This window comes from Tachysurus fulvidraco, chromosome 4 (assembly GCF_022655615.1).
Source record: "Tachysurus fulvidraco isolate hzauxx_2018 chromosome 4, HZAU_PFXX_2.0, whole genome shotgun sequence".
NCBI lineage: Eukaryota > Metazoa > Chordata > Actinopteri > Siluriformes > Bagridae > Tachysurus > Tachysurus fulvidraco.
The window spans coordinates 2,873,387-2,943,727 of record NC_062521.1 but is presented as its reverse complement, the minus strand read 5'-3'; the positions used below and the strand labels follow the sequence as shown (position 1 = coordinate 2,943,727).

Sequence of the window (70,341 nt, the reverse complement as noted above, 5' to 3'; positions counted from 1 at the left end):
ATCAACACAGAAAGAAATGAACACAGTGGGTACAGATAAAAGTAAATTAAACGTATTAATAAACGTGTTAATAGACGATGATATCGATATCATCCGGTCGTATCATCCTAATCCGATTGGTCAGAAGCTCTGAGAGGAAGTAGTTCAGGCTTCAAAGCAAATCACAGTTTGATATGAAAGTGCTTGTTGTAATATTTTAGCGTTTCTGTAGAACAGTTTACACGAAGGATGCGACGGAAGGAGTCTCCAGTTCCAGGACGTTAACACTCAGATTTAAAGCCGTAGCTTTAAGTTAGTCCAACGAGGAAAAGTCTTTGGAATTTTCTACTTTATGATTCCTTGCTAACACGGACGTCTATTAATATTTAATTATAATGCAGGTTATCAACTAGTTTCATGGATTTTCTGTAAAAAAAAAAAAAAAAAAAGGATAAATAATATATAAATAATATTAATTTTTATTCATTCTGAGCAATAATTGACCTAATCATGACATATTCCTTTGGGTGTGCTGTTATAGGGAAAAAAAAAAAAAAAAAAAAAAAACTCAACCCCGTTCTGTTCTGTTCAGTAACTTAAACTTCACTTCACACTTCACCACCCTGCTGTTGATTCATTTCCTATAACAGCATGCACCTGAGCGTTGCTGATTTTCACACGATTACACCTCTATTTGTGTCCTTTCCTATAAATGAAGTGAGGATTGTGAAAATGTTCCTTATTTTCCCGGATACCTATTTTTTTTAATATTACTTTTTTTTTTACATAACACAATTTTACAGCCATTTAACCCTGGCTGAGCATAAGCTTAATTAGTGAAGCGACAGAAAGTGTGTGTTAATTTCATTAATTTCAAGCTTTGTTAAGTCTACTTACGGTTCACCTTGTCCCTGTTTCACTTATTAAATCCCAATTAGTAAACGCTTCCCTTAATGATGCTCCTACTCCTATTATTATTATTATTATTATTATTATTATTATTATTATTATTATTATTATTATAAAGAAACAAATCCTGTCGTTCAACTAAATATGAAATGTGTCTAATGTGAAAATTACTGTCGTTAAAAAGAAAAAGAAAAAAAAAAAAGCCAAGTGCATTGAAGCCAGCCAAGTGCATTACACACATATTAAAGTCATTTTCGCTTTGCCTGCCAGAATTGGCCTCAGCTGGGGAAAAAAGGAAATCAATTTGAACTTCTCATTGTAGTTTCAGGTATATAGGCTCTTTTCACAGCTTAACTTTGAAGTATAAAAGTGTAGGTGGCGTCGTGTGGACCAGGGCATGTTTTTGTGTCTTCCTAGGGACCAGATGTCCCCATAAGGATAAGAATATTTGTCTGTTTTGTGCAAGTGGGGAATTTTGGTATGATTTTGTTTACTGAATTTGAGTTAAAGGTGATATTGAGGTGCAGGCTTTGCATTTATGTTCTGCATGAATGAGGATGTGAACGGAAGGTCCTCACAAGGATAGTAAGACGAACGTGTGTGTGTTTGAGGTGCTGATGGTGGCAATGGTGGCGGTGGTGGTGTCTGGTGTAGAGGAGTGACATCTCATCATCAGCAACTTCAAAAAGCACGCTGCCACTTAGCACTCAGCAAGCTAATGTCCCCGAGCCATTGGGAATGTAAATTATTCAAACTCATTTAGCGCCGGCAAATTGGCCTAAGTTCAATCAAGAAAAAGCAGGCGCGAGAAGCGCGGCCTAATTGTGCTTGTTTGTCAAATGAAAAATTTCATTTGGCTGCGGAATGGAAGCAGCCAGCGGAAATTCTTTTTTTAAGGTGAGCTCCTAGCTGTATTATCACCTAAACGCAGTAAAATCCATAATCACGCGGTGATAATGAAAATGGAGCCGACGTTAACATTCAGGCTTTCGTGGCCCCTGGGGCGGCCGACGATAAAAAATTAAGTACCGTGCTCCTCGTGCTGGCACACTGACACCCGGCTGCTCTCGAACCGCAGAACACTTTTTTTTTTTTGCATTTAAAATAAACTTTATCAAAGCGCCATTGCAATGTGGAAAATGTCAACGCGGGATGCTCTGAAGGCAAATTGGATTTCCATTAATTGTAAAATTATTGCTTTTGACTGATGTATTGCTATGCTTGTTAACAGCTGCCAGTAGAACCAGGCCCTGTCTCCATTTTTTCCCTCATCTAATCTGAAAAGAAAAAGAAAAAGAAAAAAAAACTGGACAGTCGAGTTGAAGTGAAATCACCTTTAAGTTCACCACTGGTCAAGTTTGGACATGTAGAATTTTCTTGTTTTTTTAACATTCGTCGTACATAAAACCAACTTCTTTAAATAAAGCAATGCACGACCGTGTTTTTAACTTTTTAATGTTAGCAGCAGGACAAACAAATGGTTTTTAGTAAAAAAAAAAAAAATTTAATTAAATAATGTGAAAAAATATCCATTTCGAGCATGGTGGTGTTTGTGATGAGAGAGCTGGACTATCGCTCTTAAGTTCTATTGCTACTGTATGTGAAAGCATCATTTCAAATTCAACTGAAATAAAAGGTTTCAGTGTTTTTTTTTGTACCAAAACCAGAAACCAGATTTTTCCTCCAGACATAAACCGCTTTACATCATCAGGTTTTACATGTCTGTAAAAAAAAACGGAGAATAAAAATCCGAATTCTTTTTTTTTTTTTTTTTTTTGAGGTTGGTAGCTAAAATCTCGGCACCGACACAAAAGCCTTTTTAACAGTTGTGTACAAAATCCTACGCAAGGATAAAACAGACGCCAGTGTTTTCATTCAATCCTTCTGAGAGCATGACCACATCACGACGTCTCACCCCGTTATTGATTCGACTCTGAGCTCTAATCCTCTAGCTTTCTAAACGCCACTCCATCGACAGACACCACACAGGAAGCTCATGATACTCAAAGAGCTTGTTTTTGTTCCTTATCATGGAAACAAAGCAAGAATACTCAAGAGAGCTTGTTCTTGACCTCTAATACTCAGGCCTTCACCTCACTATTGTCTGGCCTGCAGCACATAGTGAATGAAGCTGGGAAGATCATTGTTGCACCTCTCCCTTCTCTCCTGGACATCTACAACACCCGCCTTGCCCGCAGCATTGCAGGTGACTTCACCCATCACTTACACCATTCTTTAGTCTCCTGCCATCTGGGAGAAGATTCCAAAACCTCCAGGCCTACACCACCAGGCTGAAGAACACACTCTCCTCTCTCTCCTCCTGTTTAACTGCCCCATAGAATCTATATCCTAATCCCTCAAGTGCCTTGTTGCTAATATTTTTAAACACTTGTGATACTTGTAATTAAATTTTATGTACATTTTTGTTTTTCTGCCATGTTTGCATAAATGTATGCAGAGAAAAGACATACTGTATATTGCTATTTCTAGTTTGTAAACAAATACGTGTATGTATTTTTAAAATAAAGTAAAAAAAAAAAATCAAAAATCAAAACTGACATTAAAGCACTGATTTTTGTTAATTAAAATTTTTTTAAATTAACATTTTTAAATCTGTAAGAAAAAAAGATGATTAAAAAAAAAGCAAACAAACCAAAAACTAGCTTGTTTCACGCTGTCATCGAAAATACCTGAAATTGTGAAATGGATTTTTGTTCTTCGTGTGATCTTCGAAAATTTAAAGGATTTTGTCATGTAAAATGCGTGTAAAAAAAGTCATATGTTACGTATTAAAAATATTTGTATTCTGCTGTTTCGGATCAAAACTTATTGTTATTCTACATCTTAAAAACTACAGCAAAACCTCTATAGACTTGTCCAGCAAAGCCATGTTGTCTCCGGTTTCTTTCATTCCGACACAACAAGCCGAATCTTCTCTTTTCTAACTGTAATTTGCCATTTTAGTGCACACCTAAAATACTGCACATGTCACTTATAATAAAGCAAACTTGCACAAGGGATTCTTCTTCCTCTTCTTCCTCGAGCTTGGCTGCGGTATCTATCAATTAAATGGCCAAACACATCAGAGTTAGGATCGTGGGTTATTAATATTGAGCATGTTTGGAAATAATTTAAGCTGTATTGTCCTATCACTCATCTGGATTCATCTAGATATTTAGATTAATGGGATTTTATAATGGCTTTTTAAAGAGAACTTATTTCTCTGTAAGTCTGGTCCAGCTTTGGTGCTCCTGATAAGCTCCTGCTATATTTAAAAACCTGACATGCATTGATGAGAAGGACCGGGTGGGTATTTGTAGTCGAGTTCTGCCCTTTAGTGGTTGCTGTACAGAATTACAAGTGGACGAGAGGTGGAAAAAGAAGGATAAGTGTATGATGGGGTTCTCCAAGTGCTGTTCGGTCTTATCCATTTTAGCCATTTTTGAAGCTGAATAAAACTAAAACACAATATAAATACCCTATATGTGTACATTATACGCAAATTCTTGAATCTGATTGGTCACAGGACATAATGGTCATAGTGCAAATACTATATTAATATGCACATTCAAATAAGTTATCATTTTTACATTGACAGTCGATAAAGGAAGTTGTAGGATGACACATGAAAACATTGACACTGTGGGGTTTTGTGTATAAAACTATAAAATATAATTTTTTTGTATATATTATTATTAATTAATAATGATGATTATTTGAGTCGATTTAATTCTACAGTAAGCAGAAAAAAGATGCTATAGCTGCTATAACGTCACTTGTCTCCAACTTTAAATACATCCAGGTATTTAAAAATAATACGTTTTATATTTTAAGGGATATAAAAATGTTACTAGGGGGGCACGGTGGCTTAGTGGTTAGCAGGTTCGTCTCACACCTCCAGGGTTTGGGGTTCGATTCCCGCCTCCGCCTTGTGTGTGTGGAGTTTGCATGTTCTCCCCGTGCCTCGGGGTTTCCTCCGGGTACTCCGGTTTCCTCCCCTGGTCCAAAGACATGCATGGTAGGTTGATTGGCATCTCTGGAAAATTGTCCGTAGTGTGTGAGTGTGTGAGTGAATGAGAGTGTGTGTGTGTGCCCTGCAATGGGTTGGCACTCCGTCCAGGGTGTATCCTGCCTCGATGCCCGATGACGCCCGAGATAGGCACAGGCTCCTCGTGACCAGAGAAGTTCGGCTAAGCGATAACTCTTCTTGATAACAGCCCACATCACTCTGTCGTTAATTATCCGAGGTATTCTTTCCTTTCTCGTTGCACCTCGTCGACATATATAGCCTTTAGACTATTTCCATGTTCTACATGTACTGTATAATCTATGTAATATGGCGATAAATCATAAATGTTATATATCTTTTTCGGTGATGTACTGTATAACACTTTATTGGCACTTTACGGAGAAGCTTTAAAGAAATTCTCAGTTTGTTCTTCTTAATATTTTCTTTTGCCCGGCCTTGATGGCGTGGTATTGTATAACTAATACGTTAGGTTAATGTGAGGAGCAGAAGGTCTGTCTACAAGCTGAATCTGACTGTTCACTCTGTTCTCCGCTCATGTTCACTCCCCTCTCTGTAAAAATACCTGCGATATGTCCGAGGGATCAGTGGCGTCTTTGTGCAAGCAGTCTCCGATCAGGCAGGCACGCGACCCCGGCCCTTGACCCGCTCTAATTAAATACTGGATTAAGCAGGAGGAAGCAGGCCGCCTATATTTCAGGCAAACGACCGTCCGCTCAAAGCCCTTTAAAATGAGCTAAGCGATGCGTTTAACTTTAGGAAGCTTACCTCCTCCACGTTGGGTGTCATGTTAGGCTCGATACAAAGACGCTGTTTGTTCGGGCTCTTAAGCGTTCGTACGGCACCGAGGATTCCGCTCAGGACCGGCGAACATGAAAAAAAAAACGAGAGAGTTATATTATGGTGCTGGTAGCGTTTCAAAGGATCTGCTCAATCTTACTTCTGCCTGTACGCTAGAATAAGGTAATTACTTATTGGACATCAGTGTAATCACATTACTGTTCATTATCATTGTAAATGAGAGCATGATTAAATGTGATAGCAGACTTATAGTGAAGGTTAGACACTTTCTGTAGCTTAATTCTCACTCAGACTAAACCTCTTTGCTTCAAAGATAAGAAAGTAAAAAAAATGCACAGAGTCGGTCATCGACAAATATAATACCACATCTTTGGCATTTTCAGTGTGTGTGTAGAGCATAAATTTATAATTAAACCCCTTATAATAAAGATAATGCACGTCTCAGTGGGAATGGAGATTGAGTTGAAGTGATAATGAGTGGCACCTGACCCCAGGAAATATCCGCTTTCTGGCATTATGGAATAATTGCATTTTATTTGCACAAACAAGACAGCCTGGAGACATTCACAGCACATTTGTAAACAGTGGGTAAGAATCAGAGCGTGTAATTCATTATGGGAAAACATTATCTAATAAATTAGAGCTGAATGAGAGACAGAATGCTGGTATATGACGATATGAGATTTTGAAACAGTTATATTATTAATGTTTTGCTAGATCAATAATTATTAAAGACAAAAAACATTGCTTAAGGTCCCTGAGTCTGTCACGGCATGAAAATTCACAGTATAATCATCTGTACGGCTCAGTATCTTGTAACGAAGCACCAAAGTCAATCATAAATATAAAGCTAGAATCATGAGATAATTATCACACAAACCCAGTTTTATCTCTCATTAGCCTACAAGACTGTTAGCAATCCAGCTAGTCATACAATATGATCACCAAGCGAGCCTATTTAGCTAATGCTAAAAAACCTCCTAGCTAGCTAATACAACAAATCAACGCCAATTAGCTAATGCTAAAGAACCTCCTAGCTAGCTAATACAACAAATCAACTCTAATTAGCTAATGCTAAAGAACCTCCTAGCTAGCTAATACAACAAATCAACTTTAATTAGCTAATGCTAAAGAACCTCCTAGCTAGCTAATACAACAAATAATCTCTAATTAGCTAATGCTAAAGAACCTCCTAGCTAGCTAATACAACAAATCAACTTTAATTAGTTAATGCTAAAGAACCTCCTAGCTAGCTAATACAACAAATCAACTTTAATTAGTTAATGCTAAAGAACCTCCTAGCTAGCTAATACAACAAATCAACTTTAATTAGTTAATGCTAAAGAACCTCCTAGCTAGCTAATACAACAAATCAACGCCAATTAGCTAATGCTAAAGAACCTCCTAGCTAGCTAATACAACAAATCAACTCTAATTAGCTAATGCTAAAGAACCTCCTAGCTAGCTAATACAACAAATCAACTTTAATTAGCTAATGCTAAAGAACCTCCTAGCTAGCTAATACAACAAATAATCTCTAATTAGCTAATGCTAAAGAACCTCCTAGCTAGCTAATACAACAAATCAACTTTAATTAGTTAATGCTAAAGAACCTCCTAGCTAGCTAATACAACAAATCAACTTTAATTAGTTAATGCTAAAGAACCTCCTAGCTAGCTAATACAACAAATCAACGCCAATTAGCTAATGCTAAAGAACCTCCTAGCTAACTAATACAACAAATCAACTCTAATTAGCTAATGCTAAAGAACCTCCTAGCTAGCTAATACAACAAATCAACTCTAATTAGCTAATGCTAAAGAACCTCCTAGCTAGCTAATACAACAAATCAATGCTAATTAGCTAATGCTAAAGAACCTCCTAGCTAGCTAATACAACAAATCAACGCCAATTAGCCAATGCTAAAGAACCTCCTAGCTAGCTAATACAACAAATCAACTCTAATTAGCTAATGCTAAAGAACCTCCTAGCTAGCTAATACAATAAATCAACGCCAATTAGCTAATGCTAAAGAACCTCCTAGCTAGCTAATACAACAAATAATCTCTAATTAGCTAATGCTAAAGAACCCCCTAGCTAGCTAATACAACAAATCAACGCCAATTAGCCAATGCTAAAGAACCTCCTAGCTAGCTAATACAACAAATCAACTCTAATTAGCTAATGCTAAAGAACCTCCTAGCTAGCTAATACAACAAATCATCTCTAATTAGCTAATGCTAAAGAACCTCCTAGCTAGCTAATACAACAAATCAACTCTAATTAGCTAATGCTAAAGAACCTCCTAGCTAGCTAATACAACAAATCAACACCAATTAGCTAATGCCAAAGAACCTCCTAGCTAGCTAATACAACAAATCAACGCCAATTAGCTAATGATAAAGAACCTCCTAGCTAGCTAATACAACAAATAATCTCTAATTAGCTAATGCTAAAGAACCTCCTAGCTAGCTAATACAACAAATCAACGCCAATTAGCTAATGCTAAAGAACCTCCTAGCTAGCTAATACAACAAATCAACGCCAATTAGCTAATGCTAAAGAACCTCCTAGCTAGCTAATACAACAAATCAACGCCAATTAGCTAATGCTAAAGAACCTTCCAGCTAGCTAATAAAAATACTGATCTAATTTTAAAGGCATCCTCAATCCACAATGGCCTTGTTTGGGAAATTTACTAAGATTAACTACAAAGTTAAGCTAATAATACAGAAAATTCCCAAAATGTTTCTGCTACTTGCTGTTGTTATGCTACGTTATTTAATATTAGCAAATTAGCTTTGCTTGATGATAGAAGCGCATGACTAGCTGCCTCGAAAGCTCATTTAAGGCAAGATAGCTAGCTGACTAAACAAAATATGTAGCCGATGTTAATTATAAAACAGGAAATCGCACAGATTAAGCTAGTTAGCTGTGTATACAAGGAATTAAGCTGAAAATGACGCAATAACGCTGAGTTAGCAATGTTTATTTCTGCTAAATCTGTCGAGGGCTGAAAAGGCAGTGCGTTTAAGGGAAGAACGAAGTGACAACTTTCCATTCGGTACGACACGATTACCTCAAAGCACACACAGTCCACGTAGGGAAAAATAAGTGCATAATCTCTACCCTCAGCTCTTATCACCTCCGTGAGATTTCGGCAGCACGCACATGGGCGATGAAAGCAAAATCAACTTTAAACAGTGGCTTAAGATTAAAAATTTTGATAAATCCGATAAGTAACAGGTTTGATCAATGAAGCATGCATTCGTCGTATTGCCTATTTAGATCTCGCCGATTACCTGAACCGGACGTTTAAATGCCACTTACATTATAACAGCAATTTTATTTATTTATTTATTTATTTATTTATTTATTTTTTGAATTATTAATCTGTCTGATGGAGGTGGGACTCGACATGTTCATAATGGAGCACATAAAGCAGGAGAGGAGATAAAAGATCGGAATACAGTGAGGTATTTGATAAGAAGAGTGCAGTGAGTATGTGAAGTATTTTATCCTCTCCTCATATCATGTGACAATACTATTTATTTATTTATTTATTTATTTATTTATTTATTTATTTATTTATTTATTTATTTATTTTAGAAAACCCCTAAAGCCTTTGGTATCAACCTGACATTAGACTCCCGTAAGTACCCCATTTCTTCAGTTTACCAAGCACTTGAGCACTCTTGTATCTGCCAGCACTTACACACACACACACACACACACACACACACACACACACACACACACACACACACACACACACACACACACACACACACACCTACCTCTTGCCATTCCTCTCCACTGGGGCTCCTTATCATCACAAGACAGTCTCAATGCTAATTTTCCCTTTACCAGGCAGTCCAGCGCCTGTCCAAATAACGATAGGAATCTCCCTGTGCTGTTTGCACGTCATTTCACGTGTGCCATCTTTGCTGTGCCTAAACTCCATTTAAGTTTTTAATAACATTTTATGATGGTCCACATCCGGGTAAACACAATCTGATTACCTAGAGGAATTGAAAAATGCAGTGCTGACAGCAAATGGTTTTTCTTTGAGGACTGGGGAACAGAAGAATGGATTTGTTATATGTTACACATCTCAGTCTTTTTCTGTGTGTGTGTGTGTGTGTGTGTGTGTGTGTGCTGAGTGAGTGGTCATGTTTCTATATCTCTGCAGGGACCACTGAAGATGCCTAAAGGTTTTACTGTCATAGGAACGTTTGTTTTGCTCAAATCCCATTTTCACAGCATGTGCTGTATATTTCTAATAAAAACTTTTATTTTTGTTTTTCAAATTAACTTAATTTTTTACGAATAAATAAATAAATAAACAAACAAATAAAATAATAATAATAATAATAATAATAAATAATAAATTAAATAAATTACAATTTTTTTACATTTTTATTACTCTTATTCTGATTTTTAATTAATAAATTTTTATATCTTTATATAATTTATTTTCTTTTATATACACATATATGCACATATACTGTATGTACGTACAGCTGCATCACAACAATGCTCAATGATATCTAAAAGCAAATATAACTGAACTGTATTGCATTATCTAAAATTTGTTTAATGGGGAAAATGAAGCAAAAAGAACCAGAGAGAAATTGGGATGATTTGATGTTTGGAATAAATCTGTTGATTTATGTAATTTTTTTTTTAGTGGGTAGAATTGGAAAGTAGAGTGTATTTAGGGAGAGAGTGAGTTAGGACATGCAAAATGTTAAATGTTAATGTTATTTATCTGAACCACATGGGGTTATTGTGAAGGACGCTTGACACACAAATGCCTCCCTGTTCACGCAATCAGCCAAATTGCCGCTCTTTCATTCTTATTTTCTGCCCTGCCTGTGACATGAGGAGCATTTTTTTTTTAGCTATTCTTTCAGACATTCCAGTCCGGTAATTTGTAGACAAGATATCTGAGAAAGTTCCACTTTTATTCACTGTCCTTGTCTGGTTCGTGCAATATGGATTTTTGTTACACCATTCATTATAAGAACTTGAAAAGTACGACCGGATCGTTTGTGTTCTCCACAAAAGAACATCGCTTCCACAAATTATTTCAGTGTCCGTTCCAGGCGTCTAAAGTTCAGCGTCTCAAGCAATTCCTTGATAGTTTTAGATTTCCCCGCCAATAAACGCCTCTTTGTGTTCGACCGAGCTGCTCTGGACAAATGCTGGCCCACTGCTGCCTAAATGGGCTGATTCTGTTTCCTCTTACTCACTGTAAATCTCAATAATTTGTTTGACTGCCTTCTCTCCCTGTCACTTTTTATCATATTATCAATGACCACTAAATTTCTCCCTCGCCTGCTCCAGTAGCAGCGCTGACCCCGCTCCCTATTACAGTTCTGTAATGAAGTGCAATGGACTGGTAATTGGTTCACATTATACCAGATCAGGTAACATTAGCCTTATTTCCTTATCGCAATGAGTCCTGCTGCTGCCTTCTCAATGAGAAACTCAACACAGCCCTTCCCTCGCTTTAATGCACGGGGTGTCATCCAAATAACATTTCAGCTCATCCAGGCAATCCCCCCATTCCAGTTTTCTATTTCAAGATTGCGCTCAGCGTTTAGCTAAGCGATTTCTGCTTGTCTGCTGGTTCCTTCTGCTTGAAAACTCCCTAAAAGGCGGCAGCCATTAGGCATGGAGATATAAGCGGATAGCATTCCCCGTCCAGAGGGAAGTACAGTATGCAAGATGGTAACCTAAGTGAATGGGTGAAATGCGAGCAGGCCGTACAGTGGCCTCCTGCCCCTTTTTTCATTCGAGTGGCCCAGACGGCTGCTGCCTTTTGTTCAAGTACTGCGAGCAACAGGAGCCAGAGCACAGTCATGTTTATTTCAGCTCAAATGAGCTCCCTGGCCGTGCGCATAGCCAACATATTAGCCGTAACCGTTGTTTTGTTTGCCGGTCGTTTACTGTTTCATGCATCTAGGCCGACGCCGCCGAGCAAAAGAAGATCGGTCCTGCCAAATGTGGTTACCTACGTGATAACACTGTAACCATAGGACTTTGTAAAGTGAGGTGCTTTTCCTAAAAGATGCCTGAATATTAACCGGATATTAATCAGCTGAGAGATTAGTGATCTCCTCAGAGCATTGTGAAGCGAGCAGCTTGAGTAGCCTTTTATCCTTATTATGTGTTGATCTTAATAATCATCCACCTGATTATCGAGTGCATCTACCTTCCTTTGAACTGTTTTTTTTTTGCCTTGCGTTATTTGATGTCAAAATTAAAGTAGTACTACTACTACTACTAAAGCATATGCATAACATGGATATACAGTTGAATTAAACTACGCTTACAACCCACCTGTCAGTCATGTTATAGACACGCCCCAAACAGACTTCTGGTCCACCCCTAAATATAGCAGATTCCTGCACTTAAACCATGAATGACAACAAAAGGCATCATTACAGGAAATAATCTGAATGTGAAATCTTAGACAACAAGATCCCTGAAAAGAAGTAAATATGTTAACATGTCAGTATTCTGCATGTTTATACTGTAGATGAATTCGTAATCATTGGATAGATAGATAGATAGATAGATAGATAGATAGATAGATAGATAGATAGATAGATAGATAGATAGATAGATAGATAGATAGAGAAAAACAATGTTTGCAAACGTTTTATTTCTGTTAATGACAAATGATCCACAGTCATGCAGACCCATTTGTCAGAGCTGTAGGCTTTGTCCTGGGACCAGGCAGTTTCCCTTTCCAGGAACTTCTCATTAGGGCTTTCTGTATATGGCCATTGGGGTAACACTTATTAATTAAACACTAACAGCCATGTTCTGGGATGCCTCCAAAGGTTCATCCACCATTTAGCCCTGGCCTGTACTATTACACTCTATCTATGCATATTTAATGGAGCGGTAGTCTTTAAGCCTGGCACTGACAGGTGTCTTGCCTAATACGATGCTCAGGTAGATGGTAATGGTTAATGTCACAGATGACAAGCGATACATGTAAACACCTCGTCACTTTGTCACAAATGTAAATGCTTAGATACTTCTTAACTACAACTGAACATCGATAGCAGACCATGGAGCATGATACTGGATAACAAATGGATGTTGGAGTGGGATTACAGCAATGCTCCTTTATTAAAGTCAGTTCAGAAGTTGTTTTGGTGGAAAGGTAAAGACGCGGTCATGCACCTGATGCCTGCTTGTGGACTTGAGAGGAATTAAGTGGCTTCTTCTACAGGAAATTATCCTTAAGGACGGTCTATGGATCAGTGGTCTTTCCTAAACTCCCTGGAAATCCAGAAACGTCATCGGACTTGTACTGATTATAGACAGCCCTGCGTTATTGTTTGTCAGGGAGCAAGACAAGGACAAAAGGACACTACGAGTTCAGGAAAGGAACCACGTGGGACATTTATTCTAGTGATCGCAACCCTGAGTAATATATGAATGTGATTTTATTTTAATGATGATTCAGAATGCATATATCCTATTTGTATTATGTTTTTTCTTGCAGGCGACCTGCACTCTGCTGCCATCTTGTGGCGTGACATTAGATTACCAACAAGAACACAGACACCTTCAGGGTGGTACCTGTGTCGGTAATTTGTTAATTATTATTTTTGTAATTACAGCTACTTTTAATACAGTATACTTAAAAAAAATCACTTCACATTTATTTATTTATTTATTTATTTATTTATTTATTTATTTATTTATTGTTCTGATAACCAGTTTCTGGAAGGAAAACTCACTTCCACAGCTCAATGTTCTCAGTGAACATTCTTCTGAGAATGAATTATACCATAGCCCCTTTAGTTGTGTCGTAAATTTCTGCACCTAAAAATTGATTATTCCATATTTAAAACCTAATACCGCCTTTATTTTATCAACGCTTTTCTAACACTCTGAGAATTCATACACCCGCAGTAGCTGTTTTCCTGTTGATCCATTCCACGAAGTTTTTGACCCGAGTATATACCCCGGGCTTGTTCTTCAATCCACACTGGTCACCCCAGCTAACGATGCCGTAGATATAGTGCACCTGATTTTCCACACAGGTCAAAGGCCCTCCAGAGTCACCCTATCAGAATAGGAAGACGTTCAGTGTGCGATTAACAGTGTTGGCAAAGAGATAAGTTTTTTCATTTTTTTTTTTTTATTATCATGATGGCTTTCTATAGTTGCTGGATAAAATTCACATACAGTACCGTTCCTTCCATCCCGACCTAAGAGTGGATCGTATTATGAAACACTGATGATTTCTCACCTGACACGAGTCCACTCCACCCTCCAGGTAACCAGCACAGAACATATTGTTATCTATGTCTTTCCCATACACTCTAAGGCTGGAGCAAACGTCCTGGGAAATCAGCAACACGTCAGCATCCAGCAACTGATTGGAGCCATGTTGTGCTAAAAAAATAAGGACAGAGAAAGTCTAATTGTTTTTATGGTCCGATCGTACTTCTCAGAGTCACGAAGATTCTCTGGCTTACATTCAGAAGTGGCTCCCCATCCAGAGATACTGCACTCGGTTCCGTCGTGAAAATCTACAGCGGGCAAGCAGGCTGTCTTTACAAACTGGCTCTCCTCTGCACACTTGCCATTTCGAGCTTTGAGCCTAAGCAGAGCTGATGATAAATTAAGATACAAAGGTAACATGATCATAATTGGGTCACGAAAACAGATGTCAAAATACTGTATCGGATATCTAGTTTTGTTTATAGCAGAATAATATGAGCATATGATACAGTATTAGCATACACCGATACAATATAAAGGCGATAACATATAAGTAAACAGTGATCACCGATGTCATTGTAAACCGACTCAGGTGTCTGTCTGTATTGCTCATGGACAATGGTCTGTGCAACCTCCAGCGTTTGCCGTGACGCCTCAGGCTTCGCCAAATCAATAGTTCCCAGAACGACCTGGAAATCTTTGCTGGGGTCACTGTAAAAACACATGTTTTGAAAACTTTAAAATAAATTCTTATTTTTAGAAATTTTCCAAAGTTTTTTTTTAATGCTCCAACTCGAATAAACAATTTCTCAAGGAATCGATACCTAGGAAATCATTAACGCGATCTCTTCGGATAAAATACCCTTTGGTCCTTCATACATCCTTGACTACCCCGATGTGTTTGGATTCTTTAGGGCACTGAGGTCATATACACATAAACAGGGCGACTACGCTACCGAGAGGCCAATGTGCAGCTACAGTACACTGTTTGTTCGGTTCTGTTTGCGTTAGCGTCGTTACAAATGGAACTCTTCTTGGATGGTTCTTTGTGGATTTTTAGATATAAGTAGCATCCATAATAGTAGGGAGACACCATGAATCTTTTGGAAATGCAAACCGATTTTCTTAACATGCCGACGTCTATCGATCGGTAAACATGTCTTGTACATTGTGAATGGTCAACGTAGTAGAGATACTCACATACAATGTCCTGCAGTCAGCACCCAGCATGGTTTAATGAGAGTGCCTCCACAAACATGTCTGAAGGGCAAGGTTGTACCTTTGGGTCTGACCTGAACTGAAGCCTGCCATGGCTGGCCACCAGGAAGTGCCTTAATACCCCCATAAATACGATGTATTGCTCTTTTTGGTTGGGGTTTGCCGCATGTTGTAAACTGTGTCTGCAGAGGAAGGATGGTGGGTTTTGCTGTCATAGTTTCTGTAATGATTTCTTGGGTGTGGGTTTCATTATCATCGTCTATATGGATCAGGCTTCCAGTGGCATTGTTTCCTGTTATGGTGCTTCCGGAAGCATTACTTGCTGTTGTGTGGTTTTCTGCAGTGTCATGTCCTGTTGTTGTGCTTTCATTAATGTGACTTTCTGAAGAATCCGGTAGTTGGGGTTTTAGAGTGGGCCTCGGTCTTGGAGGGGCAGTGGTCATGGGATCTATAAGAAAAAGCAACAAAAAGAAGGTTTCTTATCATCTGAGTGAATTGAATAGTCTTGTAGCGTGGAAAATTAAAATTTTTTAGCATATATTTTACAGGGTGTCCCTCTGGTGGTCACTATAAGTATTGCAAGAGTTTCCTTTAAACAGCAATTTGTATCTATCCCTCGATTAAACTTCGATTTTTTTCTTCTAAACGTATGAAGGAGTCCTGAAGGCTTCTTTATTTAAACAGAAGGCTTCCTCTCAGTGAAGGTTTTAAATGGAACCCAAGCTAAGACGCTTCAACAATCCACTTATATCTGATTCTTACAAGAACGAAATATTCCAGAAAATTTAGATTTTTATTGTTGTTAAATTGGCACCTCTTAAATTGGCTAAGTGGTGAAACATCTTGAGACTTTCATTTGATATTTCTTGACAATCTAATATCATGAAAATGTAGGAATGGAGAAACATAATTACCGGTAGGACATTTCGTCACATTACAATGATCCCATCTTATCTTATTTCCTGATCGTATGAAGCACCATGGCTTTGAATCGCCATCTGGATTTCTGTGATTCAAGAGATACATGTAAGCTTTCGAAAAAGGAGTCTGTCGATTTGGCTCTCGAGAGTTGGGAAGCCATGTATAGCTTAATACCTGCATAAGTTGTGAGGACCCAGACCATGATGGTCGTTGGATGCAGTGAACGGGTTTGTTCCTTTAGTCACGAGAAAATAATAATTCCAGAAAAGACAATCATCTCCATCCTCTGTCTCTGATACCATCCCTCTGTAGGACTCACCATTTCCTTCATAGCAGTCATTCGGGCCTCGAAAAAAAAAAAAAAAGAAATGTGATTCATTTGACTTGTTGATAAAATCATAAGAAAAATGTAAAATACATACTTACCAACCTGACAGAATTTTCCAGAAAAACCTTTCAAGCAGATACAGTCAAAGTCTTGACCGTCTTTCTGACAGGTTCCTCCATTTCGACACGGGTTCCTTTCGCATGGGGCAACTGGTGTAAAAGAGCACAGACGAAACTGATGTAAACCTGCCAAGCTGTGATTGTTTCTCTTAAAGACAGGGTTTCCGATGTTTGAAAGCCAATGTCGACATTTGAAATCACCAAAACAAACACGCCCCTAACCCAAACGGGTCCCACCCCTGTATCGATAGCTCCGCCCACACATACATACGTAACCCAGGCGACTAACAGAAAGAAACGTGTCTTTTCATAGCTGAAGGGAAGAACAATACGATTGTAGATAAACAAACAAGCAAAAATGCCACACAAGCATAATCATGTAAAGGACAAAGGCATATATTAGTTCTGTGTAACAAAGCAAAACAGCGTTTAGCTCAGGAGTTATTGACTCGGGAAACTCCAACCTGTGAATATGTGGCCAACTTCCTGCTCCTTCAGTTCTCTCCAGTGCTGGAAAGCTGATCCTATATTAACACGTCCTACTTCTTGCCTTATCGTAAGTCTTTCTTCTCTTTCTTTCTTTGTTTTTATTCTCCATGTCAATGTTAAAACCGCTTCCTGCTAATGTCACACGTGAACACTCTCTCCGCCGCGTATTGACAAACCCCGCCCCTTTCTGCTCATTAGCTACACGTTTGTTTTGATTTTTGTTTTGATTTTTCTTTATTATTCGGCCTGAAGCATTTCTGAAAAATCTGAGACCCCACCTTTAACTCTCAGAGAGAGAGAAAATGTCAGCTTATTAAGAAAATGACTGGACGTAACTGTTATATCACATGAGTGACAACAGGAACTAACTCACTCGTGGATGTTCTACACCATTAAATGTAACTCTAAATGGTTAAAAAGCATCGTTATTCTAGTTATGCATGCTGTTGTGGAAGATGATTAATACACTTCAGAATGAGCTTTTATAGGAAAACAATCAACAAAACAATTTTCTGTTGCTATAACAACGTTAAATTATACTTCCTGCGACGTGGTTTATTTCGTACATCCGTGAAGTATCTTTAGCTTTCAGATGGTATATAGATAGTGTTTTTATTTAAAGTTGATACCGATGCTTTGGAGTAATGTGTAAACTTTTGACATCTTATAAAAAGTAAGCTTCTAACTAATGCTGGCTAGTGCTAGGAAACATCTTACTTTTTTTGCAGTTGGGGGGTAGGAACGGTGCTTTACACTTGCACTCGAAGAACGGTGGACTTGATGTAAGAACACACTGACCGTATCCACATGTGTCCTTCTTGCATGCCTTTGTACCTGTAAACAAAATGATTTCCTTCTTGAAAAAAATACATAAAATCAACGATATAATCATTTAATTATTCACTTTGGATTGCTTCTGGGTTGTCATGTGAGACGATCTCTTACTTTTCTCACATCTCCTGCCTCTGAAAGGTTTGGGACACTTGCACTTGTATCTGCCTTTCTTTTCCTCACACACTCCGTTGTTGAGGCATGGATTCGGGCTGCAGGTCCCTAAAACGACCAGAGGTGAAAGACAGACAGTGAAAAGACAAATGAAGAGATCTGAAATGAGAAGTGAATATGTAAGACAAGACAGGATCGTATTAAATACGATAGCTTTGGGATGCTAGGGTATGCTTGGGGTTGTAGCAACTCCGACTCAACTCAATGAGGTCATTTCTAGTTTGTGTGTGTGTGTGTGTGTGTGTGTGTGTGTGTGTGTGTGTGTGTGTGTGTGTGTGTGTGTTGAGGAGAATGTCAGGAAACAGATTCACATGGCTAATTACACCTCACTCCATGTCGTCTTTAGGAGCAAGCAAATTACCAATGCTTGAAATCCATTCCTCACAAGATGATATTTCTATATTTAATCTGATGTTGAAGCAGATTTTAAAGCGAGTTGTGATCTGGAAGCGAATTGGGTTGAGGCCGAAGTTTCCGTTGAGCCTCACACCGTGTATTGTGCAGAATTTGTACAACACGATGAGCCTCGCTGTAGCCCACGTCTCAATCAGACGTGTACTGTAGGTACACGTTTCCTCTCTACTAAACTAGTGTGTGTGCCTGAATATTTCACAATATACACAAACAATGATTTGCACTTTGTAGCCATGTTATAAAACCAACCAACCCCCAACCAACAGCAAGGAGCAGTGGTGGCTTAAGAAGGTAAGGCATTGGGTAGTTTGTTTGGAGGATCAGCGTTCAAGCCCCAACACTGTCAAGCTCCCATTTCTAGGCCCTTGAGCAAGGCCCTTAACCCTCCCTGCTCCATGGATGCTGTATCACAGCTATCGGAAAATAAATACTCCGATCCTACAACCATATCAGTGTCACCCAGTTTATATTTGGTGGTCCACTTTGGTGGATCTGACTGAGCTTCAGTCACTAAAACAAACAAACAAACAAACAAACAAACAAAAAAACACTGAACAATTAGCATTCCCTGGTTCATACCTCTGACATTTTGAAGTTGAAATAGCCATTCGCCCCTGTCTTCATCATCCTCATCATCACTGCTGTCATTATCGTAGTCAGCCAGCAGGTCTTTAAAAAAAAAAGTAATGTCATAAACGTCATCGGTTTTAAGGGTTAGTTCATTTCTTCTTCTACAGAACAATAATGCTTCTTTTTTTATATTTAACCTTTTCAGTGTTTTATCACTTTTAATTTCACCATTCGATTTTTTTTTATACATTTCATCACTCACATTATTAATAATATTATTATTATTATTTTATTTTATTTTATATTTTTTTTACAGAAAACATATTAAAATATTTAAACGTCAGAAATCTTCTCACTGAACTGGTTCATGTGTGTTTTTTTTATGTGGTTCATTTCATTTGTTGTTGTTTTTGTTCTTCTTCATTTTTTTAATGTAGTATTTCAGTATTTCATTCACATGGGATTTTTACACGATTCTTTGATTTTCAAATATAATACTATATTATAAATTAGAAGAATTTCTAATTAGAAATGAGAACATTTCTCCTACCCTCTACTCGCCCCCGTCGCTTTCCGTGTTTATTGCCATGTCTCTCTCCTGGTTTCTCCTTCTTATGCTCTTTTTCATGCTTTGGATGGTGGTCAGGTTTTGACAACTGATTGACATGAAAATTTGTTATGTGACTGCAAATATTACATCCTGTATAAAGTGAGCACAATGCAGTTTAAACCTCACCTGTGCAGGTATGATGAAGGTACAGAGGAAGACAAGAAGCAGCAGGAGCAGCTTAAGCTTCATTGTGGCTGCTGGTGAAAAAACCAGAGAGCGATACTCTGTAGTCTTCTAGCTGAATCAGAGGAAGGTCAGGGTCCTCTGTGTGTGTGTGTGTGTGTGTGTGTGTGTGTGTGTGTGTGTGTGTGTGTGTGTGTGTGTGTGTGTGTGTGTGTGTACATGCGCCTTGCTGACAGAGCAGGACAGTGTTTATTCTGAGGTACACTTTGCCCCCTGAATTGACTTTAAAAATGCCTGCAGATTTCAAGCCAACACAGAGATAAAATACATTCAAAGCAAGACATAATTATGTATATATCGTCGCTGTCGCGCGGAATCCTCGTATCTCCAAAACCATTATTTTTCAGGAAATAAAAAAACACGCAGATTTTTTTCGAGTTATTAAACATCGTATCGTTAAAGTTGTTATTATACAGTACCTTATATTGCTATCATATACTGTTGTGTACCAACATTAACACAACATTTTCCCAAAGTCACGTTTTATCGGAGATACGAGCTTTATGACTTGGGAGCAGGGAGATACGAGATTATGCTGTCATTTATAAGAACGTTACGGACACAGACGTCGCTGCTGCCAGCAGTGTTCGACAAGGTCTGCGGTTAGGTTAAGAGATTTGCGCTCAAGCTATTTTCAAGACTTTAGATTGGTTAATAACTTGTAAAAATAACAGACCCAAGTGGGGACTGACCGATAGCATTGATATGTGAAAATTTGGACATAGGAGGTTTCCGCCCATCAGCGACGATATATATTATTATGTACAGTATGATGGTCTATGCCATGAGCTTATACTGTAAATATGATATTATTTTGAATCCTACCTCACTGATCTTGACCTCAGGAATCAATGCCATATGGGAGAACATCTGGCAACATCTGGCAAACTGATGCATGGCACAGATGTTGCCTGTGTGTCACTGCAACACCTAGTTTCAAGGATAGATGCTTAGTAGTTCTCTCAGCTCTCCCTTAAGGTGTGAATTGTGGGCAGAACTTACTCATTTCAATTAAAGGTTCTCCACTTTGGAGGTTTGTAAGGTTCCCTCTAAATATCCCTCCAATGCATTGTAAATAAGTGTCTAGTACTGATTGATATATTCTACCGCATCATATTTTAAATCTCACCCTCGGTTGACTGCAGATATGTGCCTCAAACCCATCTCTGTAGTCACCTCTTACCGTCGCAGGCGGTCTCGTCTACAGAGCAGAGGTCACATTTCCAGTAACCTCATCCACCTTCCTCTGTCGTGTAAGTCTCAAACAGTGGGCTCGGGAACTGCCAGTGTGTTGTAAGGAAAGCTGATTTTATCTGGATTTAGCTTCCCACTACTCCTTTGACTTTCTTGCGCTAAGAGACCTGCATATTCCCAAAGAACACTGCTACACCAGCTGCTCTATCCTCTGCCTATGCTTTCTCTCACTCACCACGAGAAATGGGCAGGGGTGGTAGTACAGGTCTACTGTTGTCAAAGAGATGGTGTTTTATAACTCTTTCATGACATTTTTATTAACTCTCCAATCAACCTTCTCATCATTGTTATCTACAATCACTCTCCCTATCTTACCTCACAACTTGATGCAGATCTTGACACTTACCAGACTATCTTGCAAGAACTTCTGCCCTTCATCTCTGCTATCATCAATAAATCCATAACATGTGGTCATGTACCAACTACCTTCAAGGAGGGTTACCTATAAGCAAGGGTTATTCCCATCCTGCTCTAGATCCATTAGATATCAGTAACTACAGACTCTCCACTGGTGTCCCACAGGGCTTAGTACTTGGTCCTTTTCTTTTCTCCCTGTATTCCCTGTATACCCACTCTCTTGGTGAAGTTATTTCCTCACACGGGTTCTCTTACCACTGCTATGCCGATGATACACAATTTATCATCTCTTTCCCACCCGCATAACTACTTACTCATGGTCTCTTTTTTCTTCTGCGTATTTATACATTGTGTTGTGTATATGTGTGATGTGGAGGCGTAAGGCTGAGGATCCATTTGCAGCGTTTATTACAGCAAATACACAACGTCAGACAGATCAAGTCAAAGCCGGCAAACACAGGTGTCAGAGGATAAGCAGAGATCGGAAACGAGGGACAGGCAGAAGGTCGAGACAGGCAGCAAGCAAGGAGAAAGTCGTAGAGAGGAAATAGGGTCGAGATCAGAAATACAGAAACCATGGAAACGCTCAGAATGATTGTCAGACAAATCGAGACTTCGCACTGGAGTCAAGTTGCAGTGCAATCAGTTTAAGTTAAGGATGCTGGGGAGTGTTGTCCGGAACAGAGTTAGAACTCCGGAGACGCTTCTCTGTGCTGGTGCTCCGGCGGTGCGTCATTACAATAACAAACTGATTACAAACTGATCATTACAATATGCTATATACTATATTATGTCTTAATTTATATATATATATATATATATATATATATATATATATATATATATATATATATATATATATATATATATATATATATATACAGAGAAATTTCCCCATTGTGGGAAGAGTAAAGGTATATCTTATCTTATCTTATTTTATTTTGTAAGCTTTAAACTTACACCCGTGCCATTCAACACATTAAATAATGCATATATCCACCAGCAAAATAATCAATTATGATGTATATCTTTTTTAAATTTCAACAAAATTGTGTGTTTCCAAAAAAATTGCGTGATGCGACTCATTTGGCTTTCCCCAGTGACAGCAACGCCTCGAGCACTAGTTGTAATTTCGAGTCATGTCAATCAAATCTTTTGGCTCGGTTCACTGTGACAGATTCATTCACTGATTCGTTCAGTGACTCTTTCCACAAGTTTGATCATTACACCAGTAGGCGGCGCCAGTTAATGTTTTTTTAGGTATTAAAAATTGAGCAAATCATTGATTCATTCACTCAGTGACTGTATTAAAGAGAATGACCGGTGAATTTGCTTACAAGAAAGACATTTCAGGCTAGTTTTTACTGCATATTGTTTCTCCATGGACTCTTTGGCTTTCAGTACAAAAGAAACCCTGTTGAATCGAATCAGGCCCTTCTACCACTGAGCCACCAATGCTCATTTTCCATAAACCGTTGTGTTTTGTTGAGAAAAATAGTAGAGCCGAGAGAGACGGGCAGAGACGAGTCTTCTTTTTTTGAGTCGCTAATTATAATAATATAATATGAGCAAATTATTCTTTCTTCCAGAATGACGGTGCTACAAACAGTACCAGACCACAACAAGGGTGCTAGCAACAGAACATTTGAACATCTACCTTTAACAAAGAGTGCAAACATTTTAACCCACCACACTATTGTAATAATTCATTCTCAGACAGATTTCTTTATTTTCACCAACACTTTCTGTCGTTTCTTTGTGACCTCTTTTGCTTTCCATAGTCATAGTGATTCGCTTGATCCAAAGTAGGGAAATTTACTCTAAAGTGATGATCAGCTGCCGTGTTGTTGAGAGCCTGTGTGTGGTATAACGTGCACATTATTCGCACGTAGATGCATGGGCGTAAATTTCATTTAACAGTAGGGAGGGACAATAAATATAAAATTTCTCAGGAGCAATTTTTGAAGGGGGGACACAAATAATACAGTCAAATCGTACTTATAATGATATGTCCCCACAGTGAAAAATGTTGCTTTTATCAATATTATTGTAGCATGGAAACTGCATCATTATGGATATTTTCAAAGTTTTTCTCAGGTTCAAATTTTCCTTTTCTCTGTCATTTTATCTAGTCTAGTTGATTCAAAACACTGATGTTGGCCTACAAAGCCAAAAATGGACCAGCTCCCTCTTACCTCAAAGCCCTCATCATTCCTCGCACTGCACCCCGCAACCTCCGATCTACTGTACCAGCACTGCTCGACTGGTTCCACCATCTCTCAGGGTAAGAGGCAAGTACACTACAAGACTCTTCTCTGTTCTGGCACCAAGGTGGTGGAATGAACTTCCCATAGAGGTCCGGACAGCCAAGTCACTGGCTATTTTCAAGCGGCGGTTGAAGACCTACTTATTCAGGAAACACTTCAACTAGCACTTCTTTCCTTATCTTTTGTATTAAAAAAAAAAAAAACTGACACTTTTTCATTGTAACTTTGAACAAATGTTTTAAACTCATGGTATCTTAAGTATGTAACCTAGTGAACCAGCATTAATGTATTCAGTGTTAGAGATTTAAGCACTTATGTACGTCGCTCTGGATAAGGGCGTCTGCCAAATGCTGTAAATGTAAATGTAAATGTAGTCTATGACACTGCAAGGCAAGTTTATTTATGCTGTAGCACATTTCATACACAATGGTAATTCAAAGTGCTTTACATAAAGAAAGTAAAACTATCATAAAAAAATAATCACAACAATAAAAACAGGTAATTAAAAAAGGTTTAAAATTTTATTTCAAATTAATTAAGACACTTAAGAACAGAATAGAAATCGATTATACAAAAAATACAGTGAGGTCAGTTTGGACGTAGCACAGTGCTCATTTAGTAAACGCACAGCTAAACAATATGCTAATTGTGGCCGTTAATGTTAAGTTAACGTTATGCCAAGTCGTCCCAAATAAAACAATGCATGGGAAACGGCTTTGGCGTGTTAGTGTCAGTGCAGTATGTAACAAGCTATTGGAAACAAGCTAACGTTGACTAGATAAGTAAGATTTTAATCGCTAATATAGCAGATTCATGGAAAATTACATCCGTAATCAGCATTTTTGCCGCAGCAAATTTATGAATGTCTGCATCAACTACATTAAAGAGAATCTCTTTATTTACAGTTAATAAAATCCCCTACTTAATGGAGTTTGACATTAATTGAGCCGCAGCCACACACCTGACTCGTGTGTGCAGAGTAGGTGAGATGTACTGGGAAAGGAGGCAGTGGGTCAAACCACTGTGAGGAAGGGGAGGGGGATTTTTTGATGCATTTTTAGATGCATTTTTTGCAATTCTTACACAAGTATTTAGGTATACATACATATATTTTTCACAATAGAGAGTGCGATGTTTTTTAAATACTTTTTTTTTTGGGTGGGACAACCCTCGGTTGGGGGGGATTTATGCCCATGCATAGATGTGTTGATTGTAACAAGTAAGGAGTGTTGTGTGTATGTGATTGTCTACTGAAGGCCTCAAAATTGGAGACAGATGCATTTTAGACAATGTGCATACAGTATATTGATCAGACAGTGTAGTTTCTCACCTTTTTAGTTCCTCTTCCTCTCCTCTGTGCATTGCAGTGATGCGTGGTGAGTGGACACTGCCTTAATTAGGATGTAAATGAGCGGATTGAGGGGTGGGGTGGGTAGATTTCTACACATGCATCACAGTGAGCTGAAGGACACAGGAATTAGGATGCTGATAACGTCTCACGAATCGTCATCGACGTTAAAGGACAAAGTGAGACAAAGGGACATCGAGTCTCACTTAATTCATGCTTTTGCTTATATCTCTGGTTAAGGACGTCCATAACGACAACCTGTTTTATACACAGGAATCAGCACGTGTCTTCATATAGCTCACGCTTTTTACACACAACATCGTTTTATATCTCATCAATTTTACAAAAGTTTCAAATAAAAGAAAGAAAAGGGGGAATCCGTAGATAACAGAAATACATATTCTCTCAACAAATAGAACCGGTCAATTTTAAAGTAAATCCTAATCATCATGCATTTGCAATATTATATCTCAATGTGCTTTATGAATATATAAAAAAATCAAAACATTGTGAAACAGTATGCAATATAATATGCTTGTAAAATTACATGTATTCGATTGCTAATATGAGGAGCTTCTGGGACAGTTCCCTGACAGACCACCAGAGGGTGCTGCTGGAAGGCGTTTCTTCCAAGCCGGATTCTCTGTATATGAATTAGATTCCCGTGAAGTTCAGGGTTCGTTAACTTACACACAGTGTGACGTCTCTCTCTAAATAAGCACGAGGGCAAAAATACAGGTCAGAACTGGTTAGGGCGTTGCTATGGTTACTGGAAAAGATATTTGTCCTATAACTTGTTTACTAAGTTATATATAAAATAAATATATTTATATAGTCAAATATTTGCTTACCGTTGCTGGAATCGTCATAGTTCCATAATTGTTTCCATCTTGTTTCACAAGTCCATTTTATTTGGTCAAGCTAGTTTAGTTTAGTGTAGTGTAGCTTGGCTTAATTTAGCTTAGCATAGGTTAGTTTAGCTTAGCTTAGCATAGGTTAGTTTAGTTTAGCTTAGCATAGGTTAGTTTAGCTTAGCTTAGATTTGTTTAGCTTAGCTTAATTTATTTTAGCTTAGTTTAGCTAAGACGCAAATATGAAGAGAAAAAGAATTATATAATTTAAGTAAACTACTTTATAACTCCCAGCTTCAGCATACATACTTTCATCAGTCCAAGTTTTGATGTAAATTTGGTGTTTATTTATTAAGCCATTTATTTGGTCAGGTGTTTTTTTTGGGGGGGGGGGGTGTGGGTGAGTGGGGTGTATGTGTGTGTGGCGTGTATGTGTGTTTGGGGTATGTGTGTGTGGGGGGTGAGTGGGGTGTATGTTTGTGGGGTGTGTGTGTTTTCCACATCAATAGTTATGATACAAGTTATTGTGTTCCTGTAATAACTTTATTGACAAAACCTCATTCAGGAATTGATTCAAGGATGCATCCAGTTTAGCTGGTTGGGTCAAATTATCTGTATGATTTGTTTATTTACTTATTTATTTATTATTTTCTTTTAGGGTTGCTATAGATCCGGAAAAGGTTCGGTCTGAGGTAAGAGTACAACCTGTATTGACAACACACACACACACACACACACACATACAGTACACACACACACACACACACATACAGTACACACACACACACATACAGTACACACACACATCCAGTACACACACACATATACAGTACACACACACACACACACAGTGCATACAGGGAGAACATTGACCACAAATATGCATTTCATGTTAAAGAAACACTGAACTGGGTATTTTTATTTTTTAGTACAATTCCATGCCTACACTGCGCAGAATTCCCTAGTTTAATTTCACACTGCTGTCAAGTAAAACAGTACTACAGTATTATATTAGTTTGACCACTAGAGGTCGATTTAAGGCCATTTTTTCCTTCATAGCATACTTAATAAGTTTCAAAATTCTAAACCAGACATCATCAGCGTCCTGCCTGGAGGGTTTTTCTACTAAATGTAAGCTGTATCCCAAACTACTGTGTACTTTATTTACATTTATGGCATTTAGCAGACACCCTTATCCAGAGTGACTTACAACTGAGCAACTGAGGGTTAAAGGCCATGCTCAGGGGCCCAGTGGTGGCAGCTTGGTGAACCTGGGACTTGAACCCATGACCTTCCGATCAGTAATCGAACAAGTCGACCACTGAGCTACTACATCCCTACTTTATCTTTAATGTATGAAATTTAAAAGACAAGCATCATTTTAAGCATCATCTCAAAAGAAAAAAAATTAACCAGAATAAGTTATTTTTATGATGACATATTGTAGTGTGTGTGTGTGTGTGTGTGTGTGGGGGGGGGGGCACGGGGGCTTAGTGGTTGGCACGTTCACCTCACATCTCCAGGGTTGGGGGTTCGATTCCTGCCTACGCCTTGTGTGTGTGGAGTTTGCATGTTGTCCCCGTGCCTCGGGGGTTTCCTCCGGGTACTCCGGTTTTCTCCCCCCGGTCCAAAGACATGCATGGTAGGTTGATTGGCATCTCTGGAAAATTGTCCGTAGTGTGTGGGTGTGTGTGTGAATGAGAGTGTGTGTGTGCCCTGTGATGGGTTGGCACTCCGTCCAGGGTGTATCCTGCCTCGATGCCCGATGACGCCTGAGATAGGCACAGGCTCCCCGTGACCCGAGTAGTTCGTATAAGCGGTAGAACATGAATGAATGAATGAATAAATATTGTAGGGTAAGTCACAAGTGGCATGTGTGTGTGTGTGTGTGTATATGTATGTGTGTGTGTATATGTATGTGTGTGTGTGTGTGTGTGGGGGGGGGTTTACTTGAAGCAGTAGATGGCACTGCAGGATAGCTTTACAGCAGCTCTGCTCTTCTAGCCAGACTCAATACTCAATGACTTACGCATTTGTCATCAGTCTTTACAGGTGCAGCTCATATTTTTACTTTCCGATCTGCCTTTCTCCACTTTCCTTCCTGTGAGCACACACACACACACACACACACACACACACACACACACACGCACTTACTTGGCTAGTGGCTTTGAAAAAGGTGACAAAAAAACACTGCATTGACTAAAGCTATGATTTATTTTGCTTTGCCACCCCACTCCCCACCCCCCTTGCCTTTTTGCTCCCTTCCTCTGCCATTCTTCTTTTTCCTTTCTTTCTCTCTGTCTTTCTGCTTCTTACATCACCCTTAGTCTTCTTTCTATCCTTCACTCAATTTTCACCTCTACCCGATTTCTCCTCTTCCTCTCTTAATTTTAAATCCTTATTTTACTTACTTCACTTTTACACTTCCCTCTCCTTTTCTTTGCTTGCCTTTCACTCCATCGCTTCACTCCCCCTCTTTTCCTCTCTACTTATATTTGTTATATTGATATAATAAAACCGAGTAATCAAATTCCATGTTGTGGTTCACTCGAGGTCAAATCTGGTAGTCTGCCACACACACACACACACACACACACACACACACACACACACACACACACACACACACACACACACACACACACATCAGCATGGTATAATATGTGGAGGTATAAACATACTGTTTTAAAAGTTTAGTATTATATTTTCAAATAAAATCACTTTAAACACATTTTGATAGTAAAATGAATGACAAAGCTAACAAAGTGGCTAAATGTCTTGCATATTTTTGAATCCTTGCTAAACAAAATTAAAGTGTGAACTCTAAGCTGAGTGTCTGATCCCAAAGTGGCTGCTCCTGAATCCGAGACGCTCTAAAACTTGCTGATAACGATCTGCGACTCCTATCTATTTCCCCTCGCTTTTCTCGGTCTTCTGTTCATCTGTTCCTGACATCTCATTCTTCTTCTCTCTGTCAGCCTCACACTCGAGTCTTGTTCTTCAGCATGTTTTAGCTTTGCACTTAAAGCTTTTTTGCACTTAAAGTTAAAAACCCTGCTCTCAACCCTAGTAGTCTTTCTTCCTGCTCTATCTTTTCCTCTCTGCCGTCTTATTGTGTCTAAAAATGCTCTCAAAGAAAGAAAAAAGCACACGGCGAAGTCGGACGCGTTCTCGCTTTTCATGCCCGTCACGTCATGATTTGCGGCGTACGAACAGAGATCTGTTTTATGTATCACTACTCGCTCTGAACTCGTAGCGTGATGCGGAGAAACGAACGCGGAGCTTTAAATAGCGCTGTTATTTCCTTTCCTGGGAACATTTTTTTTCAGACCATTAAAGGTGGAAAGGTGTCAAGCGTGCTCACCGAAATCACAGAATGTTCCTGAAGAACATTTATATCCCACAAAACAAACGTCCCCATTATAGCCAAGTGTTGCCATAAAATTTGAAACTGTAATTATTTGTTTGTTGAGCGCTGAAAGTTCTACCGAGGTGACAGCGGTCGCATTAATATTCATCCTGACTACAGCGGCCCGTATAAAGCAGTCATTTACACGTCTGACTACAAAGCATTTTGTATTTGACAAAAAAAATATCCTGTCTTAAAGCTGAGGTGCACGATGTTTGAAAGCCAATGTTGACATTTGAAATCACCAAAACAAACATGCCCCTAACCCAAATGGGTGTCACCCCTGTTTTGATAGCTCCGCCCCACACATACATACGTAACCCAGGCAACTATTACGTCGGAACCTGCTGGGGCGGCTGGCCGAGGGGATATTTTTATCAATAAATGAACACAATGAGTAATACTATGGTAATACAAATGTGTTTTTGTAGTACTGTGTGTTGTAGCATGAAAGGTTTAGCTCCGTTACACGAGGAAGACGACGTTCAACACTTAGAACCTGAGGTAACGGCAGGCATCCGCCATGTCAATGTTTCAATCGCTTTCTGCTAATGTCACACATGCGCACCGAATACTCTCTCCGCCGCATATCGACAAGACACGCCCCTTTCTGCTCATTGGCTACACGTTCGTTTTGTTTGTCGGCCCGACTCGGTTTTCTGAAGCATTTTTCAAACATTGTGCACCCCACCTTTAAGTCTAAAATAACATTTTGCATTTTTCAGACGTCTGAGGTTAATAACTCTATCCGATCCTGCAACAAATGGAAAAGACTAGAATTGAATTTGGAAATTAAAAATAAATAAATAAACATTTTTAACACAAAAATGAAATCGAAGGTTCCAGTATCATTGTCTGTGCTGGAAAAAAAAGTGGTATCATGACGTTTTTTTCTGCTTTTTCTTATGTTTTATTGGCTTTTCTGTTTGCTTGTGAAGCACAATGCAAATAATAAGAATTAATTTAAAAAAGAAAAAATGATTATTATTATAATCATTGTACTAAGGTGCTCAATAAAAAAAAAAACTTCATCGGATGAATCGTTTTTATATAAAATTTTACCCAGAGTAACAAAGGAAATTAAAACTAGCCTCCATTAGCTAAATTATATGGGTTCTGTCTCTGGTCCACCTTTAACACATACATGGCTACGCACGTCTCTTTTTGGAGCATTTCTACAGAATATATTAAACTCACCCAGAAGATTTCACTTTCAGACCCCTAATTTGGGTTAAGACCTTCGAATCATGGCACCATTTTTTATTTAAAAGCAAGGATTGCTACGCAACTCTATTAATTGGTACCTCGCACCTCATTCGAAAGGCCAGCGGTGCGCCGTGGCATGACGAAAACCTTGTATTGCACCATCGTAGAGTGCAATTACAGTTTTATTGCCACAGTTTACTTTCAGCGCCGCTTATTTATGTAAGCACCTGCTTAGAGCCGAGGGTGGATTTCACTTCACATTAGACAGTTCTTTTAGTACCACTCGGATTTCAGGATTTATTAGCCTTAACCTCCTGGAGTATTATTCATTTTATTATCTTCAGGCACATTATTTAGAAATCTTGACACTGGTAAACATTGTGTAACCAATAGAAAAGGTTTGCAATTATGAGACTGTGGATTTAATGACAGCTTCTGGGCTTCTTCTGCACTAATACATCACCAATAATATTAAGTTTTAAAAAGTGCTTTTGTTTTGTTAAAAATTGTTGATCAAATATTCTTTTAAATGTCAACCAAATAATCCAAATAACTGACAGCCAAATTAACCAACTTTTATGTGATCCATCCATCCATCCATCCATCCATCCATTCATCTTCTACCGCTTTATCCGGGACCGGGTCGCGGGGGCAGCAGACTAAGCAGGGATGCCCAGACTTCCCTCTCCCCAGACACTTCCTCCAGCTCTTCCGGGGGAATACCAAGGTGTTCCCACGCCCAGGTGTGTCATAGGTCTTCCCCGTGGGGCCTCCTCCCGGTTGGACATGCCCGGAACACCTCCCCTGGGAAGCGTCCAGGAGGCATCCGAAACAGATGCCCGAGCCACCTCAGCTGACTCCTCTCGATGTGGAGGAGCAGCGGCTCTACTCTGAGCTCCTCCCGAGTGACCGAGCTCCTTACCCTATCTCTAAGGGAACGCCCAGCCACCCTGCGGAGGAAACTCATTTCGGCCGCTTGTATCCGGGATCTCGTGCTTTCGGTCATGACCCAAAGCTCATGACCATAGGTGAGGGTAGGAACGTAGTTCGACTGGTATATAGAGAGCTTCGCCTTGCGGCTCAGCTCTTTCTTCACCACAACAGACCGGTATATCGACCGCATCACTGCAGAAGATACACCGATCCGCCTGTCGATCTCCCGCTCCATCCTTCCCTCACTCGTGAACAAGACCCCAAGATACTTAAACTCCTCCACTTGAGGCAGGAGCTCTCCGCCAACCTGAAGGGGACAAGCCGCCCTTTTCCGGCTGAGAACTATGGCCACGGACTTGGAGGTGCTTTTATATGATTAATTAGTAAAATAATAAGCCAATTCTAATCAATTAACGTGTCTGTATTCGGTTTGTTCATGTCAACTAATGAAGAATTAGTAATAAAGAATGTTAGCGAATGAACATGGAAAATAAAACATGACCCACGATCCCTCCACCATAAAAATTCCCTAACCTGTTGAATTGTGTTAAGTGTACTGTACATTCGAAGTTATCTATTACACAGAGTATATAGACAAGTATTGTTACATAAGTGTTTATTTCCCTACTCTGTAAAGACTTTTGAAACACCCTGTATTTAAATATTTAAAGATCCTATACTTGTGTTAAAGTTGTTGAACTTTTCAACGTATAGCGTCTCAAACGACTACATCAAAATTTGCTACAGTGAAGGAACATTTTATGAATAATTCATAAGTCCTCTTCGACATTCTGTCAGCTTAGCTCAGGATCGCTAGATAGATAAAGAGTTAGACGTGTTTTATAATCCCGTCCAGTTAAAAAAAGGTAGAACGTTATGCACATTATGTCTTTAAATATCTTTTAGGTATCCCATTCAAGCTCAAATACTGATCTTTTTATCTGAGATTTGTATGAAGTGCTTCATGAATAATGCCGTGAGCAAACGAGATATACTGTACGGGAGACACCGACGTGGCTGGAATGCACCCTTGACGCAAGAGTAAATACCAGACCTTTCAGCGACATCTGTGATACAGAGGGTGAAGCCATTGAGCCACCCATGTGTCTGTAATAAGAGCCGGAGACACCAGGGCAGACCTCCCAAAGTGCAAACGTCTCCTTTCCCATTACTTTAACGCTCAACACAAAACCCTCTACAATCGCCTTCCACTTACACGCGTACACGATATGACCCCAGGCCATTTTTCTACATGCAGGAAGACCATGAAAAGTGTGGTGGTGTGACCCCTGACCTCGAGTGCCGGCTGACTCCTCAGAGAGGCGTTCCGTTGTAGGTTTCCCGCTCTTAAATTTCTGTTCGCTGAGGAGCCAAAGGTGCATCGTAAACTTGTTAAGATTAGGGGAGATGATGTTTAGAGTGACTTGTATGACAATGTGGTAAATAAAAATAAATAAATAAACGACCGTTTAAAGTGGAAGTTTTGACATTTTGAATATTGTGCAGTGCTCGTAATTTAAGTTCCATAAGTAGTATTATCGCCTAACGCCATTGGTTTGGTCTTTTTTTATTTGTTAGCATAAATCTTTGACCAAGATTCTTGCCACCCACAAGAAATTCTGCCAAGTAGATATCCGTAAACTCACAATTTACTCTGTACTCCATAAACAACCTAATTAACAATTAGAAAGTGTTGACGCGGTTCCAAATAATTGTGTAGCATATCAACTGATTTATGCTTTTTTTTTTACATCGTTATTCTGTTCTGGTTTATCATAATGTCAACAGTATAACTATTACTCTCTCACACTGATATACCATTACAGACCTAACTGAGAACACGAACAGCTGTATGCCATGTGTCCCGCTTAGTGTTTCATTGAGAATTTGTTCTTCATTTGTTCTTCTCGCTCGTACTCTGCTATATAATTAGCCTGCGGTTGGAAATATCAAGTCTGAAATTCAAACCTGGACGTAACAGATAGCGTTTAATTACGTGTACACTCGATAAAGGGAAGCGACTGCAATGTTCACGACAACCTTCTTTGATTCGATGTCTCGAATTGACTTTTTACGGACGGTTTAAAAGGAGCGTTGCGACGAAGATATTAAAGTATGTACTATACTTATACAGTCACTACCCAGTTTTAATTAAACCCTAAGTACTATCTGTCAGACCGTCGCTGAAAAAAGAGCACTTCACCTGCATTTTTAAACGAGTGCAAGTTGCCTTCGGCAGTCAAGCGTGCGTTTTAAAAGGTGCGGCTTTACGAGGATTATAAGCGTGTGATTTAGGGATCACCTTTCGTTTCCGAGAGAAACGTTTAGCTATCGTTATAAAAACAGCAGAATGCTGATGAAGCAGATGTAGTGCGCTCTTTTAGTGTTCTTTCGGAGCACATAAACAATTTGCTCACACAAGCAGGACGAAGCCAGAGCTACAGTGATGAAAGAAGGTGAAGGAAGGGAAGAGTAATGTTACCACAAGTGATCCAATATTGATTAATCGACTCGAAAAGATAAAATCGTTTAGTGTTTGAAGCCATCGGTCTTCTTTAGCATTCTTTTCACATATGCTACGTTTCACCATCATGTTTCACTGGTCAGGGGTCCAAGAGCTTTCCTGGTCTGATTTGAGTGTAATTACTTGGACTGCTTCCAGTTTGATTTTATAAATGAAGCTTTTGCTGGGTTGTGGTATCCCTCCATGCACTGTGGCCATCTGTAGCATAACTACTGTGGTGGAAGTTTTAAGGTTCGAGAGAATTAAAGCATAAAATATCACACCGATAGGCACGGGCAAGAGTAAAAAAGGTTTAGCGGTTTATTGCGTTCAGCTTTGCAGAAGGACGCAACAGTCTACGTGTAAAATCAGAGAGGAAGGGCCCCTGATCATTGATAACATCAGGATTTTATAGACAGGAAAAAAATGAAACAGGACATGTAAAAGCCAAAACATCATCCACCATTGGCTTAGAACAGTGGTCCCCAACCCCCGGGCCGCGGACTGGCACCGGTCCGTGGACCAAATAGTGCCGGGCCGCCCAAGGAACATTAAATTATTTCCATTTTATTTGCTGTGGTGTATTTCTCTCGGGTTTGTGCGACTTTCCATGGACGAGAGGTTAACCGGGAGCTGAGAGACGTCACCTAAAGCCGCACCAATACCGTGCATGCGCAAAATATCATGATATCTGGCCGGGTTTAGGTGACGTCTGGAGCTGAGTCTTGTCTCCTATTACCCCAGATGGAACCGTCTCGTTACAAAGAAACAAGCTCAGGGTTCTCATTGATTTAGCGTTGTAGTGAGTTAAAAAGGCATGATTAAATACAATTAAATTGAAATTATTTATTTCAATTTAATTGTATAGCTGCCACCGCCCAACCCCCCACCCCCAGCGGGCCGCGGTAAAATGATCAAACTTTGACCTGTCCGCGTTAAAAAAAATTTTGGGGACCACTGGCTTAGAAGCATCGCCTGCTCATCTTCTGACTAAACTAATCCCACGGGAACAACTAAGGTCTCATGGGAAAGGTCTGAATAAAAGCAGTTTTAGAGAGAAACAACTGCAATCTCTAGTCACAATAACTACCAGCCATGGGAAATACAGAAGCATAGAAGGACAGATTCATGTGAACATCTCTAAAGTAAAAATGTACACATCTACGTACTGTAAGTGTAAGCTTTCGCCCGAATATTTGGCAACCCTGTCTGATCTGCAGGCCCAAATCACATCTATCTTGACCTCTGGAACACTGTCCCAAAGTCCAAGCCACTTACTCAATTCATTAAGCAGCATAATTAGGCTATTTTGTAATCAACAGCAGCAAGGCTTACTGGAAGGGCTTCTGTATTGCTAATCAGAACAGAATAATCGAGTGTGTTTCCAGCATTTGAATCAGAAAGAAAAACATTTTCCTAATGCATAACGTTAGATGAGTTTTATTCTTTAGTATTGTACTGTAGGTTTTCTAATTTGAGCTACAAGGAAATCGGAAAAGTCGTTAAAAATCATAACGACATATTCCACGAAGTTTAGGCTGTAATCGAATGTTATGAAAAATATACTTGACGTTTGCTAAGAACATTCTTATTGTAACACTGGTTAGTTCTAAATTTAAATTTGGTCCTTTATACCCTTTAAACTGTAACTACTAGGAGTGATGAGAAGCACCCGGATGGTTATTTTGAGCATGCTCCGAGACCTTCTTACAAAGGTGTTTTTCTTACAGTGTTTACAGTAATTACTGTTTTTATTCAGTCATTTTTCTCTGTAGCATATTTGTTCAGTTCTCACAAGTCAGCGCTAGTTCCAAATGAAAAGGAACTCTAGGATTTTATTAGATATTATCTAGGATTCATAGAAGCACATATATATGTAAATCTTTACAGTCCTCCCAAGGACCAGAGGCATTGAGAATCACGTGTATCAAGGATGCCAAAATTTCATGAGAAACGTACATAACTTAGGACCTCTTAGCCAATCCCACTGGGACGGATAAGGTTAACCATATACAACCTGGAAAAGGTACCAAGGTAACACAAAACCTCGTGTTTTGAATCCATCCCAATGCTCAACTAAATTCTCAGACAATTTTGCATTGATGTCGCCACAAACAAAATACAATTTTACTCAGGTAAGGTAAAGCTCGACAGGGTAAATATTAAAGCTGAGGTGCACGATGTTTGAAAAGCTAATGTTGACATTTGAAATCACCAAAACAAACACGCCCCTAACCCAAATGGGTGTCACCCCTGTTTTGATAGCTCCGCCCCACACATACATACGTAACCCAGGCAACTATTATGGCGGAACCTGTTGGGGCAGCTGGCCGAGGGGATATTTTTATCAATAAATGAACACAATGAGTAATACTATGGTAATACAAATGTGTTTTTGTAGTACTGTGTGTTGTACCGTGAAAGGTTTAGCTCCGCTTCACGCGGAAGACATTCAGTTCTCTCCAGCGCTGGACAGCTGAACCTATATTAATCCGGGTCCTGCTTCTTGCCTTATCGTAAGCCTTTTCGTTTCATGTCAATGTTTCAATGTCACACATGCACACTGAACACTCTCTCCGCCGCATATTGACAAGACACACCCCTTTCTGCTCATTGGCTACAGAGTTCATACAGAGAGATCATGGCCAAAAGTTCTGAGAATTACATAAATATTGGAAATTGGAAAAGTTGCTGCTTAAGTTTTTATAATAGCAATTTGCATATACTCCAGAATGTTATGAAGAGTGATCAGATGAATTGCATAGTCCTTCTTTGCCATGAAAATGAACTTAATCCCAAAAAAACTTCCCACTGCATTTCATTGCTGTCATTAAAGAACCTGCTGAGATCATTTCAGTAATCATCTTGTTAACTCAGGTGAGAATGCTGACGAGCACAAGGCTGAAGATCATTATGTCAGGCCGATTGGGTTAGAATGGCAGACTTGACATGTTAAAAGGAGGGTGATGCTTGAAATCATTGTTCTACCATTGTTAACCATGGTGACCTGCAAAGAAACGCGTGCAGCCATCATTGTGTTGCATAAAAATGGCTTCACAGGCAAGGATATTGTGGCTACTAAGATTGCACCTAAATCAACAATTTATAGGATCATCAAGAACTTCAAGGAAAGAGGTTCAATTCTTGTAAAGAAGGCTTCAGGGCATCCAAGAAAGTCCAGCAAGTGCCAGGACCGTCTCCTAAAAAGCATTCAGCTGCGGGATCGGAGTGCCACCAGAGCAGAACTTGCTCAGGAATGGCAGCAGGCAGGTGTGAGCGCATCTGCACGCGCAGTGAGGCGAAGACTTTTGGAAGATGGCCTGGTGTCAAGAAGGGCAGCAAAGAATCCACTTCTCTTCAAAAAAAAACATCAGGGATAGATTGATCTTCTGCAGAAAGTATAGTAAATGGACTGCTGAGGACTGGGGTTAGGGTTAGGGTTTGTTTTGTTTGTCGACCCGACTCAGTTTTCTGAAGCATTTTTCAAACGTCTTGCGCCCCACCTTTAAATGATGGTTTTAAACCAACATTTTCTGGAAATTTTCTGCTATGCTACAATGATCAGCTGCACCATTGTAGATAAATCCTGAGACTTTTTTGATTTTATTGTATTTTACAGACTTTTTTTTAAATGCAGAAGTGTCTGCATGCCTGGCACGTAGCTCAAACATGCAACCGTTACTTACGACTACACTAGTCGTATCTACACAACCAAGGATTTGTAGACTATCTGAATGTTTTAAGAACCTTATATTCATGTCAATTAGTTTTTTTTTATATATACATAAACAAATAACCTCGTATGTGCACCCACTTGGGAACTTGGGTACGTTCTTTTAGTATTCTCTATTATCGCAAATGCAAAAATCAATGCATCCGCACGATCTTTGCTTTTGCAACCTGCATAATTTTAATTATCTACAGCATATTAAAATTAAACAGCAACTCATTTCGGAATAAATTTGGCAGCGGTCCATTTTCAAGAAATAAAGAGGCTCTCTTGAGAACGTTTCACTTCTTTATTTATTTGCTGTGTTAATAGCTTGTTCCTGTTCTAGTTGCTAGAGTAATTAGACCCACCTGTCACACACAGCCTGCTTTTCTCTCCGTTTTCTTCTTTCCTACATTTAGCTGAAGACGACTGAGTGCCGGCAACCATGTCTGCATGGGCAAATTAAATTCAGCCACCAAAACAAGCAGCTTTCATTTGTGTTTAATGCCCCTCAACCAACATCCCCCCCCTCTTATACTTCTAATTAGATTCAGGGAAAATGAACTCTAATTAAAATTTTAACACTCCCCCTAAAATGCCCTAAACTGGCATGTTGGCATGTTCACCACACAGGCCTGGTGTTTTTATGTTTGAACCAGACCGAGGAACTCGGAGCGCCTCGATACAAACACACATTTCATTAAGTCTGCTATTAAACCCGTGTCGATTTCCCTTCTCTTTACAGTACACACAACGTGCACCCTTGTTTTTTTTAGGCATCGTCTCCCTTTTTGTTGTTATCCTTTGGAGCTGTTCTTGATAAGAGGTGAGGCAATATCCTGTTAGGAAATGAAACGCATATCAGATAAATCATGGCTGTATGAGAAATGAGATTCACATTACTGCCTTCTTCTCACATTGTTTCGAACGTCGTGAGTTTACGATCGCTTGCGTACGTTTCTGAATCCCCTCATACCGGGTTACAGGTCTTGCTATTGACTTGACCGCAATGTCCAGGATTAAACAATAGCGAAAGATCATTTTAAAATTAGATTATTTAGGAAAATTCTGTTTATAAAAGCAAATTTAATTTTGCATTTAATTCTTTAGATATAATGTTTGTTTAGATATATAGAATATATACTGTAGAAGTCCCTTAAGCAATGTTATAAAACATAACATAAGGTCTCGATGATCGATCAATGTCTGATTGACTACGTTTATGGACAGTTCTGTAAAATGTACTACTCCTTTTTGATCCAATGGTTTAATTTACTGTGAACATTCATTCATTCATTCATTTCCTACCGCTTATCTGAACTTCTTGGGTCACGGGGAGCCTGTGCCTATCTCAGGCGTCATCGGGCATCGAGGCAGGATACACCCTGGACGGAGTGCCAACCCATCACAGGGCACACACACACATGACACACAAAACACGATTGAGATCAATCATCTGATCGATTGGTGACTCCGAAAGCGTTCCGGACCGATCCTTCAGATCGACTGGAAATTTCCCAATATTGCTAATTTCCTTGCAGAGAACTGTATCATCTTGTGCCTTGTGTATCATCTTGTGCGACACATTTACATTTATGCAATTTAGCAGACACCCTTATCCAGAGTGACTTACAACTGAGCAACTGAGGGTTAAGGGCCTTGCTCAGGGGCCCAGCAGTGGCAGCTTGGTGGACCTGTGGTTCAGAACCCATGACCTTCCGATCAGTAGCCCAACACCTTAACCACTGAGTGGTTTTGTGAAGAGAAGTTTTGTGAAATAAAAAAATACTACTGGGTCACATCGATAACAGCTTAACATTTAAGGAAATACATTTATTTTACAAAATGCCCCGAACGTGTTCATTTCCGAAAAGCCGCTTTGTCCAATGTTTAAAAGCACTATACAAATAATTTGGAATGGACTCATCCTGTGGTAAATGTTTCCTGTTTTCATGGCCTTTTGCTCTATTTCTATTCTCTAAGACAAAGCGTGTGTTTATGCTTTTTTAGTTAAACACTGCCTCAATTAGCACCGTGCTCAGGAGGGACATTTGCAAACCGGGCACACTTTTTATTCTGTTTGTGCTCGAGAGCCTGGGGGCTAAATGGCACATTTACATATTAATGCCCTCGTTGTACGTGTTGCTTGTAAGAAAGAGTGACGGCTTTAAAGCCGACGCGTAAGATGCATACGAATACAAACAACGCTCTGTAGACGGTTAACGGTGCTCGCTTTTAAAGTCGAGAAATTATGGATGACACGACAAAGCACAGATGCATATGTTGTGTACGTCAGTATGAGTTTTAGTTACCTGATTTTACAATACTCAGACCCATAATTATTGGCACCCTTAAAGTGAATTGATACTACTACTAATAATAATAATAATCTGTTATATATCTAGAAACTTTTACTAATAAAGCCCATCTCTTTATTTATTAGGGAATTTTTAAAGAGCACGACGGTTTATATTTATTTGTTAAGTTGTTAATAATTGATGTAACCCCTGTAACTCCTTCACTTTTAAACCCAAACACTGACTTAACACATGATTTATCGGTTGTTTTCTTGCTCTAGTCTGTAGCCGTTAGCAATATTTTGACATGTAATAATTACATTCGCTTTTAGAGTCGCACTCTCCACTCTTGCATCTTTACAACGGCTCGATTAAACTTTTATCACTGATTTTTTTTTTTTTGCCGCATGTCGTAAAGGGATCTCGGAGTGCCGTGGACGGTGTTGTTTAGACTCTGCGTGTGAGTGTGTGTGTGTGTCTTAGAGCCGTACACTTATGGGTGGTGTTTATCATCAGCGGTGTCATTAATGGTGCTACAGATGGCATGTAGAATGAGTTTCTAGTTTATTACGTACTCTACCTCTGTTTTCCTTTATAAAAGAACACACCTCATGTAATCTTTACAGTCATTCCAGTTGGGAATCAGGCACATCTGTCTGATGTATTCTATAAATATAATCTGCCTCACACCGTGATTTGGTTTAGGACACAGCGTAACTTAGTGTCTTTTATAAAAAAGGAACGAATCTACAACGTGTAGTTCAACACTGTAACCTTATGAGTGCAAGAAAAAACAAACATTTAGTTTGTTATCGTTTGTACGACCTAAACTCCGCCTCCTGAAGTTTGAATCATCCAAAGATTTTGTTCAAGTTGTTTATACAGTATAGAGATTTAGGATTGCTCTTTACAGAAAGAACAAAGAAGCAAACGTTTCACACCAAACATGAATTAAAGGTGCGGTGCACGATGTTTGAAAGCCAATGTTCACATTTGAAATCACCAAAACAAACACGCCCTTAGCCCAAATGGGTGTCACCCCTGTTTTGCTCCGCCCCACAGATACATACGTAACCCAGGCAACTATTATGGCGGAACCTGTTGGGGCAGCTGGCCGAGGGGATATTTTTATCAATAAATGAACTCAATGAGTAATACTATGGTAATACAGATGTGTTTTTGTAGTACTGTGTGTTGTACCATGAAAGGTTTAGCTCCATTTCACGCGGAAGACGTTCAGTTCTCTCCAGCGCTGGAAAGCTGATCCTATATTAACACGGGTCCTACTTCTTGCCTTATCATAAGACTTTTTTCGCTTTTCATTTTTATCCGCCATGTCAATGTTTCAGTTGCTTACTAATAATGTCACACATGCGCACTGAGCACTCTCTCCGCCGCATATTGACAAGACACGCCCCTTTCTGCTCATTGGCTACATGTTTGTTTTGTTGGTCGACCCGACTCAGTTTTCTTAAGCATTTTTCTAACATCGTGCACCCCACCTTTAACTGATCGACTAGATTTTAGGTACATGTACATTGGCTACACGTTTGTTTTTTTCCTTAGCTGTTCATTTTTTAAAAATACAAATGTGTTTTTTTTATTTTTTTATTTATTATACACACATTGCTAATTAGCCGATAAGAACAATGAAAATTCTTGTCTGCGAGCCCAAACCATTGTTCTGGCGTCTTTGATCGATAACCCAGAGCTGTCATTTTAACCCAGAGCCATTACAAATCTCATGTCATAGTGTTATTATGGTTCTGACTGGTCAGAAGGTGACGATTATGTTTCCATTACAACGGTGTTGCTGTCTGTCATCTAAATCTAAATGTCTGTTCATACTGTATTAATGCACTCCTTCCAAAATTTTATTGTTTATTAGTGTTTTCTTCATATGGAAAATGTTCCTGTGAGTTAAAGTTTATGAAGCGTATTTCAAAATACTTCTCGGTCTTCAAATCTTCGGTGTTTTTTATGGGAACGTTTACATTTGTTGAAAAAAAAAAGAAGAGAGAGATGAATTTGTATCTTTCAGTTGCATAAAAGTAAGAAAATTTTAGTATTGGAAACTTTAAAAAAAATGTTTAACATTTTAGTATTGCTTTTAAACCAGAAGGATGAAATGACCAGAGTAGATGAGCCAACCTGAACTAAATTTCACTTCATTTCACTCACTGACGACATGACACGAAGGCAGAAAATCCTCCGAAGTAAGCAGATGAAAATTACAGCCCTGACAGATCATCAGCGAAGGGAAATAACCAGTGTGTGTCAATGTTTATGGGTCACGGACTCTAGACAATCGACACTCACGAAGATATTTCAAGCATGACATTTTTAAAATGTTTATTTATTTATTTATTTATTTATTTATTTATTTATTTATTTATTCATTTTTACCCTTTTAAGAGCACGATCGCTGGCCTCAAAATTAGCAAAACTTTTTTTTTGCTCATTTTTTTTGAGTTTTGCTCATTTTGCACTTATGCACGGTTTATTTCAATCTACACTCGGTAACGTGAACCAGATATAAAATAAATCCGAACCCAGACGAAAGAAACGTCACCCGGCTCGAAGTTCGCACGGCGGACAACTCGCACATCTGTTTCTGCTCTACAGACATGTCGAAACGAGAGCTCTGGTTTGTTCAGATGGGATATCTGTTTCAGAGCTGTCTGAGATTTCATAGAAGGGTTTACTCACTTACTTACTTACTCCTTTGTGAACAATGATTTATGATGCTGTCACCGTGGCCTTGAGATCTGAAAAAAAGGAAGAATGGCATCTCATGTATCATTAGTTTAAATGCTTTGCTGCATCAAGAAATGATTTCGTTATTTTGAAATCTTGGCTGCGTCTGTAATCCACCACGCATGATGAATGGACCGTCCGATCTGTTTCAGAAATATCTGAGTGGTTAGTAATGGGTAAACTACATTTTATTTTATTTTTTTATTTTTTTTATTTTTTTAGGTTTCTTAATGTGTTAAACATTTTCCTTTTTTACAAAGGAACTATCTTGTGTCTGTTACTAAAAAAACAGCTCTGACCTGTCAAGGAACGAAATCCACAAGACCTCTGAAGGTGTGCTGTGGTATCTGGCACTAAGACGGTAGCAGCAGATCCTTTAAATCCCGTGAGTTACGAGGTGGAGCCCTTGTGGATTGGATGTGTCAGCTGAGCACATCCCACAGGCGTTCGATCGGGGGGATTTGAAGGCCAAGTCAACACTTTTCTCATGTTCTTAAAGCCATTCCTGAACCGTTTTTACGGTTGGACAAGACGCACTATCCTGCAGAAAGAGGCCGCTGCTATTAGGGAATACGGTAACCATTAAGCAGGGAATTTGATCTGCAGCAATGTTTAGATAGGTGGTACAGTATGTATCAAAGGGGCTTTTTACACCTGGTCACTTCATGCGTTTTCTGTGATCCGATAGCTACCCGACGGTAAAAAGACCAGGTCTAAATGCCCGCCGAAACGTTTTCGAGACGGATATAAATACGATCGTTCGGACCCCTTCAAGAGGTGGTCTGGGACGCGTTTCAGATGAAACTGGACGGGTGTAAATGAATGTGGTTGTTCAAGCCACATGCGTCAGCGCTATACTCCTCCCAAACGGAAGTACGTCACTCGCAAGTGACTCACGAGTCGTGCATCGCGGCAGAAACAAATAACATGGATGACCTGCAGGGTTGGTTTTTTTGTAGCATAACCATCGTAACAAGTTTTTTCGTCTTCGTTACCGCATACACCAAAGCTAGCTCCATTTCAATTACCCCGGAAATGAGGTCAAATATATTTGCATTTTGGGCGGGAGTAGAAAGATCGGATCGATATCTGATTCGCCGAGACACGTTTATGTGGCCTAATGTAAACGGAACAGTTTTAACTAATCAGATAGCTATCGGATCAGAGACAACACACGAAGTGACCGAGTGTAAAAAAGGCCCAAAGCAACAACCACATGGATTGTTTTCAAGGTTTCCCTGAAGAACAACAACCACTCCTTGACAGATGCATGCGACTTGATTAGCAATATTTGATCACCTGTCAGCGCATGTAACGTGTTGATTAATTTTCTGTAAATTGATGTGGCAACTTGACCTTGTAACATGAGGAATACATGTCCACGCTGCAGCACGAGCTGATTTGAAGTTACTGAATTATGTCCTAACTTCCTGCTACTTTCATGCAGAACCCTGTACAACAGCAGAGAACTGTAGGAAATCGTATTGCACTTGATTAAGAAGCTATAGAATAAGGAGCAGAGATGTGGGACTCGAGTCATATGACTTGACTCGAGTCAGACCTAAGTCGCAAATTTGAGACGTGAGACTTGCTTGACAAATATTAAAAAAAGACTCGACTTGACTTTGACTTGACATTCTTGACTTGAGACTTGAGTTAAATGACTCAGAGATGGAGGACTCGACTTGACTCGAGTCAGACTTAAGTCGCAAATTTGAGACTTGAGACTTGCTTGAAAAATATTAAAAAAAGACTCGACTTGACATTCATGACTTGATACTTACTTGTGACTTGCACATGTGTGACTTCCTCTCACCTCAGATAAGGAGGTACATTTAGTATTTGTTGTTTAGCCAGATTGTTGATAAAGCTAAGTAGGTCCAGTTAATGAGCACAGATATGCTCTACTAAGGCTAGCGTGTATACTTTATAGTCTTGAATTGAATTTATGACTGAAGTCCAGACATTAGCTTGAATTTAATGGGCTTTAGGACCCAGAAACTTGGCTTCATGTCAAATAGGCAAGCAGGTGCTACAGGTTTATAATAGTGGTAGCCTTCCAGTCTTTGTTGGGAATTATTCAGCGTGTTTTGCATAGTATTATTAATAGCATGGTCACTTACGAGACAACTGAAGCCGGGTACCTGGATATACGATTCGTCGGAAATGAACAGTGTGAAAATATCCGTAAATCGAATCAAACTATTCATCACTATAAAATAATGTCATCAGGAGACTTTGTAACATTAGTAGAGTGAAAAAAATATACATATAAAGAAAGACAGCAAAATCCTAAATTTGTGCTCAGGTTTCCTTTTTCCATCTTACTCCATTACCAAAAATTGCATTACCCCATTTTATTGCATTAACCCAGTCATATTTCAAATATAGGAAACTCTTTCTTGTAGCGCTAATAGTTTAAAAGCTGAAACGTAGCATGTGCTCCTGCTGTTTTTCAGGTTAGTTCGGTCTACCCTTGATATGCCCTTGTACATCTATTGATTATCTGATAGCACATTAATCTTCTTCTTGTTTCCTGTTGAACTTGTTTACAACGATATCATTCCTTTTATGAAACACGATATCGACGTGGGCCGCGCGTTCGACACCTGCAGGACATTTTCCCCTCCCACATGCCTAATACCGAGGACTTAATATAATCCACACCTAATCCTGTTTACACTATATACTATGGGCCACTTGAATATACCGCACGTTGTCTAGACAATGCTCATCACTTTTCCGATTCTTTTCTGACACTTCGTTTTTAATGGCTGCCGATAACCGACCGAAGAAAAGGTCAGCTCTTATGACGTCATATAGGTGTAATTATGATTGGGGTGACACCAGTGTGAGTACAGCAAATTATTAAGGTCATGATTGATTCAAATTGGACTGCAGTGTTGTTAATTAATGCCATGGTCTGAGTTCATGAAAGATTATCCTCTATTAACCGATGTTTTATCTCCAAACCGCATAATCTCCGAACCTGATGTGTAGCTGCAGGATTTTTTTTTGTAATATGCTGTTCCAATTTAATTTATTTCAGTATGAAATAACAAACCAGTCATACATAAATAAATAATATGTTATTGTGGGCTTGTGGTCTCATCGGTTGTAATTCCCAGAGAACCGACCCAGCTTCTGAGGGGTTAAAATTAAGATGTTCGCATCAAGAATAAAATAAAAGGCATAAGATCTGTGCCAAAGCAAATATGCCGATCGGATGATCCCCTGAGGTGACCCTAAACAGCGAGCAGACAAAGGACAACAACAACAGAACCTACACAAATCCACAATATACACAGTAGCACCCAAGCATTCAATCCACCTCCTGTAAGTGCAACAGATTCTGTAAACCAGCCTTGTGTTTATTATCCTCTCCCGGCTTTAGCCTCCTCTGCAGCAGCCATTATGTAATAATAACGATATAATCCAAAATAAACCCAGAGGTTTTTAAAATGAAACCATGCCTGCTTGTTTGTTCTCCATTAGCCGTGCGGTTTCTAAGTGCGGTTTGCTCGTTATTCTCTTCTACTCATCGACTTAGGTTGAGACATGTGAGAAATGTGTGCTCGTTTCTGGGTAGGTGTTTGTGGCTAGCCAGTGACACTAGAAATTGCCCTGAGGTTCGTTAATACGTTCCCCGAATGAAGTGCGGCACTTAGAAGCTCAAGGAAAATTCCCCACACCAGAGATGGTCGAGTAAAATTGGAGATGGTTCAACTGAATAAAATGTCTTGATTTAAAAGGTCTGAACAAGTAGCTAACGTGTCTGCAGCAGTTACTTTATTTTATTAAATGAGACAATTTATAGCGGTTATGTTTTGTTTGGTAGTGTTGCTTCATATCATCTTTAAATTGGCATCCAAGAAGTTTTTTTTTTTAAGGAAAGAGACATCATCGGGAGCTATTACGTCCCCTGTAGCTAAGTTCTGGTGTGATAAGCTGCCTTGAGCTGAAATATTCATGTGATTAGCAGCAACAGAGGGTCTGCTACTGAAAATCAAGTTGGCTCATGTTTGGAGAACTAGCATCGCTGAAATATGGCCCATATTTTCAATATATTCATCTACTCCGCTTCATTGTTCAGTTTCCATGTATTTAGTTCGCTCTGCTGAAACAGATCACTGGGTCACAAGGTGTAAAGTAATCGCAGCTTTATTCACATAGCATAAAGTAATTGCTTTCAAGGTACGATCACAACCGTTACAACCTTTACGCGGTCACCGACAGACGTTCGGCCGATTGACGGCCGTCGTGATCGTTTTTTTTCCTCCGATGAAGTTCTGGCGGTGTGAGAAGATTTCAGACACTTAACTGCAGTGTGACGTCTCCTAAGGCGAGCGTCAAATCAAGAAACGATAGGAGCGGATGATGCACTCCGCGTGACAACTTCAACCCACCTCAGGGAAGATGTTGAAATGAGTCAAGTGGACAGTACAGCAAAATTCGTTTGCTGTTTCCTGCCATTTTAGCGAGAGAATGCGGGTCTGAACGTGTCACGGATCGATGATGTAAAACACCATACAAGTCTTTTTGTAAGCACCTGATTTCAACACATCTTGACTGTTGTACGGTCTGGCACGATGACAACTAAGATTCTACAGTGTGATATACAGTAGGGATCATGTTTGTACAATCTGACAAGCAACAATCGTGAAGGGTTAAGAAAAATCGCACAGTGTGAGCATTTAGCAGTTAAATGCCCGTAAACCATGTTATCACTGAGACTAACGTATCCATGTTGTCGCCAATCATGTTACAATATACCATACAATGCCACTTTTGCCCATTTCCCACCGAGGTTTGTTTGAGTGCAGGTTCGGAGCCTAATTTAGAACCAGTTCTTTCTGTTTCGACCGCCAAAGCACCGGCTCCGAACCAGGAAAAGTGGTTATTAAGTAGCACCAAAACGTTGCTGGTCTAGACTTAGGAACCGCTTGCATTAGGAGCTGGGGGCGGGGCTACTGTTAGCGCATATGATAATGTACCTTAAGTATACTAATATTTAATACACTTTTACTTTACCGCGATATGATACATTATCAGCACACATGATAGTAGGTAGCTACATGCTAAGGCTAACTTTTTTCTGTGTTAACGATAAAATAACGTTATGTACTTTATCGATTACAACCTCTGTTTATACAGATTACACGGAGCCGCACGTACACGTTTTATTCGCCGGGTTTGGATGCCGATGTAGGTTCACAAAGCCATGAGCATTAACAGTAAAGCAACATCCGCCATTGACACGTGACACGTATACAGTGACATCACACTCGGCGCTGTGATGGCTCTCTAGCCGGTGGAAAGGCAAACCGGTTCTTAGAAGGTTCACCAGTGGAACCAACTTTGAACCAGCAATAGCGCTAGCTCTGAACCAGCACCCGGTTCTTTCTGGTGGAAAAGAGGCATTTTTGTCTAGGGTTGGTGACCTTTTAGACCAGGGGTCGGCAACCTTAATCACTCAAAGAGCCATTCGGACCCGTTTCCTATAGAAAAAATAAAACACAGGGAGCCACAAAAGCCTTTTGACATCTAAAATGAAGAGAACACTGCATATATCGTTTTTTTTTTAAACCTTTATGGAAAGTATAGAAAAAACCGTAGGGTGTTGCGTTTATGAAATCAATGACCTGCTACCGAGTAAACAAATTTTTTTTTCTGCCAGCAAACAAAAATATTTGGAATCCGTCTAAATCTCATTAAACGTACTGTTTTCTTTATAAACTTTTCTTTCCTTGCATTTATCCATGTTTTCCTAACTGGGGTTGAAAAGCTTGATCTGAATCGATCGTAATTTTCAATTTCGCGCCGGCGGATTTTGCGAGTCGGCGATTTTGACGCATATTTTGAGCGACAAAAAAAATAAACACGGTTTATTATAATGTGACAAGAGCATCATAATCTTAGAATTTAGAATTACATTTTTTTAAAAAAAAACTAACTAACTACAATAAAATAAATTTAAATAAAATATTTATTTTCCAAATCTACAGAGAGATAAAAGGGCCACTTTCGGCTCCGGAGCCGCGGGTTGCCGACCCCTGTCTTAGACCACATATATAATTTACATGTCCAATGACTTTCCTAGCAGACATTTACTGACTGTCTAGCTGTTTTATGAGTGCATCCGTCAGACCTGACTGTGCCGACTAATCGCTAGTGCTCCACATGACCAATCACCAATCACCATCGTCTCCCAACAAGCAAACACGATGTTCACCGTTTCCTAACAACCAATCTCCAAACACCACCGTTGTCTCTTCAGAAAAGAGTTGTCAAACCTGCACGTATTTCTGTTAGTAATGTTTTTTTTTTTTAACATTAATCTTTTTTACATACTGCAAAACCAATATACCTTTTATGAACTGGCAAGATAATATCTTAAAATATTGAGTTATAAAGTAACAACTTCAACTTTTTTTTTGCATATCTTGCAGTTCTGGGTCTCTGTACTTAGAAAATATCTCTCTGTTTTAAACGTTAATAAATAAGAATGTAACGCGTATTAAAAAAATGACAATAATACTTATCTATCTATATGACGAGACTCAAAGGAATCGAGTATATATATATACAAATAAAATAATTGAGTAGTAGTAATTCAGTAGTAATAACAATTATAGTACAAGGTAAATAGTAAGGGAAATTAGTAAAAAAATAATGGATGAGTTTTTTGGCTACGCAGCCATAAGATATCTCAACATGACATAATTCTATTAACTATTTCTACTCTTATGATAATGATCGTTGTTCTTTCAATAATGAATTTTCAAATAAATTCTTCATCAGCGATTTTGTCAGAGTTTTGCAGTCTATTACCCAGACATTCACTTCGTTTTAAGAACATCGACACAAATAAATAAATAAAAAAAAGACGTTATTTGACTTTTTGGACAGTTTTATGAGCCGAATATCCGTTATCATCATCAATCATTGAAGAGAAATAATAAAAAAAAAATTGTGCGATGTGCAGGAATATATACGGAAGATTCTCAGCACTTGATAAATCGCGTAGCATGTTTACTTGTAAATAAAGATCGCTTTTGTAACGCGGGAGGGCTGCGGATGCGACGTCTTCCGTATTTAATTCAGATAAAGCAGTCGATTTTTTATTTTGATAGCGATATTATTTCATTTTACCTGACAAGTATTCTGTTAGAGGATGTGATGTAATTTATTTCTGCCATAGCTTCAGCAGGCTTTCCAAACACTTTCTCAAAACATTCAAGCACACATCTGTTCAAATCAGCTGGTTGCCAGCGGATGGGAATCGAGCTCAGATGTGAATCTAGAGGCATAACATCCAAAATGAACGTTTGCTTATCGGCTGATGAACCACAATCTCATATACAGTACGTCCTTATTCCAGGTTGCTCAGGTGTCCATCATGTTTCCAGTGCACTGCGAAAAAAAAAAAGAAAGGTTGATTAAAAGCAAAACTTCAAACTTGATCATAATTTTTTATGGTTATACTTTCTAGATACTTATAGTCTTTTTTTCTTTTTTTTGTCTTAAGCAACATGGTATTTTTTTTTTAATCTTAATATTAATATGATTTTTTATTCATGGAGAAAAAACGCAAATAAATGAAATAAAAATAAAACAGAAATAACATAAAGGCAAATTTGCTTCAATAAAAGAAAAGATCGACGTCTGACCCACATTTATTCTGAGATTTAAAAAATGTCCAAAAAATTAGTTAGCTATAATTGAATACTGTAAAAAACATATGGCTGTGATTTTCTTTTAGCTTTATCGTTCCATGAAAAATGACAAGAGACTATTTTCTTGGCATATATGACATACAGTATAAGCCTGAATGTTGAAGAATGTTCCAGAAAGGTGAAAATTATCCAGATGATTATATATTTCTACTTCTGTTGATATAGAAGGCAGCTTACTGCCGTTATATCGGCTTAACGAGAGATCATAGTATATGATGAGTGTAATTTATTCAGTGACTACAGTGATTTATAATTACAGTATCACAAGGACAGGTTGTCTTATGAGTCTCAAGGTCTCTTTATGTTCTCTCAGAGAGTGTATCCTCACCCCAAGCTTGCACATTATGGACTTAAATCTACATCCAGTTTGCTGTGAAGCTGCTGTTTTGTGATAAAAGTGCTATACGGCCAGAAATGAATCAAATCACTCTTTAAATATTAACATTAAAGGCTTCAGCGTAAAGGATGATGCTGATTTTTTGTTGTTCTTGTCGTCACTCAAGCAAACTCGCTTCCTGCGGCTACGCTAAGCAGAAAATGAATTTCCCTCCGTTGTCACTTCTAATCAAAGCGAGCAAGTCGTCTTCTTGTAAAGAGGTGGCTGATTTGTGTAGAAACAACGCCGGGGCTGTGGCGCTTCGATAAAAATCTGCCACGCTCTTATTCTCTTGAATAGAACATGACACGTTTTAGACAAGGCACTAAAACACACCTGACACTTTTCACATCGGTCTGCTCTTCTACACCGGTTCATAATGAATCGTTTTCTGGCGACTCTTTAAATATTCTCCAAAGGAGCAGTCTGGGAGTAATTTGAATATAACAGACTGTAAATTAAAAAAAATTTTTTTTAGCAGATAAAGTTCACACTCCAGAATATTTGATGACGGCTCTGAACTTGTCGTGATACGGCACGTTATGATCCTTAGAACGTTGTATAGGATTTCCCTAATTTCATGGCCTTGACCAGACTATTTTAGATAATTAGCTTTCTAGCTTAATTTATAAAACATGAATGATTTTTTACACTCCATTTTTTTTTGATGATATTCGATTCAAGTCGTCTGATCATTTCGTTTGTTATACCATACAGATATATTTCATATTGCCTATAAAACACGGTAGGTAAACAAATAAAACAAACAAACAAACAAACAAATTTAATGATAACTTCATTGAGAAGGAAAAATTAGGAAATTGAACTTAACACTAACACACACTTTAACACATACTTTATTTTGTTAATTACTTTCCCTGCTAAACGTATGTTTTCTGGCTTCCATAATCCCCTTTGCAGTTTTAGGCGGTAAACGACGGTTCATCCGATTGTCCAATTAGTTATGAGACTGGAGTTCCTGTACACACTGTTGTTGCTTGCTTTGAAATCACCTGGTACATGTGGTCTAAACTTCATTTTTTAAAAGATTAACATAAATAGATAGATAGATAGATAGATAGATAGATAGATAGATAGATAGATAGATAGATAGATAGATAGATAGATAGATAGATAGATAGATGGATGGATGGATGGATGGATGGATGGATGACCCTGTCTTGGAGCGTAGCACAAAGTGTTAGCGGGTTTGGTGAAAAAATAGGGGGCAGAAAACGCACCCAGATCCATTGTACAATAAACACTATAAGTTTAGCATCTTCTGTCGCCTCACATATTATTTAATGTGGAATGTATGTTATTTTATTCTAAAGATATTTGCTTTATTTCACAAAGGGTACCAATAATTCTACCAGAAGGAGCTGCACCAGAAAGCTCTACTGTAACAAAGTGGCAGATTAACCCCCGAATCTTGCTAAATATATACAGTATACAGATTGGGGGAAAAAAACCCCAGCCTGCTATAAATACCCCATCCTGCACACTCCGATTAGATATTCTCGGTATTTCTTTGCTTGGAAAGTTTTCTTTCTTCAGCAGCCATTTCGACAGCCTCGGTTGTATCAGTCTCCTTTGTGGTTTGCAGTGTTACACAAACATCTCAGGAGCAAGCCGACTCGGTAAACTCTCACGTCTGACGTCGTCGTGGCGGCTTCCTGATTATTGGACCCGTTTGAGACGGAACAAAGACTCGGAGAAATCACAAATGAAAACTAGCATCCTTGGATGCTTTCCCACAAACAAACACACACACACACACACACACACACACACACACACACACACACACACACACACACCCGCACACACAGAAACAGCATGGAGAATAAATTAAAAAATATTCCTCCCTCTTTGTATTTGCTCCGTCGGCTTGGTTATATATTACTCCTATACATTATTTATATCAATGTGCTTATGTGAAAATGCCTTCATATCGGTCTCTTATACTGTAGCATATTTAAGCGAACTTTTAATACCTAATTCAAAACGAATATTAAAGTAAATGCTGCACTACTGTATGTGAACCAAGGAAGTCATTTGTCACGCAGCCAGTTTTGTCTAACTATCATACTTTATACCACCAGCATTGCTGATCTCTCAAGTCTCACTGCCCAGAAGGTGTCTTTAATAAATCACAGGTTTATATAACACTCTAAAAGCTTATCGCTTCTTATCGGGAACGGTCCACAGAATTGAGTTAAGAACATCGTATATACCTTTGTTAACATTCTGAATGTTTCTGTAAGGAGTCTCCTGTATCAGCACTTTGTAGCAGTCAGCTTTTACACTTTACTCTTTCTCAGTAACGTTGACAAGCTGCGTTCTTAGCATCAAATAGACTGTGTGTGTGTGTGGGGGGGGTGGCTTAGTGGCCTCACACCTCCTGGGTTGGGGGTTCGATTCCCGCCACTGCCTTGCGTGTGTGGAGTTTGCATGTTCTCCCCGTGTCTCGGGGGTTTCCTCCGGGTACTCCGGTTTCCTCCCCCGGTCCAAAGACATTCATGGTAGGTTGATTGGCATCTCTGGAAAATTGTCTGTTTTGTGTGTGTGTGTGTGTGAGAGTGAATGAGAGTGTGTGTGTGCCCTGTGATGGGTTGGCACTCCGTCCAGGGTGTATCCTGCCTCGATGCCCGATGACGCCTGAGATAGGCACAGGCTCCCCATGACCCGAGAAGTTCGGATAAGCGGTAGAAAATGAATGAATGAATGACTGTTTATAGACTGTCGGATTGAAGGACATACAGCCGCTCTAACGTAAGCGATAAGTTGTTGTTGTGTATTATTTTCATGATATTAAATGAAGAATGAGAAGTGCTGTTATAGGTTTTTAAGATAAATAACAGTAAACGTTTTATACGTTACCTTCAAATGTGATTTATTAATTTACTGTTTTATTATTAGTGAAACATACACACACACACACACACACACACACACACACACACACACACACACACACACACACACACACACACACACACAGAGAATATTGCAATAGTTTAGCCTTAAGTTAGCTAACCAAATTTTTAATATACTGTAGTAATGTTACTCAAACATCAGCTGGCTTGTTGGCAAAATGGCAAACAAATCAAACCCCTGCTGCTCTGAGAACAACTAAATTTACCGCAGTACCGCATTAATGTATTATAACCACTAGCAGGAAAAAGGACCGTGTTGAATCGAGGAAAACAAAACCGTTATAGCATAGAAACTATCAAAAAGCTCCTTCTGATAGTTAAGACGAAGTTTAATTTGTCATAACCTGGGAAATAGAGCTCAAAGTGTTAAGCCAAAAGAGTAAAAGGTAAAAGCTGGGGGCGGTTTCTTTGGTGTTTAAGGCTGCTAATAGCAATATTATGTGAGTAATCTTATTATAACCCGGGTGCAAATAGACACTCTGTTATATCACGTCATGACAGGTGTCAGTCGTTCTTTTTTTTTTTTTTTTTTTTGTCGTCTGTGGGAAGCAGAGAAGTCGTGTTGTAATGAGTTCGGTGACCTAGTTAGGTCTCTTGATTCTTCTTCTTCTTCTTCTTCTTTTTTTTTTAGCGCTCCAATTATATTTTTTCACCTGTACAAAAAAACACATGAAAGTTGAAATGGATCTTTAATACACACATAACATAACACATGTGCTGCCGCATAATTATTTTTTATTTCCTTTTCCCCCAGTGGTTCAACACCTCTTTTTCCAGACGATGAACAGAGCAAGAGAGAGCTGTTGCTGCTTCAATACAGCCTGAAAATGATGGGGCAGCAACAACATAAAAACAGCCTGTTTGGTAGGTTGATTTAAGCTAATTTCCTCATTCCCGCTCCAAATCTACCCTGGTCATGCCCTCCTAGTTTTTTCCTCACCTATCTTTCACCTTTATATCAATTGCTGTATTGATAGGATCGATTGAAATGAATCGGTCAAGATTCCTGTTATTTTAACCGCTCTCGGTATCCGTTAGTCTTCCCTGGAAGTGAACTCGGACAGTCAAACGATAAGATAATACCGTGATGCAACTGTCATGATCTTCCTGTTTGTTTTCCTTTCACTATTCCATCGATTTCTGATCTCACTCTCTCCTGTCTGTCGTCACAACCGCCTGAACACCGTGCACGATAAACATTGTAAAATCCGTCTCACCGTACGCACGTCAAAATACGATCAGATATCGACATCTCTCCGATCCTGTACGCGTTCCAGATAGAAACTCTTCTCCGATCGCAGATGACACGCGTCAAACTCGCGTACCGTATTATAAGCACGTATGGATCTTTCTGCCTCGACATGGAGTAACGAAATTGAGAAAATATTCAGGATGTCAAGCCGTCATCGAAAGACTGGAAGCTTCTCAATCGATTCTTGAAGATGCTGGTTTTTGGCAGCTGATGTTTATTCTGAGCCAGAGGAAAAAAATGATACGTCTGCTTTTATAACCGCTCACTTTGCCTGAACTATTAACTCCTAGGACAGTGGAAAGGTTCATGAGAGGAAACTTTGACAGCTTATGTCAAAGTTTGTCTTTGACCGAAGCTCGTTCGGTCAAAGCTCATGTCTTTGACCGAACGAAAGAGTTTGCTGTGGTCGAATCGGTTTGGGTTCATTCCAGCGACGCCGTAAGAAAGGTCACAAACCCTTACGATAGATCTAAACCTGAATTCAACTAATAATTCGATCAGCTAATAACTAAGTAAAACTACCTACCGACTAAGTTTTTATAGCAATAGCCGATTTACAAAGATGTACATTGTGAACACTGCACATGCAGTATTGCGAGGAGAAATACGCTTCCCGAACACTATTGTTTTTGTTATCTATTGTACTTCGAGCTCATTTATCCACTTCAGATTCACACACAGAATGTATATAAAATTTCACTTGGGAAAATTTCTTCTTGTTTATTCTTAACAATAAACTAGTGATCTTTAAATAAATTGGCACCGATTGGTACAAATGACCAGCTTTGAGACATTTACTGTACAGTAACAAGTAATTTGTTGTTGTTGTTTTTTTTAGTATTATGATTAAGTTTTAGTCCATTCCTCATGGCAGCTTTATTTCCCCAAGGATATGAAGATTGAATAAACTCACAATGATAAAATCCATAAATATTCACTGTGTTTTCATGTCAGGAGCTTGGCTAAGCCGTACATGGTCTTCTTGACTTACTTTGGCCGCATAATTTTGTTCACCGTCTTCTTGAAATGTTTACCTTCTCACAAAATTCAGTTCCTTGGTCGTTGAGATTCGATAATCAACGAATATTTTATAGTATATCGTGTAATTCCCCAGTTTCGTTCACACACGGGCAGCCCCGTACCATGACGCTTCCACCACCATGTTTCACTGTGGAGTCATACACACAACTCTTAAAGGCAGGGTCTCCGATGTTTGAAAGCCAATGTTGACATATAAAATCACCAAAACAAACACGCCCCTAATCCAAACGGGTCCCACCCCTGTATCGATAGCTCCGCCCACACATACATACGTAACCCAGGCGACTAACGGAAAGAAACGTTTCTCACAAGCATAATGATGTAAAGGATAAAGGCATATATTAGTTCTGTGTAACAAAGCAAAACCAACGTTACTCACCTATCGAGAAGGAAAAAAGCGCCTCGGCGTCTTAAGTAAAGTCGGCCACATATTCACAGGTCGGAGTTTCCCGAGTCGATAACTCCTGAGCTAAACGCTGTTACTACACAAAACGCGGTTGTAGCTGCCTCTCTACATTACTACGATAGAAAAGAGGTGTTATTTGTGTAGTAACAGCGTTTAGCTCAGGAGTTATTGACTCGGGAAACTCCAACCTGTGAATATGTGGCCAACTTCCTGCTCCTTCAGTTCTATCCAGCGCTGGAAAGCTGATCCTATATTAACACGTCCTACTTCTTGTCCTTATCGTAAGTCTTTCTTCTCTTTCTTTCTTTGTTTTTATCCTCCATGTCAAAGTTAAAACTGCTTTCTGCTAACGTCACACATGCGCACCAAACACTCTCTCCACCCATATTGACAATTCACACCCCTTTCTGCTCATTGGCTACACATTTTTGTTTTTTGTTTTGATTTTTGTTTATTATTCGGCCCGACTCGGTTTTCTGAAGCATTTCTCAAAAAATCGGAGACCGTGCCTTTAATTTTCCTAGCATGAGAAGCTGACTTATTTCCGAGAGACATTTCTGTTCTTTGTATATGACCAAGAAAAAGTACTTTTTTTGGAAAGCATAACTTTTTAAGAAAAAATACATATATTTGTGGAGTATGAAAACTGCAGTTTCAGAAAATAGTACTGGTCACTCATTTTGTCAATGACTTCACATATTTTTTTCACTTTTTCACTCAACAATACTGTAAATGTGTCCTATGGTGTGACATTTAAAAAGTACTAAGAAATTATATTAAATAACATAAAATAAATACTTGAGATAGAATTGTTCACATTATTAAAACATTATTTTCTTAAAGTGATATTTATTTTACATGAAAGTACTAATTAGAATCATTTTCACCATGAATAGATGAAGCTGACAAACTTTTCCCTACGAATGTCAATAAAAAATTTTTTTGGTGTCACACCAAAGGACAAAAAAACTTAACAACTTCAGTGGTCTTAAAACATAGTTAAATATTTAAACAATTCTGAGAGAAATACATACCATGTGCACTTCTCATGGCCTTCATAGGGGTCTTCAGTCACATGACCTTGAGTGGGGTCTTTCAATTAAATGTAGTATTCCATGATATTGTCCAAATTAAAATTAGGTTTTTGCATAACACCAAAGGACATTTTTTTCTGTGACAAATTTTATGAAATTCCTACACTTTTACAAATGTATCTATATGAAAAGTGATGGCCACTTAGTGAAATAGACACTTGCACAATTATGCCAGGAGTGTTCATTAAGATTTTTAAATATTATTTTTTTTATTTATAAAATGTAATATTTATAAAATAATGTTGTCTACCGTCACACCATAGGACAATTTTGAGATTTGGCTCAAAGTTCTAAAAAAACTAACAATAACTTGGGTATTAAAACAACAAATTCATATAAAACAAGAAAATGTTTAACCATTTACAGTATTCTAAATTATGTGAAATAAATTAGGTTTTATCTTCTGTGACAGTGAAAAATCCATGTCACGTCAACTACCCTTATAGCGTTTATAGAGTTATAGGAACGGAGACGACTGCAGTACAGTTCATTAATCTTAGTTGGAACCTGAGAGTTAGAGTTGTGAAACCTTACGTAGAGTTTATGGAGTAGTAGTCAGTTGTAGTTCATGAAATTTCCATGCGTGATGATTAATCTCTGTCATTGCTATATGCTATGACTCTGTAGCTTCTTCCATTCGAGTGTTGTTTAACAATCTTGTTCCCTGAGACCTTTAGCAAGCTTTTAGACTTGACCTTTGTAAATGTGAATTCATAATGAAACCCATTTATATCTTCTGGATGTCATCATGTGGATTCTTTATGCTCTTCCTCACCTACCCGTGTATCGTCTTCTCGGTTTTTTGACACTACGGGATCATAAATAACATTCGTCAGGCTATAAACATAACTCAGGTTATCTCTCGGTCGTAAAACACGGAAGGAAAATAAAAAATCGATTTAATTTTTATCCTTGTAAAACACATGCGAAAAAATCGTCACAGATATAATATCCCGTCGTAATGGCGGATAATTTAATTAGAAAAAAAAAAGTGCCGTTTTCATATCTAAACAAAGCTCCAGACAGAGATAAAGGAACACATCGAGCTCGACAGCACAATAATATGAGCCTAATCAAAATGTAAATGACTTCACTAGCTTAGCATTCACAGGAAAATGAATCTAGAAGGCGAGATGATAATAAAAAAAAAAAAAACCTCAGTTGCATCAAAACCGTGTGCTCATTGTGTTGCCGAGGCAAATTTTAGTTTGATGTTATTTCCTTTAAGTTTCTTAATTCACATTCGCAGTATTCCTTTGTATTCGGAATATAATGTTTAAAGTTTTCCAGCACACCTTATTTTTAGGCCGCTTAAGATTTCTGCATGCGCCTTGAAACTATAAGTTCATTATAAACTGTGCTTTTAATTCAGCCGTAAGTCGGTTTGTGATTCCTTTCGACCCTCATAACTCCTTGAAGAGGTGGTCTCGGTACGCTTTCAGACGAACTCTGGTACGGTTCGTTTGTGGTGAGGACACGGTCCGAGATCGAACAGACCTGACTGCAAAAAGTAGTGCGCATTTTGGACTAAACCAGCTGCCGTAGTGGGGCGTTGGCAATATTTTTTCAACCATTTTTGGAAGATAAGCATGTCACAGTTTCGCAAATTAATGCTCGCCGCATCCTGAAGTGTCTTGCGATGCGTCTTCGTCGTTTGCAGTGCGTTAAAATTATATTTTAAAGCCGCATCTGCGCTTCATTGTGAAAATTAAGACTTTGCATAGAACGCTGTATACAAGCGATGTAGTAGATTACAACGACGAACATAATTGCGGCACGCGGTCGTCTCTCCATTTTGTACCGTTTGCTGTATTTTCCTCTTTTTGTTTACTTCCGGAGTTTCGTTGAAATTTCCCGCACGTTTATTCTGACCAATCGAGAAGTAGTTTAGGAAATACGCTCAAAGACATGTAGCCAATGAGTGATGTGGATGTTATCACATGACTGCATTTTGGTTCGTTTCAACTGGTGCGGAACAGAACGATCAGTGTGGTGTGAAAAGGAACCAAAACTGATAAAAAGCTACAATGGGTCATTTATTTGCTTTTGGTCCGGACCAAATGAACCGAACTATAGGTGTGAAAGCACCCTTAGTTATAAAGGCTGCACAGTGTACTGTAAGACCACACGGCGTTATATATCGATAGTTAAAACTACCGATTACACACGTTATCGAGGTTTATAGAACACAGTAATTATCAGAGCTTTATGAAGCATGATTAGTTAATTAAGAAGAACCCCTAGTGACTTATGAATATAGATGTCATATAGATTGTTACCCAAGCCCCTTAGACAACCTGTTAGTTTTGTACATACACCCTGTGACGGTGAAAGCCGTGTTTTCGGTTTATAGAGCCTCCGCTTTTTCTTGTAGTCTAGGTATTTATCGGTTTAGGCCTCAAGGAGGTCAGCATGTCCAATCTAGCTGTACACTTTAAAGAATGTTTCCCTGAACACAGTAGAAATGTGCAGCCGGCTCGCGAAAATGGGTTCGCTTTCCCAGAAGGTCACGTAGATCCGAAGGTAATTAGAACAAGGTCCAGGTTTCATGGTTTATTCAGAATTTCCTTCCTTCTCTCTCTCTCTCTCTCTCTCTCTCTCTCTCTCTCTCTCTCTCTCTCTCTCTCTCTCTCTCTCTTTCTTTTAACTGTAAAGTGGTTTTCTCCAAAGGACGCTGTAGAGACCCTCAGAGCAAGGTCCACGCTCGATTAATAGTTTGAAAGGTGTTAGTTCAGGGCAGAATTGTATTTACTTTTTCGTTCCAGCTCATGCTAAGCAATAATTAGTAGGCGAGTAAAGTGTTGCATGCGGCTGGAAGGTCTGAGACTCTCACTGTTTTCCATTTCAAAAAGTTATCCTCAATGCTATATACAGAATGAGGCTTTCACAAAGTTTAGAATAGAAGCGAATAAGATAGAATAGAAAAATACTAAAGGGTTTTTCGTCGACTTTAAACAATGACATTACAGATCGATTCTGTTCTAAAGGATTATAATAAACACCGAATCAGTTACGAAGGTTTATTTATAAATCGTATAACGGAGCGAACGCACGTTTAAACGTACGTAGGTAATACGTATGTTAATAGAAGAGTCAGTGGTATGATATATGTTAATATGTGGGCATGTGGAAGTCTGATGAATAAGGTGTTGGACGGGGGATGAGAAAGCTGTGAGCTCGAATACTAGGTCCACCGAGCTGCCGCTGTTGGGCCCCTGAGCAAGGCCCTTAACCCCTAAGTGTACAGCTGCATAAAAATGAGATAAAAATGTAAGTCACTCTGGGTAATGGATCTAATGCTGTAAAGCAAACGACATCAGATAGAGAAAAGAAAGAACAGGGAGTCCCTTTAAAAGTAGCAATGTACTAATGTGTGGATTGTGTAGAAATGTGAAAATAATAGTAAAAATAATGTGATTACTAGTAGTGTGACTACTACTACTACTACCAATAATAATAATAATAATAATAATAATAATAATAATAATAATAATAATAATAATAATAATAATAAAATTGCATCTTTATTTATTTATTTATAATAATAATAATAATAATAATACAACTAATACAAATAATAATAATCATTAAATTGCATATTTATTTATTTATTTATTTATTTATTTATTTATAATAATAATAATAATAATAATAATAATAATAACACAAATACTACTACTACTAATAATAATAATGATAATACTTTTAATTATTATCATTATTATTATTATTGTTGTTGTTGTTGTTGTTGTTATTATTATTAACAACAACAACAACAACAATAATAATGATGATGATAATAATTAAAATTATTATCATCATCATTATTATTATTATTATCATTATTATTATTAGTAGTAGTATTAATTAGATGCAGGTATTTGTAGCTATGGTAGTATATTGTTTCAGTCTTTTTGATCCTGAATGCCGCCCTCCTCCATCCGACTGCTCCTCTTCTCCACCTGATCGCTCAGACTTCTGCTTATTAATCCTACTGACTCCTGCATATGTTCCCTAAATAATAATCTAGACTCTTTTCATGCCTCGAGCTGTCAGAGGAACGCACGAGTGTACGCACGGTCGTTTCCTTTACTACCGAGAGGTTACAATCTTACACTATACTGTAAGTAATTATCTCGTCATTACAGCTAATCATATAGCTTGTTTATTTCAAGAACCCTATTTAATAGGAGAAGAATTACAGGAATGAAGTGGCATTTAAATATAGACTGACTTAATTGTCTATCAGATTAGATAGAACAGTGTAGAGTGAGAGAAAGGAAGAAACCCGTGTTTTGTAATTATCAAGAATTCTGTTATTATGAAGCAAAAAAAAAAAAGGAAAAGACCGTGCCTAAAAACGAGGCATTGTTCTGTTCGCGAATTGTGCAGTCGGCTTTGCGAACAGAGGAGGTGTAAAAAGATCAGCTCACACATCTGTGCTGTATGGAAATCCAGCTCCAGAAATGCGGAGAAATATGCAAATCGAGGTACAATACAGTACACAGAACTGTTGTGGAAAACTTTTCTTTTTTATTTGCCTCACCTTTGTATCGATCAGTGCTCTCATAAATCTTTATAGCTGTATTTATAAAATCTGTATGTCTGTGTTCTCAAAGTTAGAAATAAAAAAAGGTTTAACATTTTTAATTGTTAAGTAAGGACAACAACATCCTGTGCTATTGTCACGGTTAGTCACAGGCGAATGCGGATCCATATGCAGTTACTATTTTAATAGGCAGAAAACAGGAAACGAACAATGAACAAGCAGGCAAAACAGATCAGAACACTGAGCAGGACAGGGAACAGGAACAGAGACATAAACAGACAACATACTACATACTAAACAACGACTCACAACCGGGAAGTGAACAAAACAGAGTACATATAGTGAACGAGAACCAATCACAAGACGGAGACAGACAAGGACTAAGACAAAACACCTGGGGAAGAGATTGAATGCAATTAAATGTCCATGGTAACAAATAGGTGGGTGGGGGTCAACAATTAACAGTAGGCAGAAACTGAGGAGAACACAGACAGACTCATTACACCTATAAGCATATTTATTATAATACCATCCCTCCTGGATTTTTACGATATTGCAAAATCAAGCAAAATCTCTGATACCTGAAGGAGCTTGATGTAGATTTGGGCCAAGATTTCAGCCAAAGGCCTCCAAAATTTGCCTCACAAGCAGTGGGGACGCCAGAGAATTTTTAAACGCGGGTGCTGAGCGCACGCCAGTTTATTTACAGGGATAACTCGGCCGTTACAGATAAAATTTACAGATAAAATTCGCAAAATTTAAACATTTTCTTTTTTTTTCTCTCATTTTATGAAATGAAAGAAGCACTCCGATTACAAAATGAAATGATTCCGCATAGACATTAATGGAACACTTCAGAATTTAAGTCAATGGCAATACAACAAACATCTATACAGTATAAAAACACCTATAGCACCGGATAGTTACCAAATAACACCGCTTACTGTTTAAAGTCTCAAATCAGAACAATGTGGCGGATGTTTACATTTACAGCATTTGGTAGATGCCCCCTTATATAGAGCGACTTACATTATCTCGTTTTTATACAGCTGAGCAATTGAGGGTTAAGGGCCTTGCTCAGGGGCCCAACAGTGGCAGCTTGGTGGGCCAGCAAATTTATCAGTGATGCGTTCAGCATCCAGGGTCTTCGATCTTTCGAGTATTAATGGCCAAAAGTGCACCAGAATTAACTGCACCATTTTTTTCAAACAAAGTTTAACGAAATGGTTATTGTAATGTTACACACGCGTAATAAGCAAACGTTTTTATTTCATTTAATTTGTTTAATTCCAACAATCACAAAAATCGCCTGGATTAGCTAATAATTATAGGCAGCATAAATAATAATAATACATGACGTTTTCTTATATTAAAAAAAAAAAAAAAAGCTTTTGATAAATAAAATTGCAGTTTGTTTTTGTGATCATAGATTTTTGGACATCGCTCGTTGATCATTTCTAGTTTTTTGTCCGAGGGCTAATATGTAGAATCAGAGCACGATTTGCCACGAAGCTGGGTGGAAAAGTTTACACTGAGTAGAAGGTTTTACAGTAGGATACAAATTTTGACCGTAATATCGTAAAACGTACGATCAGGGTGAAAAATCATTATTATTACTGATATCCTCAAGTGAAACTAGCTCTCTGTGTTACATCTTAAACCATGGCGATAGGGATGTAAGTGCTGTGGTGACAATCTCAGGGTATTCCGCCATGACTTTAATCCAGAACACCGGCAGAGTTTCTAACTTTCTAACGACGTCTGTTTCGTGCTCATTTTTGCTAATTTGTGGGTTAAATTTGAGCAAACACAATATACACGTACACCAAGCACTGTTAAACATGACAAAGTACCGGTGAACAGAGAGAAGAGCGATACACACCTTCTCTCTCCACCAAAGCTACAACACCACTGCCGCTCGCAGACGCTCAGCTCCAGACGTCACCTAAACTCGGCCAGATATCATGATATTTTTCGCATGCGCGGTATTGGTGCGGCTTTAGGTGACGTCTCTCAGCTCCCGGTTAACCTCTCGTCCATGGAACGTCGTACAAACCCGAGAGAAATACACCACAGTAAATAAAATGGAAATAATTTAATGTTCCTTGGGCGGCCCGGTACCATTTGTTCCACGGACCGGTACCGGTCCGCGGCCCGGGGGTTGGGGACCACTGCTTTAAATGATTTGTATTTTATATATATATTTATTTCCACTTCATGTTTTAGGACAAACGAGTTCATGAGAAGTGAAAGAATGAAGGGAAAGAATAAGGGATCGGTCTAAATTTTATCGGAACAGCATTTCAAAAAATAATACATTCACGGCTCCACAGAACATTCGATAGTTTTTAATAATAAATGAGCGACCGATGTCTGGATACGTTCAATATCTGCCAAACCATCACACTACTGTACGATACGATGAAATATTAACTAAACCTCGAAGAGATGGTCGGGTTATTAAGACGCTGTTCCGTTATCATTAGATGTTCAGTGAGAAGGTCCAGATGACAGTATTGTAAATGTCAGTAATTAAAGATCACCATTTTAGATTGGAAAGTTCCCTGAAAGATCTGCTGAGATCAATTGCAGCTGTACGAGTTATCATTTTCTGGCAAGAAAAATACACCTTTCCATCCCTCGAGTTCTGTCTTTCCTCCAATTCCCCAAACTAGTTTGTTTGACTACAACACCAGCTGTTCTGATTATCGTTGGCCTCCGATCGACCACTGTGGAAGCTTCTGTTGTGCAAAGAGAGAAAAGACTATTCAGTGGATCAAGTGAAATTGTACTCTGAGGACCAGAACATGTGCCGTTCTGCGGAGTCTTTGCCTTGTGTACATTCTTGTGTACTTTACTCTTTCAAAGCTCGTCCGTATCCGAGCGAACTTACTGTACGTAAACACTCGGGGTTTAGTTGTGGCTTAAAAAGGTCAGAAGGTTAAGGTTCTATCCCTCAGGGAGAATATAAAGTAAACTCCTTTGTATGTATTGTATATACTCTACAGTAGAGAGTTAATCGGAACCCTTTCAGCAGATTAACCCTTACTATCCAGTTATAAACAACTATATAGCTTCTTATTCATGCACTTTCGCAGTCGGCCAATCGGCATACAGTAGCTGTAGCAAATGAGCTTCAGTTTATGTTCACATTAAGCATTAGGAAAAAAAATTACTAGGAATAATTCATTCATTCATTCATTCATTCATTCATTCATTTTCAACCGCTTTATCCGAACTTCCCGGGTCACGGGGAGCCTGTGCCTATCTCAGGCGTCATCGGGCATCGAGGCAGGATACACCCTGGACGGAGTGCCAACCCATCACAGGGCACACACACACTCTCATTCACACACACACACTACGGACAATTTTTCCAGAGATGCCAATCAACCTACCATGCATGTCTTTGGACCAGGGGAGGAAACCCCCGAGGCACGGGGAGAACATGCAAACACCATAAACACAAGGCGGAGGCGGGAATCGAACCCCCAACCCTGGAGGTGTGAGGCGAACGTGCTAACCACTAAGCCACCGTGCCCCCCTTACTAGAAATAAAGGAAATGCAAATTTCCCTTATCGTGAGTGTCCGTCTGAAAGAAAGGGAAAAAGGAGAAAGGGAAAATGAGACAGTGGTCTAATAGCGTCACATTTTTTGTACTGACACTTTACACTCTTACTCGAATTTCTAGGCAGCACAGAATCCCTCATGATGGTTTTTCTTTTGTCCTGAAGTTGACCGCGGAGGTACGTACTAGAGTTTGACGGATGCGAGCCTTCCGTGTTTCTTGTCCCCATCTCGCTCTTTTTCTTTTTTGTCTGTTTGGGTGTTTGCAGTCGAGCGTAATTCTCCAAATGCAGCAGCTAGCAATTCCGCAGTGTCGTTTCTCAGCGTTAGCTGAGATTTACAACCTCTCGTACGGTAACGCTGACGAGAAGGAAAACAGCCCTTTTTACAAAGTTGTGAATGATACCGATGTGTGTGTGTGTGTGTGTGTGTGTGTGTGTGTTTATATGGATGTATGTTGTGTGTCTGAGGCAGAGGAGCGATGGCCCATCAAAGGAAGATCAGGCTAAAATATGATGCATGTCTGACTGCCCTTGAAGACTGCGAGACAGGAGGAAAATAGGGTTTAGGGGAAGATGGAGGACAGACGTCAGCCTCCTCTTTTTAAAAAGAACAAGAGATGGATTATACACTGAGCACATCAGACAATTTGATGTGTCTTGATTGGGCGTGTGTACTGTATGTGTGTTCGCATTAGCGTATAGGTCGGACACTCGAGCTTGTCGGTAGAGACCGGTGACCTTGTGTAGACGTCAGACGAGATGTAATCATTCCCACACGCACAAACACAAACACAAACACAATTACTTTAAAGAGTTTTCATTTTCACAGAATTTCAATGATGCAAAAGGAAAAAAAAAAACGCAAGTCACCGTATTTCCATCCGTCATCAGTCTGTCAACGAATCAGAATGCAGTTCATAACTTGGGTTTATATACGGTATTAGTCGTGAAGACAGATAAATCGCTGTCCGATCTCAGCCTTAAGCTGTATTCAGGGGCATGACTGTAATCAGAGAAGACTGGCAAATTCCAGAATTATTGGCACCCTTAGGCAGAATGGGCAAACTAAACATAACACACAAAGACAGCCAGGTTTCTTTCAATTGACTAAAGAAATGTATTACCAGTGAAAACTATAATGTAGTCTTATCTCAAAAAGGTGTGACAAAATGATTGACACGCCTAAATATTCGAATAATTCCTATACAGAGAATTACACCTTCCTTTATTCCGGCGCTCTCTTACTCTGTTTATTCACCGTAGTGTGAAATCCGCACCGCTGAGCGCAATTAAAATGTTTATTGCTTTGGTTGTAGCACGCTGTGTTAGCTTGGAGAACTCCATTATGCTACTGTGAAAAGTGTGTGTGTGTGTGTGTGTGTGTGTGAGAGAGTGTGTGTGTGTGCGTGTGTGCACACACGCATCGAAAACACCCACAGAAGTGACTTTGTCAGATTTTAATGACATAATTACGAATAATAATAATCATCATCTGAATTCGGAGTTCAGATCTTCACCCTTAAGCGTAAAGAAAACGAGAAAATGAAACCATAAGTAAAAAAAAAAAAAAATCAAAACATAATTTCGAACGAATACATTTTACAATTATACAAAAATGCAAATGTGGAGCAAATAAATAAAGAATAATGTTACAAACATCATTTGTTTGTTTATTTATTTGTTTGTTTAATTCTTTAATTCTTTATGGGTGAGTGTGTGCGTGTGCGTGTGTGTGTGTGTGTGTGTGTGTGTGAATTTCACATCCATGTATGAATGTGTTTATTTTATCGGTGTACCTGTCATGTGAGGTCTCTGGGGCTGGAGCAGATGTCCTAGCAGCTTTAACGCTCACCGGTGGTATTTCAGCAGTATTAACCCTACAGCAGTGCTATTCCTGGAGTGTGACTGGGCAACACACACACACACACACACACACACACACACACACACACACACACACACACACACACACACACACACACACACACACACACACACACATACACATACACACAATTGCCTGAGTTACCATCTGACCTGAATAAGTCATCCACTGTTCCAGGCAACAAACACACACCTGCTTGCTCAAAATGTCACACGCTGAACACAGACATTACAGACATTTATATGGAGGTATATTTGAGATATTAGGCAATTTATTAGCTACATTAAGTGCACAAACACAGTCTGTAGCTCATCTCTGTCTTTACTTTAAGTTCATCTCTCTACTTCTACCCAGTCTATCAATGGAAAGAGAAAAAAACCACTACAAACCCATCAGCTATTATTTTCTCCATCAGGATCACACTCAGCGCTGACACAGACGAGGTCAATCCCATGTGTGTGTTGTCCTGGTTACCGGCCACTTTATACAGTAAGACACACCGACTGTACCTCGTAACACACCTTGTACGGTTAGTGAACTTTTCTGACTAGGCTTAGACTCGAAAGGGTCTCTATGGTAAATATACTCGATACGATAGAGTCGTGTGTGAGATCCGTAAGGAATAAAACGCTTGTTAGAACGATGTTATAGAAAAATATTCATGCATAAGGATGCAGTTGTATGAGAGTATAACCTGTTACCTCAGCATGCCTCAAATTGTCTGACTCTTCTTTCACCACGGCGGTTTTTCACGAAACTAAGGCCACGTTCACACACCGCAAGTCTTAACGCTCAATTCGGATATTTTGCTCAGATCTGATTTTTTTTTGTTTGGCTGTTCACATTACCTTTTAAAACGTGGCCTAGATCAGATACCAGTGTGAACTGTTCGCTGTTTCGAACTGACCCGCATGCGCAAACAAATGGTAACGATGACGTCACACGCAGCACGCCGTCGCGCTAAAAAGTTGGGGAGGTTATAGAGGAAGTAATGTATCATCAAAAAAAAAAGTATTGTATCATCTGGTGCAAGCAAACATATCATGTAATGCTATAATGTGATGTATTCAATGCAAACATTATGAGCTGGTTCACGTAACCACTTTATATAACACTCTTAACACACACACATTTCTGTCACGTTTTCGCCGTGACACGTGACACAAACGCGGCGACTGGTAACGTGTGTGTGTGTGTTAAACAAAACAAAAAAAAAGTCTTCGCCGGCACATAATTGTGACGAATGTCGATGTAGATTGACGTAAAAGTCGCATCAAATCCGCCTCGGCTGTTCACACTGGAAAATCACACATTGGAAAAAATCAGATTTGGGTCTGATTCAGGACCACATATGGAAGTGCCCCAGATCTGATTTGAAAAAATCCGATCTGGGCCAGATTTGAGTGTTCACACTACTCCTGAAGAAGTCTGACCTGGTCACTTGACCCCAATAAAATCGGATTTGGGCCACTTTTACCTGCAGTGTGAACGGGGCCTATAACTAATACGAGACCTAATAAAAATCCGGACCTCACTAACTGAAAGTAAGAGCAACACGTACTGTAATACACAGAGGGCCGATATAATTAGCTGTTAAAATGAACTACGATATGTATTAAAAATTAAACGTTCGACTTTTCATCACCGCCGCGCTACTAATAAGCCTGCAAATGACTTTTCCGACGGACTTCCTTAGATAGACTAAATTACCATGTTTGAATCTTTCAACACCAGTGGCAGGGAACATCCTGTGGGAAATACATCAGTCTGCCTCCACTAAACTCCCTCAAGTGATCTCGAGTAACACACATGGAGTCCTCGTTATTGGAAAGGAAATCACATCGGTCCTGGTAAGAACTCACTAAACCTACAGATGTTGTAAAAACGCCATTGATATTTATATGGCACTTATCACCAGAGGCATTTCATATATTATATATTTTCCTTTCCTTTGCTTTCTGCTATAAAATGCACATCAACATAAAACGCGCGACGCTATAAAAACACAACAGGAAAAAAAAAAATGCACACATTATCAGCCAGTGGCAAATCCAGTCGAGTGTCCGGTAGATTTTTAATACATGCATGTTCTGATAATTGCAATTTTATGCGTAAGTGGTTCCGAGATCGAAGGTCGATCTTATTCGTCATATTTACTATAAAAACAAGAAAAACAAAAAAAACGCGATCACGGCCTTCGTGCGGTCTGTTGATATTCGTGTTATCCATGCCGCTCGCGTCTCAGGTCGGCGGACTCGTCCTCGGTGACCTCGTATTTATAGTCTCAGTGGTCCTTTCTCCTCCATATACAGTAAACTGTGCTTATTTACTGTATAGCGTTCTTCCAAGCGTTCTTTACGCTTACGGTGGGAGAATTCGCCGTGTTTCAAACTTATTTTAAGATTTATTTTGTACTCGTTACTCTGCCGCAATTGAGTTATTAAAAACGAGGCAGATGAAATGACATCGACTCGGATCTATCGCGTTCCGTCGTTAGAGGTTCAGGAATAAGATGGCGTCTAGCTCCGATAGATAACCAAAATATCGCTGTATTTTCGTTTTTCGAATGTTTCTATAGTCGGATTAGAAATATGTACTGGACGTTTTTTTTTTAAATATTGAGTAAATTCCCAAACTTTGTTTACGCTGTATTAATAAGTGTGTACTTCTTGCCTCTATTTTGGATATTGATCTTGCACTCTGGACAATCTGTTCTCAAAAATGTTCTATTCAGCTGCTCGACCTTGGCTGCGAGACCAAAGTCAGC

The 70,341-nt window shown here is 39.0% G+C and overlaps 1 protein-coding gene and 1 long non-coding RNA gene across 2 annotated transcripts; one reads left to right on the top strand and one right to left on the bottom strand.

Moving 5' to 3' along the window:
- Positions 1-13,401: 13,401 nt before the first annotated feature.
- LOC113655220 (hyaluronan-binding protein 2-like) lies at positions 13,402-19,968 on the bottom strand. Its single transcript, XM_027165613.2, has 13 exons — positions 19,773-19,968; positions 19,587-19,692; positions 19,046-19,135; positions 17,993-18,100; positions 17,765-17,881; positions 16,538-16,648; positions 16,286-16,457; positions 16,105-16,196; positions 15,173-15,638; positions 14,541-14,683; positions 14,227-14,361; positions 13,998-14,143; positions 13,402-13,811 (listed from the first exon to the last, which is right to left on the bottom strand). The coding sequence occupies exons 1-13, from the start codon at positions 19,833-19,835 to the stop codon at positions 13,644-13,646; spliced, it is 1,917 nt and encodes a 638-aa protein (XP_027021414.1). The 5' UTR covers positions 19,836-19,968; the 3' UTR covers positions 13,402-13,643.
- A 5,756-nt stretch (positions 19,969-25,724) lies between these two features.
- Positions 25,725-54,643, top strand: LOC113655371. The gene is made up of 3 exons (XR_003443700.2): positions 25,725-25,793; positions 26,565-26,598; positions 54,532-54,643. It is a non-coding gene; the product is annotated as an uncharacterized LOC113655371 (long non-coding RNA).
- The last annotated feature ends 15,698 nt before the right edge of the window (positions 54,644-70,341 follow it).

Bases quoted from the DNA above. Each gene is read 5' to 3' on its own strand.
- LOC113655220 (XM_027165613.2), bottom strand. From the start codon at position 19,835: ATGAAGCTTAAGCTGCTCCTGCTGCTTCTTGTCTTCCTCTGTACCTTC. The intron at 15,639-16,104 runs GTAATTATGTTT...TTTTTCTTATAG, and splicing joins TGTGACGAAATGTCCTACCG to ATCCCATGACCACTGCCCCT. The intron at 14,144-14,226 runs GTAAGCCAGAGA...TTATTTTTTTAG, and splicing joins ATGGGGAGCCACTTCTGAAT to CACAACATGGCTCCAATCAG.